This window comes from Saccostrea cucullata, unplaced genomic scaffold, assembly GCF_032062105.1.
Source record: "Saccostrea cucullata isolate Sc308-1 unplaced genomic scaffold, CSIRO_AGI_Scuc_v1 ctg105, whole genome shotgun sequence".
NCBI lineage: Eukaryota > Metazoa > Mollusca > Bivalvia > Ostreida > Ostreidae > Saccostrea > Saccostrea cuccullata.
This window is the reverse complement of record NW_026919155.1, coordinates 1,426,073-1,498,161: the sequence shown is the minus strand read 5'-3', so window position 1 is coordinate 1,498,161 and position 72,089 is coordinate 1,426,073. Positions and strand designations below refer to the sequence as shown.

Sequence of the window (72,089 nt, the reverse complement as noted above, 5' to 3'; positions counted from 1 at the left end):
GATTTTACTTTAAAAGTTGACTGATTTAATTATAAGTTTATTTTGTTGAAGTGGAGTTTTAGAAATCCATACCATTTGGTTTTTATTTGTATAAAATACGTAACAGAAGGATATTCACTAATGAATAATTTATTATCCTTCAATAAAATTTTGAAAGTTTTTCATCCCATTTTAAACAAAATTTGTAGATTTTCTTTACTCTGACTATCGGTCAATACGGTAGCTGTTACCGATCAACAGGGGATGCTTACTCCTTCAAGGTACCTGATCTCGGATCTCACGATTAGAAATTCCGGGTCAGTGCTTTATCCCCCATTCTCAGAGTTGTTTTGTGTATATACATGTATATTTTTTTTAGATCGGTCACTGGTATCTAAACCTCATTCTTATTTGTCCAAACTCTAGTTGTGTCCCTTTAAGACTTCATCCATCCTCAAAAATATTTTTTAAATGCCGGAGATTTTCAACTTTTATTCTGAAATGTAATCAGCCGGATTTATGTGTATCATGTGACACCATAAATTCGATTAGCTCACATGTCTAATGTAAAAAATATGCAATTATCTTGTTTGTTTACCGTGTCTCCTTTAACAAGGGTTACCTGAAAATATGTATTTCTATTCAACATTCTCATTGAAGAAATATATGTCTAGAATGTCTTATTGTGGAGTAAATACATATTTATGTCAATGTATTATGCGTATAGTATATTTAAATTGCTGTTTTATGGGGTCTGATCTATTTGGATAATAAGTGTATTCAGATGGTCCTTTTTATATCTCCCATTACATGCAGACAGCCCACCTAACGTGAGATCACTTAGAGTACATAATGAGACATAATGCGGTTATCTAACTAGCTTAGTCATAGATGCATTTAGTCACATGTAATAAAACATAATATATAGATTTACATTATTCATACAATGTTCAAGATTTTTTTTTTTGCTAAATGTACTTAAATGTGAAATGTTGATCTGAACGAGTTTTAACGAATCACTTGTCATATTTAGATACATTATGACATACACGTTGTTATGCATCTCCAATATTTTCAAAGAGTCCATGTATAATCAGGAATTATAATCGATTGAGCCTCACCTTAGCTTGCATTTGAATCCCTTACTCAGAAGGCATAACTCTATTAAACATACATTCATATCGATGAAATGTGTGGAGATAAGGAACAGTATTCAAACTCAAAAGTCCATCAATATAAACAATACAAACAAGAGAGGAGCAAACACGGACCTCCAAAACATCAGAAATGGGATCAGGTGCCATGGAGAAGTGAGTATCCCCTGCCGACCGGTCACACCCGCCGTGTGATCCTTTTCATGATCGGGAAATAACGAAGAAAATCCGTGGACAATTCAGTGAGTAAATTATGACTTAACAATATGTTTAAAAAGTGAGTCAGCTTTTGTCTTAATCATAAATTGTATTTGCTAACAAGGTCATTGTATCGACCATGGAACTAACGAGATGATGACTTTATACGAGACTACTGATATTCTAGCTTCATCAACTTGTTTGTCAATAACTTATCTCATTTTAGAAATTTTTCAAACGCAGAACACGCTTTTCCGTATCGAATCAACTTAGAAATATATAAACTCCGTATGCAGATGACAAAGGTACACTTGAAAAACAGCAAAGGCCTGAGAAGAGCAAAGAATTTGCAAGAGCACAAAACAGGTTTATATGCTATTTCCCCAAATATAAGTGGTCTTGTTGTTCAAATTCTTATTCAGGGAGGCAATTCAATTTCTGGAGGAGTCTAGAAAGCAAAATTTTTGCAAAAAAAAAAATCGAAAGGTTTAAGAGAGGAATGAACCAGAATCAGGAATCCACTACATTAAATTTCTTCAGGACAGCGTCCAAACCCACAAGCCATGAAGAGTAAAGGAGTTTTGGGGTTGAACAGAAAATTAATGTTTTGTCACACCAACAATATTTACCACGTCTTTCAACCACTGACTTGTCTTATTTCCTAAACTTGAAAAAACACCTTTCAGAAAGAGAAAACAAGTACAGGAAATCAAAGGATCTGCCATAATCCAGTATACGAAGGGTCATACTCAAAAATGTGTTCCAAAAGAAATGGAATAAAATTGTTACAGACATATATTTTAATTAAAAGAGAATATTTAAGTGAAATTATCAAGACTAAATATTGAAAGGCGTTTTTGGTTTCTTTCTGAGCACCGATGACATCATTTATTGAACGGCCCTCGTAAAGTCATGACGTTTATCACAAAGCTTTGTTGTTAGATTACCATTAACGTTTTTTAAAGTAACATATCTAAATATGAAACAGATGTGTCGGACTCTGTGGTTTCTTTTAATTCAAGCTCACCGGGATATATCGTGTCGACATAAGAATGGAAATAACAATAGTTAATTTACAATACGTCGTCAATATATCTAAATGTCGAGTTGAAGGCCACGGCGAGTTTTTATTCTTTTAACGTGTAAGATTTTGAACGAATTCTGATTCACATGAATACAAAAATAGGTCTGCTATTATAACTGGCGCAATTGATATCCATGGTAATTCCCATAGATTGTTGGAAAAATTGGTCTACAAAAACAACATAAATATTGTCAATCAGAAACTCAACAATTTTAAATTCAAAAAGATGTGTTGTAAAATACTGATGGTTATGGCAGCTTATGGCAAAGGTTGAAGTTTCTTAAATGCTATGTCAACCTGCAAGGTCAAAGTCAAAAGGTTAAAATTGTTGATATTTAAATGAAGGTCCTTTCACAAGGAATACATCTGTGAAATATGAATGCCTTAGTTCTAACTGTTTAAAAATTACGATCAACGGTTAAGTTGGGTATTCTTTTTTTTTATAAAATTGGGTCAAACACCAAGGTCAAAGTTAAAAGGTCAGATTTGGTGGTACCTAAGGAAAGATCTTGTTACAAGGAATAGGCCTGTGAAATATGAAAGTCATAGTCCCTGGCCCATCCACTCAAAGTTATAAAGTTATGAGCAAAGTTGAAGTTTTTGAAGACAAACGCACAGACAGACGGACAGGGAAAAATATATACCTATGAATCTTTAATTACGGGGCATAATCCCTGTCCTTTCAAGGTTGTAAAAAACAATGCACTGCGCGGACGTGTGAAATGCCAATTCTTGAAGTCCTGCGCCAATCACTCAATTTACAGTAATTTAGCAGGAATGCGTCAATTTATGTACACATACAGTAAATCACTTAAGTACTTTTTCATATTATATTGCTTTTAAAAATAGTACATACAATTACAAACATTTTTGTAGAGCTGGATAATAGAACAGCTGGACGAACTGTGTTAACAATAAGACGGATTTCTAGGGTCAGTGTCCCTTTTCTAATTGACCTGAATCTCCCACGGAGAAGGACTAAGTAAATTAAGGTCTCTGGACAACCAACAACCGAGTACACTGTACGAATTCTCGGCGCCTAAAAATGCTTGGTCACTGGAGCTCGTATACAGAGCACAAGGTTGGAAATTATTTTTTTTAATAAGTTCAGGAAAGACAGGATAATTACGCCCTCCCTTCCCTCCTCTCTCAATTTTTAAAATTGCCTGGTAGAAATATATTTAGATTGTATTGTATTCTTATATTAAAAAAAAAGAAAAGAAAAATGTACATTTTATTTATATTAACAAGCCCTCAATCAATCATACAGACGAAATATTCTGGGTTTTGTCATTTTTTCAGTAAATAAAATTATTGATTATAGTTTACAAGGATATACATTTAGTTCTGAATATGTACAATGTGGGAAAGCTTTATTGATTGTGTTTGGGATGTCACTTTTCTACTCAATATATGCCCCTACCCCAGCACACAAAACAAACAAAAAAACCTAGTAAGAGACATTGGTTTTGTCTATCTGTCTAATACACATTTGTGTCCGGGTAAAAAGGTCAAAAAGAAACAGAACATTGTGTAGGATCCCTCTGGTGATGTAAAAATCCTTATTTAAGTGGATATGAGTTTAGAAAGTTCAGGAAAGTACAACCTATATGGATGAAGTATCGGACCAAATGCTTTAAATTTGATTGAATAAAAATAATAAAACTACAACCCAACGTTAAAGATATTTTAGTGAACTACACATTCTACTTAGTATCTTAGTTTTATTTATTTATTTACAAGGATGGTATTCTTCAAAATTAATTAAATTTCAGTGTTTGTACCTATACTGGATTTCTAAACGCTACAAACAGATATACATTGCCGCCCGGGTCCAGAAAATGCCCAACCAAAGAAAATATACCCCTTTATTTGCTCCTTAAAATAGTATTAACTACTTTTAAGGAGAAGCTTTAGACGCACTACATGTGCTACACCATATTCTAAATCAGATGTGGATCTTTAAAAACTGAACAGGCCTTAAATTTTAAAATCAAAGTGAACTTCAAATCATACGACTTCTCTACAAATTATACACTGTCCCTCAATAAATTAAAAACTAGATGGCTTCAATTATTCCTTTTATATGTAGTTATTAAACTGTTACCTGCTTATGGTGTTTACGTCTCCCAACTTATATTTATTCACTAATCAGGAGCATGTTTTGAGTTCAATAAGTTTTTAAACCTGGGCATGCTACTCACACATAATTTGATGCTACAGGAATTTCTACAATATCGTTGTAAGTCAGCATTTAGAAATTTTATTACTGTTAAGAAAATATATATCCTGTTACTGGGTCGTATTTTGGCCGACTTTCTTGATTCCAATCGTAAGACATTTGTTTTTGTATTCAGATTGGCTACGGTATCTCCTGTAAATTTGATCAATATATAGGACTCAAGGCGCATATATCTGATAAACGGGGGATGCGTTCACATCTTAGGCACCTGATCCCCTCTCTGGAATTTCCAGGGTCCGTGTTTATGTTAAGTATATAAAACAATACAAAATAGAAGCAGAGGAAACACGGACCTCTAAGACATCAGAGGTGGTATCAGGTGCCATGGAGGAGTGAGCATCCCCTGCCGACCGGTCTCACCCGACATGTGCTCCTTGTCATTATCGGGAAATAACGAAACAATCCGTTAATTCAGTGTGAAAAATAATGGACTAACAAACAATATGAGAAAAGTCAGTCAGCATTTGACTCAATGATAAATTGTACTTTCTGACAAGGTCATTGTATCAACCATATAACTTCAGAAATGATCGATGAATTTAAACGAGACTGCTGATATTCTTGTTTCACCAACTTGTTTGTCAACAATTTACTTCGTTTTAGAAATTGTGCATACGTAGAGCATGCTTTTGCGTATCGAATCAACTAAGGGATATAAACTCCGTATGCAATTGATGATGGTATGTTGTTGCATAAGTAAGGGAAGCTGACGATTGAAAAGTCAGTCATCACATTTATCATTGAGCTTGGTTGTTAGATTACCATGAACGTCTTCACTATTCATAATAAATATTTTGTTTTCATTTAAGTAATAAGCTTTTGCTAAAGGATTAATTAGTCCTAGCATTAACAATAACCCACTTAACACTATGATTTTTGTAAGAACTCTACATTCAGAGTGATTTTAAAAATCTGTTTTTCTGTTTTGTTTTAGTGTTTCTTTAAGTCAATTCACGATAGACTCCTTAATATCTAACAAAAGGAGGGAAAAAAAATCAGTTGTGTTTAAATACAAAACCGGTTTCTTTTATCATTCGTCGTATTACTGTGTCAAAAAATTGAATAAATAAATAGGACCTTTAAGTGCGTGGCAAGCTATTCAGTTGTGTATTTTCATCTTTAAGAAAAGTTTGAAATAATCCCTTAGAATATCTTCTTGAAAAAATAATGATATGACCCCTGCCATCTTAATTGACCAACGAGCATGCAACGGATTAGACTCGAAACACGCCGATGTTTAAACGTGAGGCAAACCTTCATCTATCATCCAATACAGAAATATTTCATGAAATCATGTTAATTATATTCTTTGTGTCAATGCTATTCAATTGCAAGATATTTACAAAAATAAGATAAATAAAATAAATATAAGTAGGCGATAAATATGACATCGAAATATTTTGATAGGAAATTTGATATTTTTCTAGACAGAACATCGATTTATCATTTCAAAACTAGAAAACTGTTGAATCAATGTATTGTAGAACCTTTAACCAAAAGGAATGACGAATGAAAATATACACGGAAAGGAGACACTACAGAATTTAGTAGACGTAAAAAATAAGGATAAACTGCAAGCAACTAGACAGAAAAATGCAATAAACCTGACATGGAATTGAAGTTACTAAACTACCACATAGACAAATCGACGACTCTTATCTATTAACAATAGTTACTTTAATTCATTTTTCGACTCTGTTTACCCAGTGATCTCGAAATTAGACACAAAGGGTCTGTGACATCTGTTGATCTTTATTTTTGACTATAGAGGATAATGGCCTACTAACAACTAAACTATAAAGTTGACTTCTCCAGTGTCAATTTTAATTTTTTTTTGTAGTAATGTATTGTTCGCCACTACAACCTGCATCGCTTGCTTATGTCTCATAAAATATTCCACGCAAAAGACATGCTATGAACACAATCAGTTTTTAAACCAAGGTAGGCAACTTAGTTGATGTTTCAGTGATTTCAACAATCTTACTTTGGAGGAGACTGTGTGTAAAAAGTGGAATGTTTCATAACGGGGATACGGTAAAGAAGTCAAGTTCAAACAAGATGGGTTTTTGAATTACTGTCAGGTAAGACAAACTTAAGGCCAAGATCAATTGGTCCACAATGTTACAAAACGTCTAATCACCAATTGTTCAATCGTTATGACCAACGTAATTTTGGTAAAATTTTGCAAAATTCGATCTAACTCCAAGGTCAGTATCAAGAGGCCATATATATTGGTACAGTGTCTGTCAATAGAAAAAAAAACACGAAGCCAAAGCACAAAATATTTAAAAATCAAAAGTAATACGTGAGTTAAAAGTTTTCCCGAACAAACAAATTAGTAAACAAACAGACGAATAGATAGACAAAAACCGAATTTCTCACGAATCATTGATTAAGGAGGCATAAAAGTGATAAAATATAATATGATTAATTGTTTAAAAAGGAGACACAATTTCATATCGAATTAAAAATCGATTCATGTATAACTTGTTGAAAGAAGAAGTCTAAATGATTGTAAATAATTCAATCTAAGATAGGTAGATATGAGCCATAAAGGTGAAAAATGTACATAAATAGGTTGAATTACTCATTAAAGGAGGCACAGTATGTATAAATTGGGAGAATTGTGTAAAAGAGTAGACATAATACAACCATATGTACATATGATCAATAAAGAAACACTGCATACAATTAGGTATTTAAAACAAGTAATTAAGAAGGCAAGGTATTAAGTTTGATAAAGATGCTACTGCATCGAAATAAGCAGGCATAAAAAATAAAGGAAACAGTGCATAAAAGGTGACATCCAATAAAAGGGACAAACTGCATAGAAATATGTGGACTTGTTCAATAAAAAAACTGCATAATCTTGACATACTCAATAAAGGTAAAATTGAATAGAAGTAGGTAGACGTAAAATTAAAAAAAATGTATTTAAATGGTATGTAATTTCTGATCAATAAAGAAGATACTGTCACAGATGAAAATGTACCATGGACATTTTGACAATTACTTTAGATATTTTCAATTCAAAATTCTACATATCTGTTATTTAATTTAATGAGTTTGTCATAATTGCTTAAATCTGTTTGATCTACTTTGACATGTCTAATTTAATTTAATTTAATGAGTTTGTCATAATTGCTTAAATCTGTCACATTGATCTACTTTGACATGTCTAATTATCTTAATTAGCCATGAGTGATATGACCAGATGGACTGTGCTTTGTGTGACTTAATTATTGTTTATTTAAAATCATAATCTTTAACTCTACTTGTAAATCAAATTAACTTATGTCACGTTAATCAAACTTGTCAATTATCAAACTTGTCTATTAATACAATTTTTTTGTTAACATTCGGAGAGTTGGAATCGGGACGCGCTTGTCCCTGATACTGTCCGACCCGACGAGAAATAAAGGTCTGCAAATCGTAAAGCGGCTTTATCTTCATTTACCAATAGTCCACCCTAGTGGCTTTACCAACAAGCCCACGCATCTAACGCGAGGGTGTGATAATACTTTAAAAAAAAATGGATATATTCAGCTTAAAGAGATGGATATTGTTAAAACCAGTAAGGAAACAGCGTTTCGAAATATATCGACATTTTTAATAAAGGAAAAAAGTAGTTCCGAAATAGGGAAACGTTTAATAAAGAAGATACTGTGTGAAATAACTATAGTGTTCAAGTAATTAATAGAAGTTCTTCAAAAAGTTAATAGAACTTCTAAAGGAGACACCTTCTAGAAATAGGTAGAAATTTAGTAATTATGCAATGAGAGAAAAAAATGTATACTTGTTTAGTTAAGGGATACTGTATACCAACAGACAGGTTTATGAAAAATTAAAAAAAGAAGGCATCACTGTGTTGTTTGAGAAATCCGACCTCTTTTATTCCTGTGAAGCACAATTTATTTTTAAAAAAAGTTCTACTCGAGAAGAAGGTATTTGTTACATTAAAAGTTTTAGACTTTATTAGGTCAAGTATACCAACTTATTCGGTTCACAAAAGCATGTTCTGGATACGATAAATCTTAAAACCAAGGCGATACAATGACAAATGAGCTGATAGATTTTAAACAACCTCTTTTGAAGTCATCAATTTGTGAATTTTATGATCGTATAATAAATTATTTACTTTTTAGTATTTGGTCGTATTTTTACTAAATTATTACATATCAATTCTTAAGTCTGTTTTATACAAAATTTCCTTCAACCTGGTAAATTCTAAGAGCTGACAGCGGGTGTGACCGGACAGTCGATCATGGATGCTTTTTGGTCTTAGACACCTGATAATTCACACGGTACGTGTTTCATGTCCTGTTATCATATTCATATTGTTTGTAGGTTTATTTGAGGTCGAACAATGCCCATTATCGTCACCCTTGTTACTATAGATGCTGATGAAGAGTACCTTTGTTGCATTTGTATACCGATTTTGATGCGAAAATGTTTTTCCGACCTTATCCTTTAAAAAAAATTATCAGTTAAATCGACTTTTTCTTGTGTCAAAAATATAAATATTGTCAACAAAATGTGAAAAAAATAACAGGGACAATATACTATATGATTGGAACTCTGAAAACATTCTGAAATGCAAGGACATTATTTATGTGTAAGCAGAAAGTTATAGTTATCTGATGCTTGAAACTGGATAAAAGTACAATTAAATTTTTTTTATGTCATATTCTATTTTCTGAGTACGTAGGTGTGTACTTATCAGTATTTGTCATTGAGATTAAAATTGTTATTTCAAATACCTTAAATTTTTCTATCAAGGCTAATGTTTTTTAACAAAAGGTTTGGGTCAATTCGACTTTTAACTTGTCAAAATGTATAATGTACATGTATGTATGAGAAAAAAAGTTGAAAACTGGCACTGAATGATCATTCGTAGCTTAAACAGGCCACTCAATGGTAAAAGAACAACATTCAAAATTTGCATACTATCCCAAACTATACTGTCCTGCAAATGAAAAAAATGTGCTTGAATTATTTTGGCTAGCTTGTATTGTAGTTCTGTCCTTCTTGATAAACTTTAACTTTATTTTAGCAAATAAGACATACGACATGACTACATGTTGTATATTTTACGTGCTTAAATAAAGTATATAAAGAAGGACAGTTCTCACCTTGCCATCCTCGCACACATTTGAATTGGTTAATCTATTTTCATTCAGGCCAAAAGGTAACATTAACACAAAAAAGAAAAAAAATCTACTACTAAGAGTAATTTGAGATGTATTCTGGAAATACTGCCAAAAACTCCAGTTCTTGGGTGAAATGACTTTTTTAATTGACCATCTTTTGTATAAAGCTTCAAAAATAAAAAAAAAAATAGCAAGATTTTTTCTAAAACCTTAGCTTTTGTCCCGAAAAATGTTGTTTTCACACAGAATTCATCCTCAACTGCAAACTCGTATGTCACGGTTAACGGGTTTCATAGCTTTTCTCCCATATAATTTTATTTATAACAAATGGTTGATAAAATAATATTGCCTATTTCAATTAAATTTTAACTATTGTATGCAAAATCACATGCCTGTGAAGTTCTTTAAACTTTTAAAACAAGTTTTATATAAAACATTTGGTGAAAAAGATATGTATCTGCAATGAATTATCAATAATTGCTTTTTCATTCATGACCATATTTTTTGTCCATAGGAAAAATATTAACACTACATATACATACTGTTAATTAATTACATATTAAGAGATAAATCACCGACTACCCCTATCAAATAGAAGTTAATTTATGCCCAAGAAACCATTTATATGAATTGTTTACATTTTTGATCGAGAAAATGTAGTTTTTACAGTAAAATGTATGGAGATAAAAAAAATATTCAAGCCGAAAAGTCCATTTAACAGTACAAATTTGGAGCAGAGCAAAGACGTGCAATCAGATGCCCTGGAGGACAGAGCATCCCCTGTGGAATGGTCACACCCGCCGTGTGCTCCATGTCATGATCGGGAAATAACGGGAAAATCCGTCGACAATTCAGCATGTAAATAATGGCATAACAATTAGTTTAAAAACATCAGTCAGCATTTGACTTAATGGTAAATTGTATTTGCTGACAAGGTTATTGTATCGACCATAGTCCTTAGTACGAAATGATGACTTTGAAAGAGTCTGTTGATATTTTTTCATCAACTTAATTCTAATGATTTACATCGTTTTAGAAATTGTTTAAACGTAGAGCATGCTCTTGTGTATCGAATCAACTGAGAAATATAAACCCCATATGCAGGCGATGAAGATATATTGCTGCATAAGTCAGGAAAGTCCACGATTGAAAAGTTAAAGTCATCACGTTTATCATAAAGCTTAGGTATTAGATTACCATTTACGTCCTTTTCAAGTAAAATACCAGTATCCAAATATAAAACAGATATGTCAGACTCTGCAGTATCTTTTATTTCAAGTTCACCGTGATATATCGTATCGACATAAGAATGGAAATAACTATTGTTGATTGACAATACGTCGTCGATATATCTAAATGTCGAGTTGAAGGCCAGAGCAAGTGTTCTTCTTTTCACGTATAAGTTTGTTTGTTTGTTTGTTTGTTTGTTTGTTTTTTTTTTATACAAACTATGCTTCATATGAATACAAAATTAGGTCTGCTTATATCAGGGCGCAATTGGTACCATGGGAATTCCAACGGATTGTTTGGTCTCCAAAAAATAAAGATATTGTCAATTAGAAACTCAAGCATCGTTTTAACATCAACATCAAAGTAATTGTATAAATTATCGATTTTTTTTTTATTTTTTTTTTTACAAAATAATTTACAATTTAGCAAATGACCAATGACAATTACGAATTCCATTTTATTGAAAAAGCAATGATATCAAAAACCTTTGACTTAAATTTATCGTGGAGAATGGTTGTGCATAAAGTTGAAAAGTCGTCAAGTTTTTATGCTATTGATTTTGGTAAAATTTTGTGATTTCAAATTTTCAAAAAGTTCTTTGGAATTTTTAGGCATCCACATCTGTCTTACACGACTTCTCAGTTATATTGTTGCACAGTACTCCTGAAGTTTCTCCTTCATAATTGTCAAAATTTTAGCGAGGAGCAAAGAAAGAGGCCTGGTAGAACATTTACTGGAACCCGCTGTGTATCTTTGTTTGTAAAGATTTTTATTAAATTTTGGACTCCAATATAGATATTAATTAATGATGGTTGTTGGTAATATTGAAAATATTTAGTTCTACTACTGGTATCCAACTTTTACCCATAACTTTCTTTATAAGGAGGACATTCTTCAATATCATATTTCAGATTTAATCCCAGTTCCTCTGAAATCCAATTTAAATGGTGAGCCTTACTAACAAAGACAATGTTGTTACCTGCTTTGTCAGCAGGGACCAGTACATACTGGTCATGTTATCTCCTTTTTTGACTTCCGAGTTACTGAACACAGAAGGAAGCTTGGTTTACATTTTGCCCCTCAATCGCTTAATGCGAGATTTTAAAGATACATCTAATCCATTCTAACAACGTATCATTGTCTTCTTTTTCATGTTTTGCCCATCGCCTTAGTGGTCTTCCACAGAATCCCTTGTATTTATGAAATTTTGATACCAGTTAGAAGATCAGGGTTCCCAGAATTTTGGTCTTTTTAAAAAGTTAGACAAGACAATTCAAAGCAACCTTTACCCAGAGAAGTTGACATCTCAGTTAAAGCGGATTACTCACGTATTTGAGAAATTATATACCTATTCTCGATACTTGAATGTTGAATAAGATTCATTGCGAAGTAATTATTTTTCAATATCATACCCTTGAACTCCTGACTCCAACGATATCTTTTAAATTTTCACTCCATCATAGAATATTTCAAATAAATGTCCAAAAGAAGTCAATTATTGTAAAATATCAAAACCTATATTCAATGTATGGTTAAAATTGGACCATATACCTACTCCATTTACGTTGCGCCTTATTTAAAAACATCTGGCCCAAATAAAATAGTTTATACACCAATCTGACAACAAGGTTTTAATTGCACAGTAAAACAAAAACATCAGTCACGTTATAGTGTCACTATGTTCCGCAAAAGTGTCAGTCAGCACGCTTTGTGTTAAATGTAGGTACTGCGCTGGGGCCCTTTGCTTATTCAGAACCATCCATATATACACACTCTTTCCATCACTATTCAGAGAACCGCTGTGAAATACCTAGGGCCATTAAGTAGCAGCCGCGAATCTTTTTTCTGTCGCACCTGGACTTTATTTTTCTGCCTTCTCATAAACAGCGAGGACGATTAGAGATTTTCTGCTAATCATCTGGACTAAGAATGATGAACTCGGCATTCTCAGCACAGGTAAGGCGACAATTAATTAACACCTGGACGTAATAGACGTTGATTGTTAATTATCTACTATGCTATGTTCATCGTAGACGTAAATATCAAAATGCATAAAATTTCTATATATTTTCACGGTGTTGAAATTCGGTAAATGATGTCTCTACTTCAAAATTGGAGGTTCTTCTACAAGTACAGAAAACGTCTGAAATTGTTTTTCAATTGCATTAAAGTAAAAGAACTATCATACGCACCGTCACGGAGCGACGGGGGTTGATGAGGCATACCAAATTATTTAACACATACATAATTTTATTTGACTGTGGAATGGGCCCTTTTTTACCGTATACAGTTTAGCTAAGCGTCATTGCTTTGGTATACAGAATATTAATGAAATTATTTGTAATTTTTTGCGTCGTACAACAAATGTACCGACAATCTGCATGATTGAACGTTTCGATGAATTACTAATGCAGACAGTCATTAAATACCTCAGTAGCTTCTACTACGTAACCTGTAGGTGAAGTATTTGAAGTCTTTAGATTCCTGGTTTGACCTGATGACGATAGGAATTCCAATCTGATATTGGTTCTCTTCTAACAGACAGGAAATCATTTTATAAAAAAGATTTTTTTGCATGTAAGCATCTTAACTTTGACGGAACAAAGACAATACACAGTATCGGCTGAACTGTTGAGCTTTAGGATTGTGGGGATATCGGGGTCTTTATGTGTCTGTTTTTGTCCAAAAGGATTACGTTTATTGACCGTCCTCTCGGCCAAAAGGCAAAGCTTTTTTAAACTTCGCACCTTTCTGATCTCTTGAGCTTTGTGAGAATAATACACTTTCAACAGTTGCAAAGAATTTGTGAGATCTTCTTTAGGGGTTAAATTTTATAGAATTTCTTTGAACCAGCTCATCTTGTCCTTGTAAATTTTTTTTATACATGTATAATTTTACGGAATAAAACTAGTTAAATGGGGGATTAATCGTTCAAAACACTGATGTAAATGCATGTGGAGAATATACAAAACGTCATTAAACTTGTCTGGAATGTCAAAAATGTAGAAGACTTTATTCTACAATTAGCCATTTAGGTGGATATTTATAATTTTATATGAATTTATAGATGATTATGGTGATATTAATTCATAATTTCGTTGACCATTGAGGCAAAATGCCAACTTAGCATTCCTTGAACTTTTAACTTTTCAAGTTTATATGATATTATTTTTCTTTTACATTTATTTAAATATATTATCGAACGATTCAATTTTCACTTGCATGTTAATAAATTATATACTTTTGGCTATGAAAATTGCATTAATTAAATAAAAAAAACTAGCATGCCTCTATTAAGCAAGCCTTGATTTAATAGAAGTAAGTTGCATGGAATTCATGTTAATAAAGAAGTATAGAGATTTTGAACAGTAATCAAACTGTAAGTAAACTGAAACAATACATATTGGGAGCAGAGCAAACAAGGACCTCTAAAACATCAGAGGTATAGGATCAGGAGGTGGGATCTAAAACATCAGATATGTAGGATCAGGAGGTGGGATCAGGTGGGACTCAATGGGGGAGTATGTATCCACTGCTGAACGGTAATACGGAGTGCTCCTTGTCCTGATCTGACAAAGGGAAAATTCATAGGAAAATCAGTGTGTAAATAATGGCATAACAAATTGCATAAAGTTAGTCAGCATTCGTCGTAATGATAAACTGTATTTGCTGACAATTTAAGATCACTGTATCGATCATGTAGTTTGTGAAATGCTGATTATAATGAGACTGTCGATATCCTTGTTTCATGAAACTCTTTGTCAAAAGCTTGTCTTTTTCTACAAAGTGTTTGAATTAAGAGCATGTTTTTGTGAATCGAATAAATTTGGAGACGATGTTTATTGTTTCATACATCCAAAAGGAAAGTTGACGATAGAACAAATGAAGTCATCGACATAATTTATCTAACTGTTGAATAGAAGGCCACATCAAGAGACTTCTTTTCATCTAGAAGATTTTAAATAATTTCTGCTTCATATGAAAATATAAACAGGTCTGTTAATAACGAGTTGCAGTTGGTACCCATAGAAATTCTGACAAATTGTAGAAGACTCTATTTTCAATAAACTACAAGGATGCTGTAAATGACGATTTCAAGCATATATTTGATATCTTCTTTTGAGTACTTGTGTGTACGATCAGAATGTTCGGATGCTGCATGCCTATATAGTTTGATTTTGCGTTACTTTATAAAAATAGCTTATTTTGGCCGTTTGACATCCGGGCGTTGTAGACAAATATTGATGTAACGGAAGCAAACCATCCTCTCTCGATTGAAAGAGACACTCTCAACTAGAATTTTCTTCAATGAAATTTGAAGCAAAGTTAAAAAAAAAATTATGTCACGGTATAATATTAGTCTAAACTATCAATAGAAGTTTAGTGCTCTTACATAATTTGCCGTGGCATTCCTTAACACAAGGAACTGTCACAAAAATATTAACATAAGTGCTTCCTCACAGGGACAGATTCTTTCTGAGTTGTAAGGAGCTACTAGTATATACATGTAAGCATGTTCTACCATTTAAAGGTCAGACACGGGTTTAAAAATTTTCATTCAGTATGTATTATACTGCACAACATTATAAGTATTGAAATATCGAAAAATTTACAGACATCATTTTCCCTTTATTTTTGGTCATAAATTGTGTTTTTCTCACCAGAATTTCGAAGTCCAATTCTTTATGTAGATGTACGATTTTGCATAGTTACGGATATATTAACTAGTTGAGACAATTTTCTGTGATGATTTCATGTTTTAGTTCATAATATATTAACCATGCTCTTTTCATTACCGAAATAAAAAAAAAATTGAAGATGATTTTACCAGGAGTAAAGCACGTTCTTAACATCTAAAGATTGACTTGAAAAAATTCTTCACAGTTTCCCTTAAAGTTTTCTTTAATTTTATTAAAAGGGTGTCAAATGATGTATTTAATTTGATCTAGCGGTTAAATGTCTTTTCTTTTGATAAATTTCAACATGTTTAACAGCATGTGGAGAAAATACTTTGTTTGAAAGTTTGAAGTCTGAATTCTTTAAGGTATATTTTAGAATGTTCTCTCTAAAAGGTATTTTAAATTGTTTTGATATGCATGCAAAGTTCGTCCTTAAACCAAATTTCCATAAATTACAACTATATACAAAACATTTTAATTAATATTTCATACATTCTGGAATTCCATTGATGTCCCGCTACAACTGTGATTATACGAGTTAAATAAATGACAACTAATAAAAGAAGTATTTTTGCTTATCCAGCTTGTTCTTTTCGGCAACCTTTCTGCACATATATATTTAATCTTCGGTCCCATTGTGGGATAGTTTAATTTTCCTTGAAGTTTCTGTAGAACATTTATAGTTTGCAACAGATACAAATTTTTCCAACTGATAGATCTTAAGTTTTGCCAATACTGTTTGAGCAAGTTTAACTTTTTCCTTCTTTTGGCATTTGTACAATATGTACAACAAAGGGTAGAACTTAATTCTTTGGTAGTTTAATAAAAACTAATTTTATTTTTGATTTATTAAAACATTGGTAAAGCATTGACGGACGGTGGCAGTCGTTAACTTGGTAAATACGATGTCTTGCGGACACTAGCCGTGCTATTGTTAAAGTTCAATGTATTTTCAAAGAAAATATTGTTCCAGTGTAGGTTAAGCCGGTGTAATATACCTTTCCTTTTCAGTGTGAGCCATTAACTTGGAATAGATTTAATTTTCAGTCAGTGGACCATCTATTTTCTACAAATAAACAACCATGACACTACATTCATAGAAATTACCTGCCATCATCCGTACGCCGATGGCGCAATCGTATCTTGGCTTTCACTCACGCGTACTTTCATTTCACTGGTCGTTCGCATTTGCCCACCCATTCAATTACTATCTTTACAATCATATGTCATACAATTATCATAAATAACTTTGAATTCATCTTCCCAGCAGATTTAAAATGTTGGAATTTAAATATTTCCAACTACCTCACATTACATTCGACTTCCAGCCGACCTATTCGTACAATCGTGCTTATTTTACAGGTTTTTATTTCCATGTTAGGAAGGCTTCACAGCAGGAGATAAAATCAGGATCTGTAATCAACGAAATAACAGTAATAACAGTCATTCAGTTTTAAGTTGGAATTGCTGTGATTTTGACTATTATTGACACCATTTACATGGTTTAGAAGTCCCATCTTTTGCATATATACAGTGTAGTCATTATTTTTCTTTTACGGTTAGAATTAAATACTGAGTATTATATGGAGACAGTTATCGGTCAGATCTTGTTAAAAGTTTCTTTTCTATCAATTTCCCATGATATCTAATCAAATTTCCTGAAAAAGGTACTTCTGTTGTATTTATTTATTAATTTTCCAAATTTACTATACATCACTTTTGTTTCTTTTAGGGTTGTAATTTTTCCCAAGTATAAGCTGAATACTGATGTTAGTATTCGATACTCTTACTCGAGTAACCGGTTACACGTTTATAACCCTAGTTTCTTTATTTCTAAACTTTCCGCATGCTCTTCTGACTAGAGTCCTCAGCGTAAAACCTTGGTCAGACAAATTGATCATAAGAAACTCATTGCACCTGTACTTAACGTCAGATGCTGACCACAGGGCGTGCCATTTAACGGTTCGCACATCTATAATGTGGAAAATACCAGTTATATATGACAAGATTTTCTTCTTTCAGTGGCTAGAGATTACTTTTTGTGGATTTAACAAAGTATTTTTGCTAGCAACAAGTATGAATGAGTAAAAGGTGCAGCCCGCAGTCATGCTTTTTAGTGCTACCAACCTCCATGTTTTCCCTTTCAATCACGTTTACAGGTGTACATACTGTTGTCAAGTTTCATTCATAATCTAGAAACTGTAATTTAGTATGCAAATTAAGAGTTAATTTTAATATATTTAAACAATTATAATTACGTATATCGTAATCTTAAACAAATGTGCAATCACGTTTGGAAGTGCAAAAAATATTCTTCAACAAACCGAAGAAATGATAGAAGTCAGCAAAAATATCAATTTACAAATTTCCTACATCAATCAAATAATATGAAACATATATAATTTCAACCTTAAAAAACACACCTTGCATGATTCTAATTCTAGTGTTTTATGTCGACCTGTTCGTCCCTTTTTGCGACGTTATTAGTGTAATGGTGGCATCGTTGCATTTTTTCTGTCACTTTGACAGATTAATTCTGTAACACTCGGTAAATCATTCTATACAGGTAAATTCTTGCACTTTTAACAACACCACCCACTGCAGTGTTAATACACTAGTAATAAATTTAGCAATGTGTCATATTTGTACACTGTTACATTCTTGAATAGAGTTGATATGCATTTCAATGCGATATATAGCCAAGATGATTGGGCCTGTTGTATTTACTTGACGAGCTAAAATAAATGTATATTTCACTTTCCAACTTACTAGAGCAAGCATCTATATAACTACAGTGTATACCTTTATCGTGGTAAAGAAAATAGTTTTAATCCCTTTCTACTGTAACAAATGAATGATAGTGCCACATTCTGATCCACTGATATTATCAATGATGTCATGAATAGATAGCCCTGTTTTGGTAACATCACCTCATGACCTTTTGCTACCAGTAGCAATGTGCTTTTGGCTTATGTGACACAATTTCATCTTCTATAATTCTCGCTCTGGAGTTCGATGTCTTCCTATCTACTGTTGAATCAGCAGCTTTATTCAATATCTCACCTTTTCATCTATGTCGCATACTTACGATTTCAAGTACGGTGAAATATTCGTCGTGCAAATGTCTGTCTTTTGCGTCAATTGACTTTGAGGCTTGTTTCAATGTCATTTTGCGATGGAAGTAAGTAAGGAACAAGGTTTAGTGTGCCACTATGCTTTACAATATTCTAATGAAACTTTATTATTCAGTTTCAAAATAAAAGAACACTGAGTTAACCAAATTCTTTACATGTAAATAAAAAGAGTTTCTTGTTATAAAGGGTGTGCTATGTATTTGGAACCAAGTAATGGCGTACAAACAGTAAACTTACAAATGCAGGTGGTATTTAATCGTAATCTTCATCAAATCAGCTAATGTTTCAAAAGAGATAATTTTGATTTTCAACAAATTAAGTCCTTGTAAGAAAATAGTGTCATGTCACAATGAGGCGATATAGGACGGTGACTCCAGATTGCGTTCTTTTGGCAAGGGGTTCAAATGCCTCAGCGTTCGATACCTTGCGAAATTGATGGAGACTCGACAGTTTAACAAGTAAATTCCCTCAAACTCAAGTGTAAGATGGAGACAGATCCTCCAGTCAGTAGCTATAGACGGACCCCGTAATCAGGACATTACACCCGAGATCAAAAAGGGACCCCGTAAGATTTGATTAAGTGCAAAGGTAGTAAAAAAGGGAAAGAAGGGTTTAAATATCGAAAAGTATAAACAACCTAGAGATTATAATTGAATGTTGATATTAAAAGTTATGTTACGCGAATGTGTAAATGTACTCCACGTATCAATATTGAAAAATAAAAATGAAAGCATGTCATATTGAGTGCCAGTGTGCTTTAATCCACAAGAGCCCTGAGCCAAGACGAGGTTTTACATCGGGGATATTGTCTGGGTATATTAAAACGCAGCACCATGCATTACATGTCAATGTCAAGTTTGCGAGACAATTTTGTAAATATTTTGCTAACAAAAATGATATAATAAAATGACATTTTATTACATAATTGTCGTTTATTCGTGTAAAGATATTATCAATGATATGCTTTACTGTAGGAAAGTTCCAAGTTCAAAGGTAAATCGTACACATTGATAGAGTTGGCAAACCATTTTTCACACAATTATTCTTAATAAAAAGGAAATCATTATTAAAAGTTGCATAACAAGAATATACCGTTTAGTTTCCTTATTCAGAATGCTTCATTGGAAATGACAAACGAAAGGCCTTTCTGATCCCGCCATAATTCTTTTGAAGACTACTTTTTAAAAATCTCCACGTCTGTCTTTTTAAAACTGCTGTGAGCGCAGCATGTCTACTCGCTTTAAAGACATAGTCAACTGTTCCTCAAATACACGTTATCTAATGATACAAGAATAATTTTAAACAAATATTGACTTAAATGGCATATCAAGATCTGTTTGAATAGGCTGATTTAAATAACTAGGTAATAATGAAGGCGTTTTGGTCGCCTTATACTCTAGTTTCCTTGTTCAGTTTTATATTGTATGGGACTCGATCTTAACACGAAAACACCGACATAGGATACCATGTTTTCGGTGAGTTGATGTTTTTTAAAACTTGATTTTAAAATAGACAAATTCTAATTAGTAGGAAAGTGAAAGTGCTGACCCCCTTATTTTCATCAACATTAAGATTCTCTTAGTTGGATTATATAGTTTTGCATTGTTGGTAACACTTTCAGTGGCAGTTTGTTTATGGATGCATTTTGGTGAACAAATTTTTAAACAGGCGAAAGAGAGACGGTGGATTCATTCATGTTATTCAATATGCATTCTAATAAAAGATCAGAGTAATGAGCAGGCTAATGAACAGATGAATCTTTTCTTGCGAATTGAATACAAAGTTTGACAGAAAACCTTAAATAGATTCTTTACAATCTTTTTTTTTCCAAAAAATTCACACAGTGTTGTTTAAAAGGGGCAATTGTCGCAAGATATACACTTTTGTTATTTATTTTATAAAAGAATTACACGAGTTATCTTATGTTTCTAACAGAAAAGACGTTTTCTTACGAAAAATAATTTTAAGTTTGTTATTCAAGCAAATAAAACTGTAAGTTGTTAAAAATTTAATGATATATGATCAAAAGATACCCGGGGGCGTCATTCGTGCGTGTTTAAGTGTCTAACCTGTTGCAGTCCTAGTAATATTTTTGTTCAAACCGTCACATCTATGACATGAAAGTCATGTCTAATCCACGTTTACCGTCTGTATTAGTGTTCATTGCATTAAATTAAACAACGTATTTAAAATTCGATTTTATGAAAAGAAAAGCCAGTAACAAATCTCCAAAAACCACAGTCTGAGTGATAATGATGGTTTTGCATGGGATCTTTTTATTTCAGAAGATTGTTTATTCCATGCAAGAAGAAATTGGAAAAATTTCAGATATATATCAAAATTTCACGTGGTGCGGAAACATTTCACATATATGTACAAAAATTGTATGAGTTTAACATTCAAAATTTGGCAGTTTTTTGGAAGGTCGGAAATTCCTATTCATTAGCATGTATAATGCTGTATATTGTATGGATGTTTTTCATGCTAACAGTGATATTGGTATGTTGACTTTTCCTGCTTTATAAATTACAAAGCAATGGTTTCTCAACTGTTTGATAAAGAAACACTTACTACATTTAAAAGAAATTTGTTTTTACAATTAATTTGTCGTTGACAATATATAAATGTAGGCAAATGCAAGGTTTGTTTACCAATTGTTTTTAATCTCAATTCAAACTTGAATAAAAACCAGTCTGAATGAATTCTTTGATAAGCATATTCTATGCTTTGCAAGGCTTGGGAAATATATTCCTATCGGATTTGTAAATTTCCCATCAATTCAGAGCCACACGCTTTCACACGATTGTGATGGGCGTTTTTACTCGTTGTTCGCTCCGCGGTAAATCTAATTAAGAACTGGCCAAATTGGTAGGTATTTGATAATTTGTCGCCATTAGACTAAAAATTGGGTTTCCAAAAGGAACATGGTCAACAGAATGCCACAAAGAAACGTTTATAGCATATGACGTGCTTTTGTATAAGATCTTTAGATATATGCCCATAAACGATAATGAAAAGATACATTTTCTTATTATCCACATGACATCTTAAAAGGGTCCCCTGAACAGTAGCCAGACACGAGTCAGGCACACTATACTCATAAAACGGGCTTTTGGGTCGTTTAATTTGAAATTCAACACATTTGATAAATAATCAATTACTTTTCTGTCGACCTTGAAAATAAATAGTTGTCCGTTGACCCAGTGGTCACCATGCTCTTTAAAATAGTCTGTCCCCCGCTGAGTTATTTGACCTCTGTGTAAGGACCGTGTTAATGGGCGTGTTGCTCGGTCTATTGACTACTGTGTAACACATACTCCTTAATACTGTTTAATGGAGTAATAGGAGTCTGGGCCGTGAATTAAACACTTCATCATATACATAAAGGATTGAGGTGCGAGTCTTTATTTCCAACATTCAAATCTTAAATGGCCTCGCGATCGGTTTTGTGGTTGTCTGGAGTGTACAATTACCATCAAAATTATTATTTTTTCTCACTTTTCCTTGAATACGACTGCAAAATTGGGTCTAAAAGCAAACCAAACGCATATATAAAATAAAAATCATAACTTTTGATCTTTAATTAAACCCATCATGTTTAGTTAAAGTAATAAATTCTGTACTTTGCATAGTTGGTTTCCTGCTAGGTTAATCCTCTAAAATATGAAATAAACATAATTTATTGTAATTATTTTCAACATAGTTGATACAATCTATTGATACGGACAATTTACAATTGTATAACTTACATGAGATTAAAAGAGAATACTAGTCTCATACATGTGCATAGGTGCATTAAAAATGGAGACTAAAATAATGTATGTAAGTGTGCACTACCTACCAGAGATGATCCTCTATATCTCGAGTGGATCAGAAAAGTACCCGTGTTCTTTGTTAAGTAGTAAATTACAGAGACATGGGGTCAAGCATATTTAAACAAAAACAAAAAACAAACTCTCTGATAACAACAAGGACAGTGATCACGTTCAATCATAACCTTATCTTTTTTGAAATCATCAAATGAATACAAATATATACACTGTACAGGTATCTGAAACAGATGTCAAGAATATTTTACATACTGATAATAAGCAACAGATAAATTGTGAATTTGTGTGTGCTTCTTCCAAAATTGTTGAATGTTTGAATATTTTTTTCTCTTATTCACCTTTTACATTAAAAAAAAATTGAAGTCCCGTGGTTATCATAACTAAAAGAAGCCGAAGCTCTGTACTTGCAATTTGAACCGTCCAGTGCTTCGATAAATATTTTGGCCGCTCTTTATTAAACCTCTTGATCTATCTTTGACCAAAGTCAGGAAGATCTGTCAAACAGTGAAATTTGATTCTCCCTTGTGACAGTCCCCGGTAACCTAAGTACTATCATGTTACTGTCCTCTGTAGGTCTATAGTTATTGATAATTGACCTTTCACTTTCAGAATTCAATTAATTCCTAACGTTTGCATCGATCAAACTCCCAAATCTCGCTTGTATTTCGTCTTCCTCACTTTTTGACGTAACTTTATATTAATTATTCTAAGCATGTCGTTCCGTGATAGTATTGTATGAACTGTTGTCCAGTACATCTTGCCAGCTGCGACAATACATACACACTATTTCGACCCTTCAGTATATATTGTCGCTGACGACAATATACTGTAAACGTATTACATTTGGTGGTGTATTCTTTTTAACGCTTTTGGCCGAAAGATACTTCCGCTAATTCAAGTACATCGCTAAATATCTTAAACAACAATATCAAGAAATGCGCTAAATCAAATTTACGCTAACTTGTTTAAAATCACTTTCCGCTAAATATCGTATACACTAAATATAATACATTTACAGTATTTGACTACCCTGATAAACATATTGTTATCCCAGAGACAATTGTCGGAGAATTGTCCAGTAGGCATTTTCCATGAAGCAAAAGAACAGTGCAAAAGCAAGAGTATTGTTATAAGAGTGCATGTCTCTGTATACATAGTGTGATGTTTGAGTTCACAAGATATGGTATACAATCCTAAATTACATCTTAGTTTCTTCATAGAAATTTTAACACACAGTTGTCATTTTAATTCACAAGATAACGGAATACAATCCTAAAATACATCTTAGTTTCTTCAAAGATAAAAAATATTTTAACACACAGTTGTCATTTTAAGTCTAATGAAACATGAAAAATTGTTATATTGTAGAATGATTATTTATAAACATTTTTTTTTATTATAACTAATAGAATAAAAATACTTTTTAAAAAAACTTGAGATTTAAAGTGTATAATGTTTTTAAGTGTTTAAACAATGATACTTTGTGAATCTTATAAGATAGTAATTTGGTTATCAAGATTTTGAAACCTTATCACATTACCGTTGAAGTTGACACAACTCAAAGATATGTCAGTACTGAGGGAAAAGGGCAAAGCGCAGTACGTGTATAACCACAGACACACACAGTAGAAAACGGTCCAATTCTACATGTATTTAAAGGGACGTCCACCATCTGTGTAACACTGATACTCTTTGCATTGGTTGAAGGGACTTTAATTAAATAGTGTCCAAAACCCAGCCTTGTTATTTGTGTAAACACTCAGTTAATTGGATTTAATTTTTCGCAACTGAATTTAAAAATATTGGAATTAGGTTTTTTTTTTCTTTACAATTTTACGATTTTCTGCTTATTTCGAAAGGATATTCTGTCTAAGGATTTTTTATTTGAAAGGAAAATCCAGCTGCAATGGTAAGCTATTGTATTGTTGTTACTTATTATTATTTTGCAATATAAAGCATAAAATGTGACTGACTTTTCAAAAGCTTTTTGTGGCCAGTCTTTGTGTGTTTTTGGGATACCATTTTTCTCTCCATCGAACAAGCCTGGTCTCTTGTATGCCCGATTGAAACCAAATTTAAGAAAAAATAAACACTACACGGGCACTTCAACATCTTAGTGAATATTCTGTTTAATTTTTCAATCTTTTTAAGACTACAAGAAAAGCACTTTGTTGCAGCTAAGTAAATGGTAGGATTTCATACATTCTGTTGGGGGGACTCTTGAGCATGTATAAATATTCCTGACTTAGAGTTCAAAATTTGAAGAACTCATTAAATAGGAATCAGCTTAGAAAAAACACTTGTGTTGCATTTCTTGCATTCTTGCACCAAATCGCATGCCATTTACAAATATACGTGCAATTTTTAAATTATGCAAATCATAAGTTTGACAATCCAAAAGTAATTTAATATGTTCTATCTTATTTTCCAGATTTCTTGGATACTTGGTAAGACTTGGCCTCTCTTTAAAGCCAATAAAAATATCATTCAAATATTTTAAATGCAAATTAGGAGAAGATGTATGTAAATTTATTATTTTCCATTATTTTGTAGTTGTGCTCCTTCTGTCCCCTGTTCTAGTTATCAGTCAAGACCAACCTTTCCTACCAAGATCAAGGGATGGTACGTATATTACCGCACATTATAGAAAAATATCTCAGCAAAAGCTATTCAAATAATTAACATACATTTAACAAAATTTATTTCAGGGTCATATTACTTTTCAATAGATAAAGAAACATGTCATTAAGTTAGCAAAAAGAGCGTTTGTGCCTTTCACTTAACCAGTTTGGTTATTTGGTGCAATTTGTACCTAATTTGTGCACGATTTGCGCTTTTATTGAAATTTTTAGTTTGATACGGATGGGTCATGCCACAAGCACTTGTTTACATATATTTTGGTGCAATTTGTACCTAATTTGTGCACCTGTTGTTACTCTTTTTTTAACACCAAAGAAATTTTTCAGGGATGCCTTGTTTCATATACAGGGCACCTTTACTCTTTTTAACACCAAAGTAGGGATGCCTTGTATACGAAACAAGTGCCTGTGAGGTTAGCCCCCAAATAACCTCCTGAAAATTTTATCAATGAAATTCTTTTACTTGATTTGTTTGGTTCAATTGTTTTGATGTTTGGAAACGGTGAAACTCTCTTCCGCAATAAACATTAGCTTTACACGTCAGAAGAAGACGTAACCAAGATAAAAAAGTATGTATTATAACGGTAAACTAGTAAAACAATACAGAGTTTACACAGGAGAAACTAGCTAACAAAAAGATCAAATAGGACTAGACATTCGTACCCGGCTACTGCAAAGAGCCAAAAAGATAACCCCAAAACAGGGAGACGGGCATCTGGGGTCACGACCAACAAAGAAATCTATACTGCAATAAATAGATAAAAAATGAAAGATTTATTTAAGTATAGGTGATGATTTAAATTAAAAGGTGAACATAATTTGGAATTTTTAATAATTTGTTTTTAAAAAAGTAAAATCAGCATATTCAATGATTTTTTTGACACCTTAATGCTTTCTTCTGCATGGAAAAAGTTTAAAGAATTGGAAAAAGTCGAATTTAATCCTATTGACAATAATGACATTTGTTGAATGTATATATAAACATAGAACAATATCGGTAGCTTATCAGTACAACTTAGATACCCACTTGACTCTAGAATTAAGGACATAAATATTGTCAAAAAGTAATGGAACTAAAGTGCACTTACGAGAAAAAAAGTTGAAGTGACTTAGCCACGTGTTCTAGACAATAAAATGAGTACCAGTAACTATTCAAACAAAGATTTAGTATGGCAAGTGAGGTAAAAGAAATGGCCTAAATATTAGTTTTGTCTGGCAACTTCACTTAGTTAGAGGGAGGTCTTATTTTCTGAGAAAATGTTTATAGTTCTAATTAGATTTATTCCATATGTAAAGGTTAAATTGTACCCGTGAGGAAAATACAATTATGATTAGGGCAAATTGAACAAACGTTTCTATCGAAGCATGCTAACATTCGCATTTTATTGTTGCAGAGTATTTTTGTCGAATTCATTTAAAAAATGCATTTTTAAACTTAATTGTTCGTTACGAAAACAACTTACTTCTTTTGAGAATTTCAATATGCTCATTTCATTGGTAAACCAGCTAAAAATATATTCATGATTTTCTATGCAAAAGACAACAAAACAGTTTTTTTTTCTTTTATTGATTCTGAAATTTTTTTTTTCAATCTGCTTAAAGATCATAAAAAAAAATATTGTTAAAAGATAGTGAGTCGTGTGAGTATCACGTGATTTGATTCCAGAGTGCGAAGTGGTGGATCTCATATTTATCCTGGACAGATCCTGGAGTCTCAGGTCCCCGGAAAACTTCCAGAAGGAGCTGAGTTTTGTAGCCGATGTCGTCTCCGTCCTCGACTTTAGCAAGTCACGTGTTTCCGTCATCACATTCAGCGACGATGCTGACCTCAACATCCAGTTTAATGAATACAGAACACTCAGCAGTTTCCAGAACGCCATCCGAACACTCCCCTGGGTTGGCGGCAATACTTATACCCATAAGGCCATAGAGATGATGTTAAGTGAATATAACAGTCATATACAGACCCGGGCCGGTATTACTACAATAGGAGTTATCATCACAGATGGCGGCTCCACGGATCCCTACAAACTGGAGGACGTGGTAAAAGTAGTCCACAACGACAGAATAGAGATGTACGCTATTGGTATGTATGGATCTGCTTTAGGCATTCGGTGCAAACGTTGATTGTTGGTTTTGTGCCTCTCCATCTTCTTTGACCAAGAAACATAAAAGAAACTTGTACAAAAATTTTATATTCCTTCCAAACAAATAATTACATTTTTCAAATATTTGAGGTAAAACAATTGACAAAATATGGCACATATGTTTATTTTAAATTTCGTATTCGAAACATATATATTTACAAAAACACATAAAGTACTTGACATATGACTATTCAGTTAATTACTACACAATAAATAAAGAAAAAAATACTTATTACATTGATTTCAACAAAAGAGTAAATTTACTTAAACCAAAAAAATTACACAGACGTCGCCAAAGTACCCTGGCTAATGAATGATTGATTGTATGCTGTTTAGCGTCGCGTCATTAGTATTTAAGCCCTATTTTGGAATTAATGAATTAGGATAGTGTTCATACTCTATTTGGTAGTTGTGTATTCTAATCTGTCTCTCGGTAATATTGATGACTCAGCAGATCCTAACGTTTATTCATCCTTCATTTTCTGATGAGAGCTGCAGGGTATCATCACCATAATTGGGTTTTAGCTAATGTTTATGTTAAACAGATAAGTACCCCACTCTTCTTGATAAGGACTCTCGTGAAATAATGTTTGATCTTGACAATTTTATCAGCATGTGGCGCTTATGGTACACCCCAGTAAGTGTGTATAATGACATGTCATTCATGTTCTCTGACTCCAGGCGATGGCCTACATACATAAATACATAACTGACCCAATAATTCTTATATACATAAATTTAAGCTAGAATTTAATAAATTCAAGAAATCTAAATGAATTGGGACCAGTAGTGACCTTTATCTTCTTGTCATATCTGTTTATACCTTGGTTTGTCGTAAACTGTTTACATAGCAATATTTATCTTAATTAGGCACCTGAAGAGAACATTAATTGTACTACCTGAATTTATCATCTTATTTAAACAAACATTTTGAATTCAAAGACTGTATTTGAAAAGTAGAAATTTGTATATTAATTGAAGCTGGCAATGTATTAATGTCATAGTATCATCCTTAATGTGTAACAAATATAAATTATTGGTATCTGAAAAAATGTGAAGTGTTAATGAACTTATTTATATTGTGAATTAGAATTCACAAAAATTATGTAACTTCAAAGGGATCTGAGACATTTACCAAGAATATTTGTTCACATCCAAGTTTCAATGTAATAAGTGTCATTAAAAGATTTAAACATAAAGCTAGTGTATAAGACGAGGGTACTTTTACCTTTGTAGAGGATGCTTCTTATTAGTGAATAAGAACACGAAGACATTCCCTTTGTATTTAAAACATTAACAAGACCTAGATTCTGACTTCAGGTGTTGGAGATGAGGTCAACCGACAGGAACTCGAGATGCTGGCTACCGGTTATGACCACGTGTTCCTCCTGAACGACCTGAATTCTCTGTCTACAATTCAGGATAAATTGGTTGGACGTTTTTGCCGAGGTAAGGCATACCTGTGGTCCCCAGGTCATAACCCAGACGCCTCTCACCTGACATGACAGTTCTTAAAAAAAGTCCCACACAGCTGAACAAACTGTGCAATCGTCTCTGTATCATGCACTACCTATGGGCTCCCATTATGAAGATAATTCATTGTCTAAAGTTTCACATCATCTTGACCTTTTTAAGTCCACGTTAGATGCCATCTTCTAGATGTAGGCAATTTGTTAGACAGATTAGACAAAGGTTCTGAATTCTAAATTGTCATATTTTTTGTATCTGCAAATGCCACATTCAGCAGGAATATGCTCTTATGCTTTGATATAAGGAATTCTTAAGCTATTTCATTTGTAGAAGATTGTTTTCTTAACCAAGGTTCTTGAAATCAACTTCCATTTTAATTATATAGGTGCATGTATAACCCTGTCCCTTTCCTTTCAATACAAATATCAATTCAAACTTAAAATAGACTAGTACTCTTTTCAAAAGTGTTTTCTCAAAAGTGTTATTTACTTGTAGTTGGGAAATTATTATTTTTTTTTATAAAATGACATACATGTAACTATTTCAGAAATGTGCTGCAAAATCATTTTCATGTCTTTCATTCACAGAAACATTACACTCTTAGGTGTGCCCTCAAGATTTTTAGACATACAAATGCAAATTATACCATTTATGAAAATATTTTCTTATGGAAATTTAAAAAAAAGATATGTCTAATATAAAGTTTCTGCATAAGTGTCAAATTAAGAGTAAAAAAGAATGCCAAAGAACGTTTATTGGACCTATCTATATATATCAAAAATTTTGTTATCCCAATGTTCCTATTGTCCCCACTTTTGCGAATGCACAGGGACTATAAATCCCATTCATCGTTCCGTTTGTCTGTCTGTGAAAATAAACCAACCTTTAAACCTTGTTGAAAACTTCTGAATGAAAAATGACAGGACTTTCATACCAGTATGTTCATTATGTTCATATTCTAAAATTGCATTACCTGTTCAAAGACATTTCCAAAGTGTACTATGTTCTTTTAGTTCATTACTTTGAAGTTTAATCTACTCTTCAGTTATCGTAATTATGTTATGAACCAAATAGACAAAGATTCCATATCCTATGAAAAGACCCCTCAAATATACTGTTTTTGACCTCATAACTTAAATCTCAACATTTTAAAAAAGTTTAAGAATGAAATATGTAGATATCGAACAGTAACCAATCGCAAAACTCTATTAAAACAATAAATTTTGGAAGCAATACAAACACGGACCTCCAAACATTAAAAGTGGAATCAGGCTTCATGCAGGAGCAATCATCCCGCTGTCGACTGTTCTCACCTGGTGTTTGCTCCTCTGCACGATCTGACAAAAGAAAACATCAGAGACCATTCAGTGTGTAAATAATGGCTTAACAAATTGCATAAATACATTAATCAGCAGTCAACTTCTTGATAGATGGTATTTGATGACAAGGCCGTTTTATGGTTTATAGAATCTGAGAATTGTTGATTTTAAACTGTAGATATGCTTGTTTATCAACTTGTTTGTAATTAGCATGCCTCGTTAGTTAAAACAATTTTAGGTCGTTGGTCTGACAAAAACAGGACACACAAGATACCTCAATATGCCAAAGATAATTACACCTAAAGCAATAAGCTCCGAAAAGCGGGGACTACAATCATCCGATTTTACTCGGTTTTTAGTTAATAGTTAAATGTTAATATTAATGAACATTTTCAAATACAGATTAGACCATATAAAGAAAACTGTCGGGAAAAATGCAAAAATAAAATTTATGATTAGTACGAAAACCTCTCGTTTGTGTTTATTGTCGCTTCTGTTTCCATTTTTTTAAAGATTGAAGCAAATTAAATTTATATAAAGATCATATGACTTATATTTTTAATTTTTTAGGAACTCCAGCCCCTACTCAAGGTAAGTAATTTAATAGAATTTGATAAATATTTATATAAAGTATGAAGAAAGGCAAATGTCTCGTGAAATTTCGTTACAAGATTTTGGTACTGAAGGCACGGTGACACAGATACCTATAGGCAATGTGAGATACCCGTGTCTGGTAACAGACCAGTAACACGACCCTCCTCTGTATTGACATCTCCTACTATCAGATTTGGCGCGTTTCCCCTGGTTCAGTGTTCTCTTTATTTACTTAGATTAGTCCAAGAATGCCTCTGCTGGGGCGTAAGAGCGAATCCTTTTTTTCTCTTTCATTCGAATATGTATTTAATTAAAGACATATTAAATGGATGTCAGAAATCATTTGTCGAGAAATTATTATTTAAAAGATGCTTTATAGAAACCTGTCGTGTAATCTTTTTATATGAAACAGGATTGAAAATGATATTTGTAAAGTTTTGAAGCTAATTAAAATGAACTGGTAGCATATTTTGTGTTATTCTTGTGTATGTGAAAGGCTGAAAGCCTATTTACCAAAACCTAGTTTTATACTGCATTTAGTTTGCCAAAATGTAAACTCTCTGCCATTTTTAACCTTTGCAAGGAAACAAATTCAGGTATTTTCTCCATTCCCCTTAAGTATCACAAATAAGTTAACAAGATGGTCTATATATTTGAAAAGAATAAACACTGTCTTAGTCAAGTTACTTCTAACATGGTAAACTGCATGATATTACCAATACATGTATTTATATTTATTGTATATAAATTTAATGCAATATTAGTATCTGTAAAAAAAAAACCCAAAGTTTGTTGTATATGTACATAGTGACAATAATAAAAGTGATAACTTACCAATTTGTAATGGTATTTTTGTGTTACAGATCAATACATCGCTTGTAAGTTACAATGACGTAAAGCAAATCAAATTTCTTTGCATCTTCAACTTCTGAGTTATTTTTCAGACTTGTAAATTTCATATTCTGTTAACCAACCACACATTCTATTATTAATGACTTTGAAAAATTGTCTGTATGGGTATGCTAGTGGGGTATTTGGTTGCTGTTGATGTAGTAAAGCCAGTCGAGGTTTGTACGGCTACGCCAACATTTAATTAGTTGCTACAATAAATTTTGAGTTAACCTAGTTTTAGGACGTAGTTGTTTTCTCCTGTGACGTTTTCAGAGTTGTTACTCAGAAGGATGCTAACACAAGATGACTTTGGTTTTAACCCTTCCTTGCTGTCATTTAGAATGTAAACAAAGTAAGAACTATATAACGCTATTGCTAGCTATCGTGCACTGTATAGCTAATATACTGATACACTTGAAATATTTCTTCAATTCACTATGTTGTCAGAAACTTTTATTTCGAATTTTGAACACATCTTGAATAAATTAAAAATAATAAAAAAGAAGCAATGTAAACACATCAGTTATGAGTAAATATTGATAAAACCTCTTAGAAACGAATTGAAAAGATTCATGCTTTCATAATTACATTAAAGCCTGTGTCAGCAAGTCTGCCAATGTGCTTGTCTTCGTCGATGACTATTTACCTCAACAACAGCAATACCAACAGAATCTGGACATTGCTACTGATTTTATTAATCGTCTTACTAGAAGCATAGGACGTAAGCACAAATTTAAATTGGTGCGAAATAATAGTGTTCTTACCTTTCCGAATATTCAAAACTTTATGGGAGCTCTTCGTAGTACTTCTTCAAGTTCTGGATTATCAAATGACAGAAATGTTTTTGATATTGACTTGAAATCGGGCTCTGTGAATATTGCTATGATTATTGGATTGCCTTCCAAGGAGCTTTTTCAGCAACGGTCGGATAGACTTGCAACTCCAACTTATATTATAGGTAAGTGAACATTATTTTCGTTTGGTCTCTGAGCACTGGAAAAACATGATTATTCAAAGCAACAGATCTGTCCCCTTTTTTCTCTAGGAATAAAAGAACTGAGAAAAGATGTGTTGGAGCAAATAGTCCCGTCAACCAAGAGTTTTCTTGTTCAAAACATAAATATGTCAACACAGATTGTCAAAGCATTGGCCTTAGAGATGTGTTCAGGTATAGAGTACATTAAATGCTCAAAATTGTGATTTAATTGTTAAACTCTACACTATTCAATCAATGCTCGGTTGGAAGTAATGATCATTACGTGAATTTCTTTGTTAGGTTGTGAAGATGTTGATTTATATTTTCTATTGGACACGTCTAATAGCATAGGACCAGAAAAGTTTCAGAGAGAATGCAAGCTGGCGTCAGATTTGATCAAATCAATGGGTATGAAGAATGGTCACTCCTCCATTACTACGGTTGATTATAGTGATACACCGGAATTACACGCCTATACAGATATAACACAGTTTCCATACTTAGTTTTGTCCAAAACTTGGAGGGGAGGAAACACTATGACCCATCATGCATTGGAAATGGTACTTAAAGCTTCGGCGGGAAAAACCAAGAACAGACGACAAGTGGGAATCCTTATGTCAGATGGCGCTTCAACTTCTCCAGATCGAACAGAAAGAAGCGCACTCAAGGTTCACAAAACTCAACTCGAAATGTTCACTATTGGTATGTTAAGCACTTCGTCAAAGACATGCTGAAAAACATTTTTTTTTTACTTTCATGACTTTTTTTATTACTTGATATATTTCTAACTATACAATTTTGCCATAAGAATTTGCTAAATACAATGAAATCAAAAAATTGGTTATTTTTTGAAAGGTTTACTTAGATCAACTCTCGCTTTTTAAACACTTCTCCTGGAATTGTTTCGATGGATCTTATAATACAAGAAATCTGTACGTAACAAGATTTCTATACCTAGCGATTATTGAATGGATATATATCATATATAATTCAGAAAATTCATTACTTCTATTCTTAAAGGGATGGGAGAAGATGTCAATGTTGACGAGTTGAAGATGATAGCATCTAAACCTTCCAACATGTTCATGGAAAAATCGGTCACTGTTGACAATATTGCACAAGCAGTATGTAATGGTAAGCGTATGTAGTTTTGATTTTTATTTAGAACATTCGATTTATAATTTGCCTGAGGTTTTAAATGATTTTCACTTCTGGTTTATATGGCTAATATATGATCCTTGTTGTTGCCTTTGTTTTTCAGGCGCGATTATTGATAAGGATAACGAAGTACCCTCTAACAATCAGGGTAAGTCGAGTGATTGCTTTTGACTTGGAATTTCTTTTACGGTTCTATGATATATGATATGATATGAATATATGATGTGAAAATTAAATTCAACAGCGAAATCTTGCATTACTTTTAACATATACCCCATAAGCCTTTTTTAAGATTTTATGCAGCATTATAGTTTTCCTATAGAAAGTTTGTCTGAAGAACATAACAAAGAATAGTACTACTGCCACTTATTACTGAATATTTGATATTTCAGATTGCAGAGGGGCGTTCGATATTGTTTTTGTTCTGGACAGTTCCTGGAGTCTTAACAGCGAGAAAAATTTCCAAAAAGAACTTCGCTTTGTGACAGAATTTGCAAGTGACCTTCGCTTCGATTTTAATCAAGCGTCTGCGTCAGTGATAACATATGCTGACGAGGCCGAGGAATACACTTTTCACAATGGAAAAGATTTCGAGCAAACAGTTCTAAACTTGCCGTGGATTGGAGGAAATACGCATACGGAAAAAGCTATTAATATACTTTTGCAACGTGTTGAGCGGAAGGCAAATTCTGTCCAGCAAGATTTCGAAAGACCACTTGTTGTTATACTTATCAGTGATGGCGGATCGACCAATCCTTTTAGGTTAGAAGAGGTTGTCTCCAGACTTAAGAAATATAAATTTGTCAAACTGTTTGCAATAGGTAGGTTTTTCTCCCTTGTGACCTTAGTTCAGAGTATCCCTCAATGGAAATTTAATACTAAATCTCATTTTTGACACTAGTGAAAATAGACATGATAAATCCTTGTATTTCATTATAAAAGTTCTGAACTATTGAAAATCAAAATTTTTATTCAAAAATTAAAATCGATAGAATTAAAAAAAATGAATTCATGAAAAGCACTGCCCACGAACAACTTAATAATGATTTGAAAAGTGAATATGGTTTTTAAAGCAAAGTTTTCTTTAAAGGCGTGGGAGTAAGCATCAATACAAAGGAATTGTTAATGATAGCATCAGATCCATCAGACAATTATATGTTTATGGTAGACGATTTAGGAGTCAACAATAAGATTCTCAAATCACTGCTGACATCACAGATATGTCGAGGTATATGCTTCTGAAATCAATTATGATGCTTTAGGAAAAAAGCATATCAAGAAAACAGTTAATGTTCAATAAATTTTACTTTATATTTAGATGCAAAGTACTTGTCTTTGGTGTCTCCGACTGCCGCCTTTAGTGAGTAATCAGAAAGTAAATTAATTTTCATCGTTAACACACAGTATTATCGATTCATCTCACACGCTTTCTATTTAATATACTGATTGACTTTAAGCTCCGCTTAATTTAGTTCATTTGGTTCTAATAACTCAATTTCATCCTACTCGTCTTTCCTCCCTAACTTTGGATCTTATAGGTTGCCCTTCCCATGCCGATGTTGTTTTTGTGTTGGATAGCTCCTCCAGTTTAGGAATTGTTGGTAATCCCGATGTAAACTTTCGGAAGGAGGTTACATTTGTTATTGACGTCATCAAACAAGGCAGGACGGACTTCAGAAAATCACGTGTGTCTGTTATTACGTTCAGTGACGTCATGACATTAAATCAGTATTTCAATGAGGATGATTTGATAAATAATATCACTCGCCTTCCTTTCCTTGGAGGAAATACATATACTGATATCGCTTTGGAACTTATGCTAGACGAATTGAAATACCTCAGTACTATATCCCAGGCCAGAAAGCCAGCGATTGGAATAGTTCTTACAGATGGACATTCCACAAGACCAGAGCTTACTTCACGCATGACGAGAAGAATTCAAGAGAGCGGTTTTAGAATATTGGCAATTGGTACTCTTTTATGTGTCTTTCAAAGTATAACATATGAATTCGTGATTTTCTCTGAATTAAGTCTCTTCTTTAATGGATCAAAACATATATGAAAAGCCATAATAATAATAATATTTATTTTTTTATTATCTTTTCCAGGTGTTAGTTCACACGTTGACATGCGTGAACTGACAGATATTGCCTCCTCGCCAAAGAGCAACAATGTGTACCTATTGGATTCTATAGACTTGCAGAATTCGTTTCTGCCGAGTCTTTACAACAACTGTTAAAACAGACCCATGTTATTCATCAAACCTAGTCACATATTAATTCGTGTATCTAATTGTCTTTATCACTTCTGGGTTGTGGTTTATGATAGTACTTTAAAGGCCAAGTTATCCGTAGTGCTTTCAAAACATCGTTGTTAATTTGTTTCCCACCAATTCTCAGGGTACTTTTGATGTGATATTTATTTGTTCATTAATGACATTATAAATTTGATTGCTATTTGTTGCACCCGATTGTTTATTTTTGTAATAGCTCAAGAATCATGTATGATGAATATATGCTAAGTAAATACCACTGATTTATTTTGTCTTCACCTTTATTGGATATTTTTTTAAATACCAAGTAACTTTTTCAAATTCAATTTGAAAATAAAAATTGTCGTTTTTTAAATGATTATTTCTTTGAGAAACACTTTTGATTTTGAAGAGACAATCGTGATAACTATTAAAAAGAATATGAGTACCTCTTGAATATAATGCTGAATAAATATATACCTTGTATGAGAAACGTTTTCAGCAATGTTATCTAGTTGTATCTGTGTCACTGCCTTCAGTTCAGATTTTAACATGTTTAAAAAGTGTTATTTGATTTATGCTAATATTTTCTGTTCACAACATTTTAGCCCCACCGTCAGACTGTAAGTTGGAAATCGTATCGTCTTTTGCATGTCGTAGAATATAATAACTAACATTTTATTGCACCGTATGTACTGGTCCCAACCCTGTATTTACGTCCCATCCCTGACACCACACATTTACTTACAATTCATTTAATAATCCGTGTGTTTATACGTTAAGTATGAATTTTTTTTTAAAACAATATTTCATATTTATGTATAGGCATGTTAGTACAACATTTTTTACGCTGCATGTGAAATTGGACTCCATTAGTTTTGCATTGAAATAAAATCATATAGTAATAAATCCTCCCGAATCTCGGATGACCATTTTATATTTATATATTTATATACGTATATTATTAATATGTAAATTTTAATGTAATTATAATTAGTGCGAGGGAATATTTCGTTAAAATTCAAGAAGGAAATCTTAAAATTCATTCAAACATAAACTTAATCAACCATTTTTTTTCAAGAAGGATATGGAGATTAACGAACAGTATTCAGTCTCAAAGTCCATAAAACAATGCAAAATAAGAGCAGAGCAAACAAGCTGCAAGTGAAATAGGATAATTTTAGCTTTGAAATAAAGTTACATAATACCAAATCCTTCTGAGTCTTAGATGACCAATAAGTATATATTTTAAATATTATTAATATGTTAATTTTAATTGTAATTAGCAGGAAGGGATCGTATTTAGCTAAACTTTAGGAAAGAAACCCCAAAATTAATTTATACATAACTTTTAACCACCCATGATTTTTCTCTAAAAATCCATGCGAATATTATAGTACTGCAGTCTTTCTTAGAAGAATGATATGATCCCAGTATTTAGCATGGTATCCCAATCACATAGAAATCTGATTGTTAGTCTACTTTCAGTCCAATCTTAACTTTAGATGTGTTTTAACTTTTTTTCAATCTTCTTTTAGTTTCAGGGATTAAAATTTTGACATCTCTTAGCATCTGATACGTTGACATCTTCTAAGATGCTTGAGTACCGAATTTTTTTTAAAGAAAAAAAATTCTATTAAGATATATAAAAGGGAAAGTGTTTGTATATATGTAAAGTATTGAAGATTTGTATAGGCTGAAATTAATGTTACATATAGCAGAAATTAATTTACATATACCAGAAATGGCCTCAAAGTACAATTTTAATTCTTCACATCTCTTTAGATGATGCATTCAACTTGATCATATCTCGATTGTGAAAACAAAATTATTATTTCAGCAATATAAATTTCTCCTCATGCTCTCAAAATTCATAATAAAACACAAACCAATATGTAAATTCAATAAAATATCTTTTTTCAAACTCGAATAAAGAAATTATAGTTTTGGTGTAGATGAATGCAATTATACTTCTCTTCAATATGAATATCATGTATTTGAAACACACAGCTAGCAGGTATCTTGGCATACAGTTACAGATTGTTCGAAGCCAGTAGATCTTGTTTTTGTTCTGGACAGCTCTTGGAGTTTAATGGCCGCCACGAACTTTCTGAAGGAGCTGAAGTTCGTCACGGAAGTAGTGAACGCTCTCTCGGACAATATGGGTCAATCCAGAATTTCTGTGATAACTTTCAGTGACGATGCCGAAATGTCGATACCTTTGACAATGTTTACATCAAAGAGGGATTTTGTGAATAAAGTACTGAATCTGCCGTGGGTGGGTGGGAATACTTACACTGATAAAGCATTAGAAATGATGTATAAACAGTTTGACAGTATCCGTGTCCCGGGGAGGCGGAGCGTGGGGGTGGTCATCACAGACGGAGGGTCCACCAACCCCTTCAGGACGCAGTCAGTCATCAAAAAGGTCAAGCAGAGAGGAATCACAATGTTTGCAATCGGTAGGATATGTATTAGCTAAAAATGATGTCATGGATGACATTATACTCCTTGATTATTGAAATATTGAGATATTAATTAACACTGATGCAAAAACTTTTACAGATGTATTTTAAGAAACACTGACCCTGTGTTTGTGTAAAGGGTAAATTTACTATGGATTTTTATCATTACCAATTAAATACATAAGTAGCTTATTCAATTAAAATATAAATAAGTTTCAACATTATTATAGGTGTTGGAATGAGTATAAATCAAGAAGAGTTAGAGATGATGGCCTCCGCGCCAATGAGTCAACACAAGTTTTTGGTGGATGACCTTGACGCCTTACAGATGTTAAGAAGTACCATTGTGTCCAGGCTCTGTCCAGGTGGTCTTTCTCGCTGCCCAGTCTTTATTTCGTTTCTAATTGTCAAAACAGGGTTTTCTTTTAAGATCAACTTCAGTGTTGTAGTGCTTATTTTATGTTACTTGAAGGAATCCAAAAAGGGGTTTGGAGTCTTTTTTTTATATGAAAAAATGAAACCAAAAAAGGGTAGACTTTATTTTTTTGTAGTCATGCACTTGAAATGATTATACCTACCTGACTGTCTGTTTTAATGTGTTTCCTCTATATAAGGGGTTTGATTCTATAGACGCACAACCGTGTATATTTTTGTACCTAACACATATCTATGTATTGCATGTTAGGAATATATACTCATTATATAAACTTTTCAGGTCGGCCCACTCGACCATCAGCTAGTAAGTATAGTACTTTCTAATGATGCATGAAGGTATAATTATTGTACGGATTCTTATAGCTCAGTGTGGCATGATAGATGTTTACTAATGATTTAACATTTTCAGTCCGCCCATATGACCGCTCTGATTTACAGAAAACCGTCATCATCTGTTATTAGCTGAACAATTTACTCTGCATTGAATAGATTTTATTTCCTTATATTGAGTTTACATTTTGTCTTTGAAAACCTTAACAATATCTTTATGTATATTACTTGAAGTAATAATTGCTTAAATTTGATATTGAAAATTCAATATTTTTATGAAGTTTTGAGCACTTTTATGATCAGAAAATGTCTATTTTGCTTCTCTATATCACTCACTAAACAAAATTGGTAATCTTCCAATAATTTCATGATACATTGTAACTATATATAACATTTCAGAGTTGCAGCTTCTTGCTTACAAACATACATTTTTTAAAAGTTACTTTGCTTCAAAATATTCGTTTCTTAAAGAAAAAGAGATTCTGAAAATAAATCATTTTTACTTTTTTTCATACTTGTCATATATGGCTAAAACGCTTGTATCATGCCTTTTTAATTCATACAAGCACGCAGATATTACAGCATTCACGACAAAATATCCAAATCATCTCAATATCTCTAGATCTTGTGTGATATTGACAAATCATATAAAAAAAGACTGGCACCATGCGTTTAAGAGCTTCAAATGCCATCATGCTTTTGTCTTTTAGTTACTTAAAAGTTAAAACAGTAGCTACTAAAAGCTTTTAAAATATAGAGCATCTTTTGATTCAAAGCTTAAATCATATGACTATTTGAAGGAGTAGTTTTCTCTTTGTGGTAGCCTCAATAAAAAAGACAAAGATAATCATAATACCTTTGTTAACATATTTATATAACAATGTTTCGAATCTTAAAACTTAAAATTATTCATTCCTGTAATCTATGTAATATCATAAACTGGGAAAAGTTTATCTTTAATAACAGAAAATTTATCTGCATACATTCTATAATGCTGAAAAAGAAAATTATACACCTGTACCAAATTTGAAAAAAATGTCAGATTCCCTTGTCAAAATTTTATTTAAAAATAATTATTTGCATTTCTAATGAACAGTATGCGAGAGTGATCCTGCCGATATCTTCTTCATTGTCGACAAGTCCTCCAGTCTCCAAAGCCAAGAGAACTTCAACAAGGAACTTACTTTCATCGCTCGTATCATCGACAGCATCATCGTAGGGACAGGACGCGATGACTCTCGAGTAGGACTTATCTCTTTCAGCACTAATGCTTCCTTGTCATTCGGTCTGTCGGCCTACACAACCAATGATGCCGTTAAGAGTGCTGTTCTGAGAGAGAAATTCACCACTGGAGACACTTACACACACAAAGCTTTCAACATCATGCTTGAACAATTTAGAAACACTGCAAGACGTGACCCCCGTGTCAAAAAAATCGGTAATTGTGAAAATCAATATTTTTTTTTATTACAAAAAAGTTCTAATTGTTAATCAAAGTTTTGCAATTGTGCATTTTTTATTGTTAATAGCTTATAAAAGAAATGTTGCTACTGCAGTTTTTACATTTTATTTATCATAATTTCCTTAAATATTCTAAACTCGTTCCAACTTCTATTGAAATCAAACTAAGTTAAAAGAAAAAGTCGCAGTTTGTAAAAATTTCACAATGTTAAATCTTGGACAGGTGTAATTTATCTTATGTTATGCTTTATCAGACTAAAACTATAAAAAAGAGTTGTGGTGACAAATTTTCAAAATAAAATTTATGTTTATTATCTTTGACAAAACAGTACGTGGACATAAAAAAGGAAAATTATGTAGCAATAATTGTTATTCCATGATAAATAATTATCATAGCATCTACATGTATATATAGTAGACAAATTTTTGCAATCTGAGCTAGGTTGGTGTTACATAAGGTCACAATAGAGATTATCTAGGTCATTGAAAATCTTTTCAAGCCTTTTGATATGACTTTTAATATGACTTTTGAGAAGAAAAAAACACAAGAAAGACAAAAAAATATCCGACTATTTCTCCTAACCCTTTTCCTGTATATGCTGATTCTTTTTTCAGGTTTCATTGTGACAGATGGACAGTCTACAGATCCTAATACATTAAAGCAATATATTGAACAGGTCAAGTCCACAGATATCGAAATGTATGCTGTTGGTAAGTACCTATATTTTCATTCATTGTTTGATTGATTTAATGTATGGAGTTCTTTCTTTTTGCCAGTGTTTTACTCCTGTGGATACACCATAAATTTGATTAATTTCTTCAGTTATAACTTGTATCAAAACAGGAAATTTCTTCCTTTTTAAATACACACAGTATATAGGACTTATGTCCCTCAGTTTATTTGATAGGCAGAACATGCTCTACATACGAACATTTTCGGAAAACGATGCACATTATTGCTGAAACAATAACATCAGCAATCTCGTTTAAAGTCTTCATTTGGCAAGTTCTATGGTCAGTACATTGACCCTGTCGGCAGATATAATCTGCTATTAGGTGCTTTTACTTCTGCAATCGATTTTTGTTTTTGGTAAAGATACATACATTAGCCAAGAACAGTAGTGTTACAAATAAATTTGAGATATCTGGTATTCTCTAGCATTTGCGCGAAAAGTACATGAATAAATCTACAGCTCTCCATGTGTAGATTGCAGCAAATAGTGGCGCGTCAGTGGATCTAACGAGTGAAAAATACTCGAAGGAATGTTAAAGAAACAAACCCAACGTCAATAATGCATAATATTTTTATGATTTACCCACTGGATTATAGGGGGTAAAAAATAATGTATTTCTTCTGTTGTAATCCGTACAGATGTTACAATAATATTTTTTTCTCTGAAGTACATAAGTATAGATTACAGATTCATAAAAATGTGTTGTCATTCCTACTTCTATGTATTATTAGTACATAAATAGTAAATTGAAGATATTATTTTACTATGATATAGGATGCTGCGAAAAATCAGGTATTCATGAAATGAAAGTAATGACTGTATAAGTGAGTTGATCAGTGAGTTAACCATCAGTGCTTGTCTTATTGTAACAGTTGACACTGTTGTTGCAACACAGCTTTAGCATCTTCTTTCAAAAGAGATCGATTGCTTTACGAAATCATTAATTGTCGTGCTTTTAAATGACATGGTGATGCAAGTTATAAACTGCATTAAATTTGCTTTTCGGGTATGTTATCAAGACGACTTGCAGATGAGTCATTCTTAAATATGTAAGCTTGATATTAAGGGCCTATGGTATGGCTATTATAAGTGTTGCTTCTGCTTCAATTGAGTTAATTTGCGCTGCTTGTATAGAATACATTTTTCACAATCTTAAATTGAATTTTCTTAAATTGAATTTTTTCCGTTTGGATGGTTTTGAGCTACCTTTAATTTCTTTAGTTCGGTCAAATGATTCTAACATTTTTATAATATAATAGCCAAGTTTTTGTTAGATACATGTGTTATAGTAACTCCAATCAACGTGATAAAATCATAAAATGAACAAAACCGTTGCACAATTATTTATTTAAAAATCTTCATTTCAGTGTAACTCGTGTTGCTTGTCGCGGAAAGTGTAGGTCCTAAAACATTATGACGAATATTGTTTGAAATGGGCGTGTCGTTAATAATTGGAAAAAAGAACGTTTCTACAAAAATTGTAAGAAGTTTTTGTTAGCTTATTGCTTACAATTTTCACTCACAATTATTTATTTCGGAAGTGGTCACTTATATGTTTGATAAAGGAAAAAAAGGAATTCATATTACATATATTGCTTTTAATTTTGCCCAGATTTTAACAGATGTTCTTGAAAATGAATGTTTTCACCCAGAATGCATTTTCAAACTGATATATTAGCTGAAAAGAGCAGACTTGGCAATTTGCTACTTTAGGCTAAAAAAACATTGATTTTTTTTCTGAAAGATACCAATGTTCGCAAATTAACAACAAAGAGACTATAAACCATACATGATAAGTCAATCTGCTACTGACTAATTCTACATTTTTCTTTTTAAAGTCTTTTAAAGATCCAATCTATTTCTAAAAATTTTAATAATTTATTTATAGTTCTAGTCATATAAAAATCTGTGTCATAATAAGTATGAACAGTTCTATTCCTATTTTTGCTGTGACGCTTATTGAATATTCCGTTGGTAAATACTATTACTTTCGCATGTAGGTGCCGGAGATTTTGATTCGGAGGAGTTGAATATGATGGCATCTAAACCCTCAAATGTGTTCCATGTTGATGATCTGGATGACCTGCGTACAATCAGCGTAGAACTGAATCTGAAGAGATGTAGAGACCAAAAATAGGAACAATCTACAGGTAACAATCAGTGTAGAACTAAAATGAAGAGATGTAGAAACCAAAAATAGAAACAATCTAAAGGTAACAATGTGTGTAGAACTGTAGAAACCAAAAATAGGAACAATCTAAAGGTAATGATGAGTGTAGAACTGTAGAAACCAAAAATAGAAACAGTCTACAGGTAACAGTTAGTGTAGAACTGAATCTGAAGAGATATAGAAACCAAAAATAGGAACAATCTACAGGTAACAATGAGTGTAGAACTGAATCTGAAGAGATGTAGAAACCAAAAATAGGAACAGTCTACAGGTAACAATGAGTGTAGAACTGTAGAAACCTGAAATAGGAAAAAATGAGTGTAGAACTGTATAAATCAGAAATAGGAAAAATCGTAAGGTAACAATGAGTGTAGAACTGTAGAAACCAAAAATAGGAACAATCTAAAGGTAACGATGAGTGTAGAACTGTAGAAACCAAAAATAAGAACAATCTACTGGTAACAATGATTGTAGAACTCAATCTGAAGAGATGTAGAAACCAAAAATAGAAACAATCTACTAGTAACAATGAGTGAAGAACAGTAGAAACCAAAAATAGATATACAGGTAATAATAAGAGTAGAACTGAATCTGAATAGATGTCGATACCAAAGATAGGAGCAATGAACATGTGATAATGAACGCGGAACTGAACCTGAGGGGTATCTGGAAACCAAAAATAGAAGAATCAATAGGGAACAATGAGTGTAGAGCGAAATATGAGGGTAGTATGTGGAAACCAGAGAAGGGAACAATCTATAGGAAACAATGAGGGATGAACTGTAGAGGCCAGAAACATATTGAATCTACTTGTAACAATAAGCGTAGGGCAGAGGTAGATTTAATCCTGTGGTATTGTTCAGTGTATAACTGATTTTGAGAAAAGGTAACCAGAAAAAGAAACAATATATGGGTAACAATCAACATAAAATTGACCTTGAATTGAAACCAGAAATAGCAATAATCTACAGGTGTGGAACTGAATCTATAGATATGTAGAAAAAAAAACTATATCGTGTCATCATCATTGTTGGTGGATCACTCTTCCCTACGAAGTAACGTCCAAATGAACAATGCTATCAACCTAAGGTTAAATAAGAATTTATCTTAAAGGCGAAATAATCTGAAAGTACATATTGTTTTGGGCAAATGATGAAAATATAGCCCCCAAAAAGATGAGAACATGCTTTTCGTCCTTTTTTTTATATAAAACACAGTTGTTTTAGGGAAAAAAAACTAATTTAAAAGATAAAATCTTCTTTCTGTTTCAGATTATAGATGAGTGTTGTACAGCTCTATCAAATCAAGTTACAAGTATTACTGATATACCAACAACGCGACTGGTGGAGAAAGTCACGTGATATATATGCATACTCCGATTAGTCAAATGCTCCTTCATATGTAGTTTGAATAGAATTGGAAACAGTGACACGATATCGAGTAAAGATATTTTATCTTTAAGTGTGCTTCAAGAATGTTATACTCATTGATAATAAATTTGTTATATTTTCATCCGTATATAACACCGAAAGAATTAATGCATTTAAAGTGTGTCACATATAGTTTGTTTAATTGATTCTAAGAAAGAACGGCTTTTCAATCTATCGAAATACTATATCGGATTCTTTTCAATAAATACATATTTATATATTTGTTGTTGATAGTATTATAACAGTTTTGACAGATGTAGCCGACATTATTCTAATAATATTCACATCTTATAACCAGTTTTACAACAAAACTGCTTTTTTGTACACGAGACGACTTAAAACTAATTTTAGTTCAAGATTTTAGTAAATTTGATAGTATTCCAAAGTTACATGTTGCTTACTGAACATTCCATTGATATTTTGTTTTATATGTTGACGAGAATTCAAATGAGATTTTAAAAAAATATTTTGTGTGCATAATTTTATATTGTGGTTGAATGCGCAAGTTGTATGTAACCCAAGCAGTGTTGTAATTTACGTGTATGTTTGTAAGATATTTACCAATAAATGATTATTTACAAAAAAAAGTTTTATTTGTTTTACATTTGCGTCCCGTTATTAGCAGACCAATTTTTGAATTCATATGAAGCAGAATTTTTCCAAAATCTTATACGTGAAAAGAAGAAAACACTTGCTGTGGCCCTCAACTAGACATTAAGATATATCAACGACATATTTTAAATTAACAATGGTTATTTCCAGTTTAAAGTCAATACGATATATTCCGGTGATCTTGAATTAAAAGATACCATAGAGCCTGACACATCTGTTTCATATTTGGGTAATTTACCTGAAAAAGAAGACGTAAATGTTAATCTAACAACCAAGCTTTATGATTTTCAATCGTCAACTTCCATTATTTGTGCAGCAATTAATATACCTTCATCAACTGCATACGGGGTTTATATCTCTCAGTTGATTCGATACGCAAAAGCATGCTATACATGTATACAATTTCTTTAACAGGGTAAATTATTGACAAACAATTTGAAAAAATAAAAATATCAGTCTCGTTTAAAGTCATCATTTTGTAAATTCTATGGTCGATACCTTGTCAGCGAATTCAATTTATCACTGAGTCAAATGCTGACTGACGTTTTTTCATACCGAGTGTTATTCCATTATTTACACAATGAATTGTCCAGGGACATTTTTCCAATCATGACAATAAGCACACTGCGGGTGTGACCTGTCAGCAGAGGATGCACACCCCTGATTCTGATCCCACCTCTTATGTTTTGGAGGTCCGTGTTTGCTCTGTTCCAATTTTGTATACTGTAAACCAACTTTTATTCTGCGATTTACCAATAAACTAGTTTGCGACGATTAATTTTAGCGATCAAGCCTTTTTGCATCTGTTTTTAATAGACAAATTTACTATAAGAACCGTTTCGCGGCGAGAAATATTCGCGACGACGAGGCTCTCGTGAAATTCGCGAAAATTTCTCGCACGCGAATAAAAGTTGGTTTACAGTAATTTCATGGGCTCTTGAACTTAAATACTGTTTTTATCTCCATATATTTCATCAGAAACATTGATTGCACTAGAAGTACCTCGAGTTGATAGTTAATGTTTCTGATGAAATATATGGAAATATTGAAGAAAAATATTATAGCAAACACAGTCAGCTATTACATAAATCACTTTTAAGTTTTTTAATTTTAAGCTCTCCTGGTCAGAGACTAGAAGAGCTTATTCGATAGTAACGTGTCCGTCTGTCTGTACACAATTTTTCAAAATGCTACTCCTCTTACAGTTTTGGTCTGATTTCAATATAACTTGGCACACAAGTAGACTACACTAAGATACATAATTTAGAGCATCGGCTTTTGATTTCAATGAAGGGTATTGCCATGGTTACTATAAATAGAAATTTCTGTGAAATCCCTTTTAAACGCTACTCTTCCTACAGTTTTTATCTGATTTCAATATAATTTTGCAAATAAGTAGACTACATAAAGATACATAATATCGATGAAGGGTGTTGCCATGGTTACTAAAAGTAGAAATTTCTTTGAAATTTCTTTAAAAAGCTACTCCTTTTCACTTTTGATTTAATTTCAATACAACTTTGCACACAAGTAGACTACACTAAGATACATAATTTTTTATATCGATGAAGGGTGTTGCCATGGTTACTAAAAATGAAAATTTCTGTGAAATTCCTTTAAAAAGCTACTCCTTTACAGTTTTGATTTAATTTCAATATAACTTGGCACACAAGTAGACTACACTAAGATACATAATTTAGTGCATCCATTTTGATTTCGATGAAGGGTGTTGCCATGGTTACTAAAAATGAAAATTTCTTTGAAATTCCTTTAAAACACTACTCCTCCTACAGTTTTGGTCTGATTTCATAATAATTTGGCACACAAGTAGACTGCACTAAGATACATAATTTAGTGCATTCATTTTTGATTTCGATGAACGAAATTACCATGGTAACTAAAAATAGAAATTTCTGTGAAAAATCCTTCAAAAAGCTACTCCCCCTACAGTTTTTATCTGATTTCAATACAATTTTGCACACAAGTAGACTAAATAAAGATACATAATATAGTGCATCGGTTTTCGATGAAGGGTGTTGCCATGGTTACTAAAAGTAGAAGTTTCTGTGAAATTCTTTAAAAAAGCTGCTCCTCCTACAATTTTGGTATGATGGCACAGAAGAAGACTCCACGTAGATGCATAATTTTTGCTGCCTGTTGCAAAGTTTCAAATCCAAGTGCTACTTTTCCTTTGTTATAGACCGGTAGAGCTACAATCTCGTCAGAGACTTCTGTTTAGTTTATTCACGATGACATGAACTATGATGCTACACACAAGTGTCATGTAGTAAACCCCTCATAGTAAAGTTTCCCAGCCTGTTAAACTTTTCACTATTTATGTATTTTGAAATGGTTTTATTGTACAATTTAGAACCTGCTTCAAATTCTTATTTTATTTTTAAGAAAATGAAAATATTGGTGACCATTATTTTTTTCTGCTTCATTTTAAGAAAATTTTATTTTATTATAAGCTAATTAAGCTAATCATTTTAACTACATCTCATTAACGATGAACATAAAATGATGTGGATTTATCCGTGTAAATAATGAACACAATTTGTTCAAGCACTGATAGCAATTAATTAATGGAGATATAACTGTACTACTTACAGGTTTATAGCGAAATACAACAAAATGTCCCATTATGTCTGTAGTGACGCAAAGATGGTTACACGTTTTGATTATAAATTTTTGGTATGTTTATGAATTACTATTAAATCAGGGATGAGTTCGATCAATTCCCAGCTGTGGTTACACGTTTTGACAAAGATCCTCTTGTTTTGTCAAACACATATATTAAGTTTTTCTATAGAATTTAGTTTGAACATGATTTTTGGGCAATCGAAAGGTCCATAAATCTCTTTTTCTACGTCAAACATGAAGTATTTAAAAAGAAGCACCAAAAATTTCTCAATTATGCATATGCGTAACAAATTCATGCTAGATATTTAGGATTTTTTAACAGGGCATTTACAAAATACATGTGGTTGACATGACTCAGAAAATGTTGTTTTTGAATTCCTGTTGGACATATACAGCTCCGTATTTAATGAGTTTAAATACGTTGTCTCCTGATAATGATCATGCTGTTCCGACATAACAACATAATTCTCACGACCTTTCAAAAACTATCAAAACTATTAAATTGATATAAAACAGGATTCCAGTATATATAAATAATAACCAGGACTTACTCCTGGTTTACAAGAATGAATCAATTCAAGGCTTTTTGTGTGTTTATCCTGGTGTTTGTAAGTATTCATCTATCGAATTTTAACTTGAATCTTTTAAAGGGGCTTGGGGTTGTGGCCATTTTCAGACTATTATAACCTCCTTTAGAAGAAGAGCTCCATATAAAAATATACAAAGATGATCAAATTTTAAAATCAAATTGTATGAAATTTCTTTTTGCGAATTGAAAGTTGACAGCTTAAGATATCAAATCTAAAAAAAAATCAGTTAAATCCGGTGGTTAATTGTTGACCCCCAGACTCCTTGAAGCCTTTATTATTTCAAGATTTTCTGTTTTGGTATACATGTATTATACCTTTTCTAGATGATTATGGCTTTTTGATTGTTAATTGAAATCATAAATAGAAACATTACATAAAAATTTTATTTGGAGGGGGATATGAGGGTGTATAATTTTGAATTTATTTATTTATGTTATCTTTCTCTTTTCGTTTCATTTCGTTTGTTTGAAGTTTGTTAATGGTTGACTTACGAATAACGGCTTACTCTACATAACTGAAATATAGCAATTTGTCATCTCCAGTCAGTACTTGTGCTTGCTAAAAGGAGAGGATCTCATATTAGAAGGAGAGATGTTAGTCCCCCAGGCCCTGTAGAAATTCCAATAATGCCCGGGCCCCCTTGTCCCCCAGGTAAGTACAATCCGTGTTGATCCACACAAATATTTGTAAAAGAAATAAGCGGCCAAGTCGACATATTTCAAATAGAATCATGTTTTAAACAAAAATTTCGCCCAAAAATGTGTCGACTTTAATTTTACCGCTTTAGGTAATTCATGTTTTTGTAAATTTTAAAGTAAAAGGAAAACTTATCTAAACCTGTTGATACATATATTTAAATCAATACAGATTCTACTTCTTTAGGTTCTTCTAAACTCATCAGAAATTCATTTTATTCGCAATAACTTATTGTAAAAAGAAAAAAAAACGTATGGCATTTAATTAACAGGGCATGTAGAAACCCCAGGGTTTGGTCACACAAACAGAATCTGTTTCAGTCCAGCGCAACCAAGTGGTAGAGGTACGTAAATTTAGAATTGGCTTCATAAAATTGATTTGATTTTTTCTCAATAAAAATAACACGCATAAAAGAGGTGAAGACAGCGAGCAATAATAAATCTAATAAATCTGGTTAAATTTTGTTAATTCCGAATGGTGAACAAATTTTCACGTATGTTTAGATGATGTACCACAACCACCCTCCTTTCTGCCAGAAAATTTTTACGTCCCACAACCTCCAGGTGACAGAGGATTTCCTCCAGGGGAATTTGAACCACCACACGCCCCCGGAGAAAAACCCTATCCGCACATTCACAATCGTAAGTAAATGAATTTTTTTGCTTTATTTCGTTTTCTATGATTATGTTAAAGCATTTATAAAGAATTTTTATATCTTCATGCCTCTTGTAATTTTACTCTTGGGATGAATTGTATTTTGTTGAAAATTATGTTTCGGAGTTATAATTCATATTCAGGTAAATAGTTATGAACTTAGAATTGTTTCTAACCTATCTTTGACTATGATAAAATCATTATAAATGATATATAAAAATAAATAATTTATTATTCTAGCTCCTACAGAACCACGAGATAAATACCATCCTCGTAAGTCTCTCTCTCTCTCTTTTAAAAATACCTGATATGTTGCTGCGCACTCACCTTTTTTATCGACAATGTTTATTTAATTTGAAACATTTATTTTTATTTTTTTTCAATTAATGATCGAAGCCTTAAAACACAATTTGATCTGTAACATAATTGGCTAAATTTTGCTATATGAAATTTATCTTATTCGATTCAAATTTTGCTGAATAAGCAACTTCCATGTAAATTTCATAATGCAAATGGATGTTACATAGGAGTGTGGTTGCCAACAAATATTTTTGTAATTTTGCTTTGAAATATTAGATAATTGTATGTAATGCAATACATAATAAATGATTCTAAGGTATATGTAATTGTAATTTTTTTTTATTTTACAGCTTTTGATCCTACGGGACCTCCGATTATTTGGAGATATTGAAATTTAAGGCGTGTTCCTAGTATTGGAAAGAAAATTAAGAAACTTTTTATCTAATGACTTTGATATTGAATAAAGTCCAGTTGGTGAGTGACAAATAGGAAGAGGACAGAAGAAGTAGCTGTAATTTGTAAAAAGTTAACCATGCTGAATTAATAAAAAATAAAACATTTCAATATGTGTAGGAAGGTTGCCTGTTTATCCTGAACAATAATATTTCCTGAGGAATTTACAAATTCTGATTGTGATATTTTGTATTATTGGATTTGTTACCAAGGTATCTTAAGCTGAATGATAAATCTTTTCATAAATTTTTACTTTTTTACAAAATACCACAGAGTCTGACACATCTGTTTCATATTTAGATATAGAACAAGAAAATGGTAATCTAACAACAAAACTTGACGATTTACGTGATAACTTTAAACTTTCTGTTGTCAACTTTCCTCATTTATGCAGCAACACATACTAATAATATAACTTGCATGAAATTTATGTCTCCCAGTTGATACGATACGCCGGAGTATACTCTACATACAAACAATTTTTTTTAAAACAAGGCACACTATTGGGACATTTTAATAGTAAAAGACGCCATTGGTAAACTAATGTTCAGCAAAACTGTTTAATAAACTGGTTTACTTCAACTTTTCTATTGTGACAGTCAGCTTTCCTTATTTATTTAAGAAATGAATTTAATTTTTGAAGATTCATGAGGTTATGAACAACGACGCTTCACGCCGGCATATTTCATGAAGCGTGTTAGCGCTTCATGATAAATATGCCGGCGTGAAGCGTTGTAGTTTATATACCTCATGAATCTTCAAAATTGAATTCATTTCTTATATTTAAATTATTTTTCTAATGACTTACTATAAATTTACGCCATTCAACTGTCATTTTTAAAGCAAAACCGTGTGCATTATATTTATTGACGTCAAGTGACGTAACAATGGAGATATTCATGCTTATTCGTGGTACATATGTAATGTAGTTCATGAGAAATTGAACTGCATTTTATTTTGTAAAAGAATCATATGGAAATTTATTGGAAATGTAAATATATAACAATATACACCTATTACCTGCATTGTAGTTTACATGACAGGCGTTTGACAATCAAGTTGATGTAACGAGAATATCAACTATTATATTTGCAGTCAACATTAATATTTTGCAAATTCTTTTTCGATACGATGTCAGGAAATACAATCTCTCTAAATTGAATGCTTACTGACTTTTTCATATAATTTGTTAGGCCATTATTCAAACACTGATCTGTCTCTAGATCTCCTATATTCCTGATGCCGTTTGTGACAAGTAAACATGGGATCCTCAAAGGCTTCTGGTGACTTTAGTGTACTTGTATCAGCTCTGCTCCCGATTTAAATTGTTTCAGTCGACTTTTAAGCTTGGGTACCGTTATCTCCAGATTTCATGAATCAAAGACAGGAAATTGCACCAGAAAACAGAATTCTTTCAAGCAATTTTTTGCTTGATTTTATTCAGACATATACATGTATTTAATTTATTTATGCATTTGTTAGGGAAATACAGTATTTAAAAAAATTAATGATATGCTATAGGTCCAGTCCTTGAGCTTGTATTTTTTTATATTCAAGGAAATTAACTGGGATGATGAGACAGAGCAATGAGGGAGTGGGATAAATATTCTCAAGAAGAAGCAATGTAATAAGTGGTGTCTTCTGGTAAAACACTCATCATTTATATAAGTGTCCCCTTATTTAAAAAATTTAAAATTAACAAGCATCACTGTGCTTTCAACCTGTATTCGAAGAGAGGAACTAATATGAAACAAGGAATGTATTTTCTATGACCTTCCAATTTTAAAATTTTGATAGACTTGTGTCCTCACCATTGGAGGAGTGCACATTTCTGAGAATAAACAAAAAACAAAAGATAATTTCTGAATGTGTTTATAGTAATGGCTGCCTACTACTGAAACATAGGTATCCTCTGTGACACTCATCTTCTTTCCTAATAAAATAAAATATAAAAAAGAATAAAGATAATTAAATCATTTATAGTTTTGTTTGTATATCTTTGATCTAATATTGAGTTTTTAAGTGAAATTTGAAGGAGTATAAGAAAGAAAATTGGCTTTTAATCAATGAATACGTTCCTAATGAAATAATAAAAATTCCCTAGTGTTTTTATTAAAACATGCTGCAAGATATTATAGATAGTCAGCTATGATTGACGTTATTTACCCTTATTTTTTATGCTGCATTCACGACAGGGACCCAATCCTTTGTTCACAAACTCTGGTCGAGAGCTCGCTGGAAATGCTTCTCAGGGCCTGTAGATTGTTGACATAGTAAACATAGTCTGGGCTGGTAGCGTACGTCTCCAGTTCCCTTCGATTAGCCCCCATCACACCTTCAAGTCGACATCAAAATTTCATTTCGGAATCAGTATTAAAAGCATTCTTCCAGTTGTCTCTTAAATTTTCTAATTTATCATAAATAGGTATGTTTTATATACTTTAAGGTGTATTTTTTGGCAAAAATATCTGCATGAATTATGACATTTTAAGTTATTTATTAAAATAGTGATACAAATACTAAACCATGTATTAACTTGAAAAAGTCATCAAACACTTCAAGATTGAAGATACTCTAGTAAAATGCATATATACATGGTTGTCTCCAATTAAAACTTGATGATAATTCATATTTTTCCTTCCTCCCCTTTGTCGTAAAATTTTTGCCCAAAGAGGATAAAATTCGACTTATAAACAGGCAATTTAAAACAAAAACAAGTTAAAAGATAATACTAAGTATTTACCTATTGCGAAAATAAGAACACCACTATTCCTTAATTTTGCGGCTTCTTCCCTTGCTTCGTATGGATTAGTCGCTTCTCCATCGGTCACCATCACTGCGATTTGGGGAACAAGGAGGGGCCGACCTCCTTTTTCGGGAAGGAATCCCTCTTGCATCTTTTGGAAAGCCAGGTGCATATTAGTGTTCCCTCGTTCCCAGTTTCTACCATGGATTCTATTAAGGACAAGAGATTTATCAACTCCATCTCGTAGTTCCAGAAAACGTGAAGCGTCAGTGCTGAAGGCGATAGCTCCAACTCTTGTTTCATCTTTAGCTATGTCGAATTTCTCCACTAGGTCATTTACAAAATCTAGTTCAATGCTGAAGTTCTTCTGAGAACCGATGCTCGTTGATTGGTCGATGGCAAATATGACATCAGCAACATGTTTGAGGCATTCTTACGAAAAGAAATCAATCAGATTTACACAAATATAGATTTCATTTTGAAAATGCTCACTTTTATCTGATTAATTACCGTATCAATTTTGATTTGTTTTTAAGCTTTTAATTTGAGCGTTGTCTTGTGTTTCATCAATTCCTATATTACTCTCAAAATAAAAAGGGATTAATGCTTAGAAGACGTATCACACCTACATGTATATCAAAAATGAACTTACATGTACTTAAATATACTCATATAATAAATTCGATTTCGCATTCAACACTTATACAGTAGTTTTGGGAATGAACAGAGACAGAATTTGAAGAAGTAAGTAATAAATTAAGTATCAGCTGAAGAGTTTCATGTACACTTTGTGCATTCTCATATATGTACGTTAGATTTTATCTTTTGATGAAAACAATTTATTTGAAATATGTTTGGTAATCTAAAAACTATAACATGTTAAGTTTCTGTAAATCCTATATGAGTGTATTTTGTATATAAGCATAAAAAATGCAGGCTTTAAATTAAAAGGAGCATAAAAGAAGCACTCACAAATAAAACAGTATTATGATTCACAAAACGCTTTTAAAAGGAATAATAATTTTGTCAATGTTAATAAAAATAAATAAAATAAGGATAATATAATTCTAGCAATCCAAATCAATGATAACAATTTTTATTAAGCGTCTAGGCCTACAGTCATCATTTAAAAAGAATGGTAATCTATAAAAAGAAAATGAAAGTTCTCTAATACAAACATTGTTAGAGGGCAATTTTACCAATAATTTAAAAATTCAAGAATTTATTTGTCATGAAAAATAGAACATTTTTCTTACGTTCCTCTGGTTCATTTGGTTTCACGGTTGTTGGCTCTCCAACTAAAATGAGACATTTTTGTATAATTAGGAACATTTTCCAAGATCTTTCTCTTAGAATATTAACCAAGATAATCTAAATAATAAGTATCAATAATTCTATTAATGTTATATATCATTTGTTAACATCATCAAATAAACAGTAACTTAAAGTAGTAATCTTTCCTTTTTTCAAAATTGGAGGGGTAGCAGAGAAATAGCCAGACAATTACAGACAAGCCAAAAAAAGTTTCTGAATTTTTGTTTTATTGGTAGTAAAGGAAAGAAAAACAAAACTATTATGGACCCGCCCCATTCAATGAAAATTTCCATATCAAGTAAAAGCAATTAAACCATTCTCGGAAAAATAAAATTGGTGGCCCGCCCCTTCAATACAGAATGACAGTTAAGCATGTCGATAATATGAAATGCTTGAACATCTCACAAAAATTGCATAGCAAGTGTTTTCTTTAAAGGATTTTTCATTCATTTAACAAAATATCCAAGTCACAGATTGGATAATGGTTTATTTGATCGAAATTTATTTTTAAAAAGAGATTTATGACAAATATGTCAAACCGTCACAGGTTTTCTTTGCTAACATTTCCTTCAGCTTATCTGTTTTAAATTCTCCGTATGTCGGAACCTTAATGACAGAATCAGGTTCACTGGCCATTCCAAATAGTTCCTAAAACACCAAATATATTGTTTTCAATTATAAGCTAAGCTCAAAAATATTCTACAATGTCAAAACACTTACACAACACAACATTTAAAATTGACATTTATCTGGAGTTTAAAAACATATCAAGGATCATTCAATTAAAATAAAATTACCTCATCAACAACTTTCCCCCCGACACCAATAGCAAAAACGTAAATGCCATTGTCTCTTGCTCGCTTAGCCTCTTTGAGTGTCAACTGTTTCGCTTCTTCTTGTGTGAACGGATCAACAGATCCCGGATTAGTCTCGCCATCCGTCATCACTATAGCAATCTTCATAACATCACTCCTAGCACCGTTCTTAGAAGAAAAGATTTCATTGTTCATGTATTCTAAAGCCTTGTAAGTTCTAGTTGCACCACCCTTTGTGTGTTCAATTTTCTGAGTTGCACCCAGAACGCCGTCTTTGTTGTTATGGGTATTGAATTGAAATTCTGGTTTGATGACGTCACTGTAAGACACGGCTGCAATCTGGGTTTTGGTTGGAGAAATGTCGAAAAGGCTAAGTACATCGTACAGAAAGTGGACCTGTGTATCAAAGTTTGGAGGCCAAATACTATTGGAGGAATCAATGACAAAAGCTATGTCTGCTTCCTTGCTACAAAAATCTGTAAATAGAAAACTTAAATAACTGTCAAAATCAAGATAAAATGTGAGAATTATGAATAATTTTAGAGAAAACTTAACTTACGATCACATAATGCCCCAACCACGAATCCCTGAAAAAGATAAATGGAAGTAAATGAATAGCAATTAAGACTAAAATGAACATTGGTGAACATTGCTTGAAAGGCAAAACTTTATACCAATGCCAACAAAGTTTTCGTCCACATAGTGAATAGCCAACAGCTGAACACTGGAAGGTTTGTAGTGGGTTCAGCTTTAGGAAAACAGCGCTTTTATGGTGTTTGCGAGTCAATTTCCTTTTGTGTTATTTTGAAATGAGATCATAATTAATAAATGTTTAACACTAATTTTATTTTCATTATATACACCAATTTTTTGCTACCAATTTTATTTTTTAGCCTAAAAGAATTTGTAAAGATTGACTTTGCCTTTGATTGTGATAAATACTAGTTAAGATTACATTTAATCATTTTCAAATTTACTCCCTCTTATAGTTGCTAAAATAGTGCTGTGATAAATAAAAGTCGTACATTACATGAGTCATACTAATCACCAATAATCACCAATGGTGCCATTTTCTTTCCTTTATATCGATGAAATACTAATTATAAAAACATTTAACATATATACATGTTCTGAGTAGGATAATCACATCAATATTAGAAGTTGGAAAACCGCTTTTCATACATGCATCCAAAAGTGCATGGTGATTGAACATTGCATAGCTGTTGCACATTCAATAAAATTTCATGCAATCTGTCCAGAAATGCATCTCAAATAATTTAACAGCACATCTTTCCGTGAAGATTATGAAATGATAGTCATTTGAGGTAATGATATTTTTCAATTTTTTTTTTACTGTAGACGTACTTTTTTCCACGGGGTCATAATTCCGCGCAATCCCAATTTATGCTTAATCCGCGGGTAGAAAATATTACGTGGATTTCTTAGGCTGTCACTAAATGCCTTACATTTATATTAAGTTCGCTTGGACAAATTTCCACAGAAAATTTGTGACCGCGTATATTGCGTAAATTAATACCACGCGGAAAAAAGTACTTTTACAGTATTTGCACAGAATGTCTTCTATAAAATACATATTTTCAAATAAAAAATAGTGCGATTTTTTTCCATATGACGTTCACTTTTCGTTAATAACATAAATATTTAACTGCATTTTTAATTTACTATCAATTTCCATATAACTTTATTGTGAAATGAAATTATACATATTATAAAAGAGTCGAGGGCCTTTGTATTGATGGAGAGAAATCAATACACATACAAGTATTTTTAAATGAAGGCTTAACAATTCGAACAGTTTATTATTATTGACTGATATTGGTTATGTATTATAAAAGGACGATTAAATGGCTAATATCAATTCCTACATCTATTTATTTCATTCTTAACGTTGATTGTTGTTTTCATGCGAATTAGAATAAGAACCATATATATAAAGCACTAAAAAACCAACAACACTCTATATCGTAAATGTCGGATCTACCAAGTAGATACAAGGTCACGGATGGAAATTTATATAAAGCACTAAAAATGACCAACGACACGAACAAAAAAAATTGTCAAATTTTCGGGACGCCCTGTCCCTTCCTCAGGACAAAGAAAAAAGTTAAAAAGTCATAAGAACAAAGGAAAATGAGAAACAAAAACAACTAGCACTACTACTAAACACTAGATATTTACATACTAAGTTACATGTTGAATTGGAAAATATTAAGAACACTAATAAAGAAAGAAATCCGGACCGCTATGAAATGCGTCCGGTCTATCGGGTACACTCGGGTGAAGTGCGATTTACATAATTGAACGAATTAATTATGCTTATTAATTACGACAATCAGTAAATCGTTCATTGTTTTATTCTCTCAAAATGGCGTAACTATATAGCCTACGAAGAAAAAAAAAATAAATATATCATGACTTTATTAAGTAAAAATACATCTATGAAATGTATGAAAATAAGGACTTAAAGAATAGATAAGAAATCGATTTTTGTTCAATTTAGTAAAGTTTAAAAATTACTGCATAAACCGTATATTTACAAGTATTTTGACAGTCTTATATTAAAGAGCAGTACCTATCAATGTGACTGTATTGTACACGGTAAGAATCTCATTTACTTTGAGCTTCTTACTAGTACTCCTAATAATGTATTGTACTTCTGTACGAGAATACGCGCGATCATGTTGTCATATACTCAGGGATTCTACTGCTATATCATATTGCAGCAATATGTTTCTTTCAGATCAAAGAATACGAAACTTAAAACATGCTGACATTTTAAGGCCGGTATACGCGATGAGATTTGTAATATAATGCAAGTTTTATAAAACTTTTGTATTATAGTGCTTTCCTGTACTCACACTAATACATATCTTATAAGATTGTAAATAAACTACGTATTCCAACGTGTTATTTCCCGTCATATTTCTCTCTCTGTCAAAGTAATAACAATGGAGGATGAGGCTCTGATGGCAGTGTCTATCATGGTACTATGCACTGCTTGATATATTCCACAAGTCCTTTTGTTAATTGACAGTACGTCGTCGATATATCTAAATGTCGAGTTGAAGGTCACAGCAAGTGTTTTCTTCTTGTCGCATAGATTTTGCACAAATCCTGCTTCATATGAATGCAAAAAATAGGTCTGCTAATAACGGAACGCAATACCGGTAGGTACCCATGGTGATTTCAATAGATTGTTGGAAGACCTGGTCTCCAAATACTACATATATATTGTCAATCAGAAACTCAAGCATCTTTTTAATGTCAAGTTCAGAGTACTTGTGTGTGCAATCAGAATGTGCTTTAACAAAATAATTTTGCAAATGAATCAATGACCAGTTAAATATATATCGTTTCACAGTATTCTTGAATTTCACTACTGTTAATATCTTTGTGAAGAGTAAAGAAAGAGTCTTTGAACATTTACTGGATTCCACAATGTATCTTTGTTTGTAAGGATTCTTATGCAGTTTCCGAATCAAATAAATATATATATACAGATCAAAATCATTTTGGTTCTTTGGGATATTAAAAATATTCAAAACTGAAATACGATTTTGAAGAATTTCTTCCTTTGAAAAGGAACTATGAGTATAAGTTGGATTACCACTTGTAAAATTAAATTCAAGTTCTTCTAAAATACAATTTATATAATGAGCCTTACAAACAAAGACACCTGCTTTGTCAGCAGGGACCAGTACGTACTGATCATGTAATCTATCTAGAATCAATAAAATAACTAGTGTCTTCTGGTAAAAAAAAAAATCTTCATTCCTATAAGTCTCCCATTATCTAAAGATTTCAAATTAACAAGCATCACTGTGCTTTTAACCTGTGTTCGAAGAGAGAAGCTACTATAAAAGAAGCTAATATAAAACAAGGAAAGTATTCTCCATCACAGTTGGAGGGGTGTAAATGTCTGAGAACAAACAAAAACAAAGGATGATTTCTGAAAGTGTTTATTGTAATGGCTGCCTAATACTGAAACACAGATATCCTCTGTGACTCTCATCTTCTTTCCTAATAAAAGAAAATGTAAAAAAGAATAAAAGATTTGTAGTTTTCCTTGCATATCTTTAAACTTTTATTAAATTTTTAAGGGAAATTTAGAGGAGTATAAGAAAGAAAATGGGCTTTTAATCAATAAATTAGCTTCTAATGAAATAATCAAAATTCCTGTGTGTTTTTATTAAAGAAATGGTGCAAAATATTATAGAGAGTCAGCTATGATTGGTGTTATTTACCTAATATTTTATGCTGCATTCACGACTAGGAACAATCCTTTGTTCACAAACTCTTGTTGAGAGCTTGCTGGAAATGCTTCTCAGGGCCTGGAGATTGTTAACATAATAAACATAGTCTGGGCTGGTAGCGTAAGTCTCCAGTTCCGTTCGATTAGCCCCCGTCACACCTTCAAGTCGACAAAAGGCTTTATTTTGGAATCATTTTTAAAATAATTCTTCCAGTTGTCTCTTAATTTTTCTAATGTATCATAAATTGGTATCTTTGATACACTTCAAGGTTTATTTTTTGGCAGAGATATCTGCATGAATTATGACATTTTAATTTGTTTTTAATAATAGTGATACAAATACTAAACCATGTATTAACTTGAAAAATTCCAGATTCTCCTATCAAACTTGATGATAATTCATAATTCATATTTTTACTTCTTCCCGTTTGCCTTTAACACAGAATTTTTGCCCAAAGAGGATAAAATCCTAGGTATAAACGGGCAATTTAAAGCATAAAAACAAATTGAAGATTATTTTTACCTATTGCGAAAATAAGAACACCATCATTCCTTAATTTTGCAGCTTCCTTCCTTGCAGCCCCTGGATCAGTCGCTTCTCCATCAGTCACCATCACTGCGATTTGGGGAACAAGGCCGGGCCTACCTCCTTTTTCGGGAAGGAACCCCTCTTGCATCTTTTGGAAAGCCAGGTGCATATTAGTGTTTCCTCGTTCCCAGTTTCTACCATGGATTCTATCAAGGACAAGAGATTTATCTACTCCATCTCTTAGTTCCAGAAAACGTGAAGCGCCATTGCTGAAAACAATAGCACCCACTCTTGTTTCATCTTTGGCTACGTCGAATTTCTCCACCATGTCATTCACGAAATCTAGTTCAATGTTGAAGTTCTTCTCGTTATCGATGCTTGTTGATTGGTCAATGGCAAATATGACATCCGCAACATGTTTTAAACATTCTGACAGAAAGAAATCAGTGACAATTCTTTTACAGACTTTTTATATTTTTAATATTTGAAAATGCTCACTTCTATCTGCAAAATAATATCAATATTGATTTGTTTTTAAGCTTATAATTTGAGCGAAAAAAATTCAGTAAGTCCTTTACTACTCTCATAATAAAAAAAGAAGTTTAATGCATGGAAAACGTATTGAATGATTGTTGATTGTATGTTATTTTACGTCCAATTTGTGAATTTTCACTCATTACGCAAAACGTAACAACGCAAAACGTAATAAACCTGGATTATTACTTTTTGCATCATTACATTTTGCGTCGAAATCAACGCAAAATGTAATAACGCAAAATGTAATAATCCTCAAAAGCATGTTGTTACGTACATTTTGCATCGTTACATTCTGCGTTGATTTCGACGCAAAATGTAATGATGCAAAAAGTAATAATCCAGGTTTATTACATTTCGCGTTCTTATTATATTTCGCGTTGTAACACAGACTGAGCTACTGCAAAGGGTATGAGAAATTAATATACGCGAATTTTAATATACCTTAAAATTTAATTTAAAACATTGAAAATATTTAATTTGATTTTTTAACACATATATTTTTTGGAAAGAACAGAGGCAGAATTTGAAGAAGTAATAATATAAGACCAAGAGACTCATATTCAATATTTGTATTTTTATACATTGTATATGTATGTAAAGGTTTATCTTTTGATGAAAACAATTTATTTGAAACATTTGGTAATTTAAAACTCTAACATGTTAAGTTTCTTGACATCCTCTATGAATATTTTTTGCCTGTATGCATAAAAAAGATGCAGGCTTTAAGAAGTATAATGAGCACACAAAGAAAAGTATTATAATTCAATACGCGTTTTTAAAAAGAAATAATTTGCTTATTTAAAATAAAGATTAGGATAATATAATTTTAGCAATCCAAAATTTGATGAAGAAGAATATATGCCTATAGTCATCATTTAAGAAGAATTGTAATTTATATAAAAAAAAAGAAAATAAATAAAAACTCTTGTATACAAACATTAATATTGTAACAAGGCAATCTTACTGATAATCAAAATAGTCAAGTAAGAATTTATATGTAATGAAAAAAAATCGTCTTACCCTCTTCTTGTTTATTTGGTTTCACGGTTGTTACGCCAACTAAAACAAGACATTTTTGTTAATTAGGAATATTGTCGAAGATGTAACTAGTAATCTACATACGAGTAGTAATTAAGCATTAATATTTCAAAGTATAATGGATATCATTTGTGAGCGTAATCAAATTAAACAGTAACGTAGCAACTTTTCTCTTCTTTTTCAAAATGGAAGGATAGGGGTAATCAGAAAATTACTGACAGCCAAAAAAAGTTCCTAAAGGTTTTCAGTATTATTCAAGAAAATAAAAACAAAAAATTCTGAGAACGCATCATTTGCGATCCATACCAAAATAAAATTGGGGGCGGCCCTTCAATACTGAATTTATGTTAAACATGTCGATCATATGAAATGCTTGAGCATCACAAAAGACTGTTTAACATGCTTCATTTATATATACAGTACAGTGAAACCTGTCTAATCCGACATGCACTGGGAGACAAATTTTGTGACGGAAAAGACAGTGTGTTGGATTACACAGTGTAAAATACAAGGAAAATACTAAAATGGGAAAGAAATTTAACGTCGGAATTCACAGTATTACGGAATAATCATGTCACGGAATAGACAGTTTTCACTGTATATATATTCGACTCACAGTTTGGATAATGTTTTATTTCATCGAAATTTATCTTTGAAATGAGATTAATGACAAATATGTCAATACCGTCACAGGTTTTCTTTGCCAACATTTCTTTCAGCTTATCTGTTTTAAATTCTCCGTATGTCGGAACCTTAATGACAGAATCAGGTTCACTGGCCATTCCATATAGTTCCTAAAACAAATATTTTTGTTTTCAATAATTAGCTTAGCCTAAAAACATTCTATGATGTCAATATTTCTGCTTAAAAGCACTTACTAGTTCGCAAAATTTAGAATTGTATCTGGAGTTTAAAAACATATCAAATATCATTCATATCAAATAAAATTACCTCATCAAGAACTTCCCACCCAACACCAATAGCAAAAACGTAAACGCCATTGTTTCTTGCTCGCTTAGCCTCTTTGAGTGTCAACTGTTTCGCTTCTTCTAGTGTTAATCGATCATACGACCCCGGATTAGTCTCGCCATCCGTCATCACTATAGCAATCTTCATAACGCCACTCCTAGCACCGTTCTTAGAAGAAAATATTTCATTATTCATGTATTCTAAAGCTTTGTAAGTTCTAGTTGCATCACCCTTTGTTTGATAAATTTTCTTAGTTGCCCATAGGGCGCCGTCTTTGTCTTTATGGGTATTGAATTGAAATTCTGGTTTGATGACGTCACTGTAGGACACGGCTGCAATCTGGGTTTTAGTTGGAGAAATGTCGAAAAGGTTAAGTACATCGTACAGAAAATTGACCTGTGTTTTAAAGTTTGGAGGCCAAATACTGCTGGACGAATCAATGATAAAGGCTATGTCTGCTTCCTTGCTACAAAAATCTGTAAATAGAAAACTTAAATACCTGTCAAAATCAAGGTCAAATGTAAAAAAAAAATTAGAAAACTTAACTTACGATCACATAATGCCCCAACCACGAAACTCTGAAAAAGATAAATGGGAGAAAATGAATGGCAATTAAGACTAAAATGAACATTGTTGACCGTTGCTTGAAAGACAAAACTTTATACCAATGCCAACAAAGTCTTCGTCCACATAGTGAAAAGCCAACAGCCGAACACTGAAAGGTTTGTAGTGGATTCACTTTAGAAAAACAGCGCTTTTATGGTGTTTGTCAGTCAATTTCCTTTTGTATTATTTTGAAATGAGATCATTACTAATAAATGTTTACACTTATTTTATTTTCATTATAACACCAATTTTTTTAATGCCATTTTCATTTTTAACCTGAAAAAATTTGTGAAGATTGACTTTGCCTTTGATTGCGATACATGTAAATACTAGTTAAGATTACATTTAATCACTTTCAAATATACTCCCTCTTATATTTGCTAAAACAGTGCAGTGATAAATGAAAACTCATACATTACATGAGTCATACTAATCACCAATAACACGGTGCCATTCTCTTTCTTTTATATCAATATAATACTAATTAGAAGAACATTTAACATATATACGTGTAGTGAGTTTGATAATCACATCAATATTAGAAGTTGGGAAAACCGCCTTTCATACATGCATCCCAAAGTGCATGGTGATTGAACACTGCATAGCTGTTGCCACATTCAATAAAATTTCATGCAATCTGTCCAAAAATGCATCTCATATAATTTAACAGCACATCTTTCCGTGAAGTTTATGAAATGTTAGTCATTTGAGGTAATGGTATCTTTAAGATTTTTTATTGTCACAGAATGTTTCCTATAAGATACACATTTACAAATAAAACAGTGCGATTTTTTTTTCTTGTCTCATTAAAAACGACAAAAACGGTGACGTTTTAGAACTTCACGGAGCAGCAGATAACGATGAAATTTTGTGTTTTACTCAGGAAAATTCCTGAATAAACTTTTAAAATGTTGGAGGAATACAAAAATATGTCATAGGCGAGCCGTGCATGTGTGGACAAATAGTACAGGCAGTATTTCTGTGATGGAGACTCTGTATCGGATGAGGACAATCTGTGAAGAAACGGTTAAAATATAGAAATCTGAACAAAAGCTAAAAAGTTGGAACGTCAAGGAAAGACATAAGAGCTTCAGTGTTGCTTATTCCGTGAAAGCAGAATTGTTAAAAAATAAATTAAAACCTAAACAAAGGAAATGATACATCGAGAACAAATGTTAAATAAATGTCAAGTATAAGAAAAAGGTTTTTAATGAGTGGGTATTGGATAACACTGTGTGAAATGTATAGGGATAGTATTTTTTTAAAATTTGTGACGCTATGTTTTGACGTTACATTGCCGTTAAGTACATGTATGCTCCGCGGGTACAACACATGTTGATTTTAAAATGAAATAATTTTATTTCTGTTAAGAAGAATGGAATGAAACTTCACACATCAACAAAACAAATATTTTACACATTATATTGTGCCTTAAATTTTAAATATTTAGTGAGTAATGTAAAGAAGATTGATATCGTCCACAAATTTTTCGAACAACCCTCGTAGAATATACCTGTAGAAATTAAATAAGCAATTTTAAAATGTCATTTTTAAAAATTGGAGCAGAGGAAACGTTGACCTTAAAAACCATCAGAGTTGGGATAAGTTGCCATGGAGGAGTAAGCATTCCATGTCGATGTACTCCATGTAATAATTTGGCAAATGAAAAAAACATCTGTAGACAAATTAGCATAAGATAAAGGCCTAACAATTTGTGTAAATAAGTCAAAGTCGACTTAAGGATAGAATTCGCAACATATTTTATTTCATTTTAACCAAAAGTAGAATATTAAATAAAATTGCCGATGCAGCCTCATTTTCGCTGTTTCCCTTGGATACTGCTGCACACTCGACTTGACAGTCTATTGACGATTGACGAGAGTGCTTCCAGGCTGTCCACACTAAACACGTGCTGGGAATCGGGGTCACTGGACAATTCGTTCAACTGCGACAATCTGGCACTCTTCACACCTTTAAAATATACACCAAAATTTTGATGTTGCAGGATGATGTTTAGATTATCATTTTTGTCATATGTTAATACATTCTGTATTATAAGAACATGAACTTAACAAAGAGATTAAAGATACATCTATGCTGATTATACCAATGGTGAAGATCTCCACTCCCTGGCTTTTTAGTTTATTGGCCTCCGCTAGAGCTCTATAAGGATCGGTCGCCACTCCATCTGTAACAAGCACAGCTATCTGAGGAACTTGTTTGGGGCGGCCGCCATATTCTTTCGAGAACCCTTCCCTCATCTTTACAAAAGCTTTGTCCATGAAAGTATTTCCCCGTCCCCATCTTATGTCATGGATTCGCTGGATAACGTCGACCTTGGACATTTCATCTTTAAGTTCGAGAACACGATCCGCCTCGTCACTGAACACGACTGCTCCAACTCTTGTCTCGTCTGGACCCACATCAAAGTTCTTCACCACTCTCACCACGAAATCCAATTCCAAACTGAAATTTTTCTCCGATTCGATGCTGGTCGATTGATCAATGGCAAATATAACATCAGCAACTAGTTTGGTGCATTCTGCAAAATGAGGATATTTACACTAAAATTCATGAGCCTCAGAAAAACTGAGATTTTAACACGTTAACTGATGTTTCTTTCGTTTATAGTGTGTTTGTACATGTATCATTATTTGACAAAATCTCTTACGTTCTTCCTGCGGCTCTGGTGGTTTTGTTGTAGTCATCTTTTCAACTGTGAATATCAAAACATATCATTATATATCAATTTTTGTACTTGTATCCAAAATGATTATTTAAGGAAAAAGACTAAATAATGTAAAATCACATATTTTAGGTAGGTTAAATTTTCAAAGCAAGAGGTTTTTTGTTAAAGAAATTTAGAGTACTTGTTTATTTCGCCGTTAAATACATTTCATGCAGACTTTCGAAATGTAACCTCAAAGTCCAAGAAAGTCAGTTATTTCACAGTTACTACATTTTGGCGTACAATGTAGTTGATTTCTGATCCACTGGCTATCTTTTTCTTTCATAAATTTTAAAAATCAAACCTGAACATGCCCTGTATGCAACCAGTTCCTTCAATTTATCGGTTTTAAATTCTTCATACGTTTTCACCTTTATTGCGAATTCTGCCTTTGGTTCGCTAGCGATGCCCATAATTTCCTAAAAAAAAAAAATCAATGAATTAGATATTCTTAATAAAGTATTGTTTATCAACTTGCTCGTATAATACATATAAATATATTCAACTAGACGGTAATTATGTTTTTTAAAGATGCACCAACTTTTTCATTAATTCTGCTGCCAATTCCAATAGCAAAAACGTTTACTCCGTTATCTTTGGCCACTTTAGCCTCGTCTTGAGTCCATTTGATAGCGTCCTCTAGTGGCAGGTCGTTGTCATGTCCTCCCGGATTGGTCTCTCCGTCTGTCATCACTATAGCAATTTTGACTGCGTCATTTCTAGCGCCATTTTCTGAATTAAAAATCTCCTCATTCATGTATTCAAGAGCTTTGTAGGTCCTTGTAGCGCTACCCTTTGTGTATTTAATATCTTTGATTGCTTCAAGAACATCCGCTTTGCTACTGAATGAATTGAACAGAAATTCTGGATTGGTGACATTACTAAACGATACTGCAGCTGCTTGCGTTTTGGCAGGTGAAATTTCGAACATCTTTAAAATATCATAGAGAAATTTGACTTGTGTTTCAAAATTTGGTTTCCAAATGCTTCTTGATGAGTCAATAACAAAAGCAATATCGGCCTTTTTGCTGCACATTTCTAAAAAGGAAAAAAGCGATAATGATACTAGTAGTTGATAAAAAATAATAGTTGAGATTCTTGACATTAAGGAGGGATTCTTGTCTGTTTTCTGACTTGCTGAAATATTCAAAGCATATTAATTTTGCTTATATATGTGTTATATATTACGATATAAAACGGTCAAATTGAATCTGATATCATCACTAAGTGATATTGTCCTTTTGATTCTTTGAATTTTCATCAATTTTTTAATGCAATAAATATGAAATGAACCCCTCCTTAATGGTATATGTAACTATCCAAAAACTATCGAAAAACCACTCAAATGAATTTTTAGAATGGCAATCATTTAAACAAAAGAGAACATGTACTCTGCCTAAATACAGTCATTAGCAATATTATTCTATTTGAGAATAATTTATATAATATGTAATGTAAATTACACCCATAATTCAGGCAAAATTACTACTAGTACTTCGATCTTGATGCATATTATTTATGCATTAAAATTCTGACAAAGGTTAGAAAAAGTCTGTAATCGATCTCTTTTTAAAGCTTTCCTGACACCAGATATGGGATCAGGTGCATAGGATGAGTAAACATCCCCTGACGCCAGACACTCCCACTGTGAGCCCTATGAATTAAACAGGTAGTCGTACTCCGATGTCAAATCTAATATTGAAGCAATAAACCTAACAAAGTGTACAAAACATGTCAGAAAAAGTACGAGCCAATGACAGATTGTATTTGCAAACAAGGTCATTTCAACGTCCAAGCTAACTTTAAACGGGATTATTGAAATCCTTGTAACCTCAACCAGTTTGTCAGTAACTTTCATACAGTGTCAGTTGGGAAACATAAATACCATATGCAGGTGATGTTAAAACATTCCTTCATATATAAGAGAAGCTGTCGATATCGATGGAAGAACTGAAGTCATTCCATTTTTTCAAACAATTTAGCAACTAGCTGTTTATGATCGTTTATCGTAAAACAAGATCAGATTTGACAGACTCTGTATAGCCCCCCCCCAATCAATGGGATATATGAGTTGACATAACCATTTTCATTTTTATCATTTGCATTTGAAAATGCTTACATTCAAATTTCTACAATTACATGTATATTCTATCGAAAATAATGGAAGACAGTGTTGAATCTTATGGTACCCGTATCAGACGAACTCAATTTCAAACTTTTGCTATAATAGTTGACGGTTTGCTGTGTTATATTTCTATAAATAGTAATACATTACCTTGTGCAGTTGATGCTGTGATGATCTAAAAAGAAATATTTTCTTTGTTATCCTATCATAAAATCGAAGAAATACAATGAATATGGCTTAGAAGATATATAAGTAGATATTGTATATAAAATAGGATAATTCTATATATCACTTTACAAACCTGGACATGTATTAGGTTTTTTTTTAAATTAGCCAACATATAAAATTAAAATTTAAACTCACACTTAGTAGAATGAGAAGATAAGACATTTTCCTTGGTCAAACATTCAGAGAGACAACATATGAGAGTAAAGTTCCAAGGACCACAATGCCTATTATACAGGATCTGTCTTGTGTAACTAATTGTTCCAGGGAGTAATTAACCCCGCCCCGATTCTTATCATTATACATGTATTCATCAGATATTCTTTGATATACATGCATTTGAAAATGATGCAAAATGCATAATTTCATTATCATGGCGACAATCAAGAGATATAAACTCTACGCTAAAGTAATCTACGCTAATTTTTTCTCAGCAATTTGAATATTATATGCACAATTGATTAACGATCAAAAACAAATTGTAGGACCTTGCTTTATCATGTATCAATGATAATTCTTAAGAAAAAATAATAAGATACATACTCTGGAATATAGTAATTGAGTAGTTAAAATCAAGATATAAATTCCTTTAAGTTAATCGAGTCCTTTTGAGTTTCCAACTAATTTTAAATATCATTATCTAATTTCAAAAAATTACTTTTAAGAGAAATTACATAAATTATAGTTTATCTCCCAATATCTCAACTATTTACAAGTTTATAAAGTTACACCTACAATATTTTACTAAAATGCTGAATTGCATATCTCAAAACGTTCAGCATAGCACGTACTACCGCAAAAACTAAGGTCTGTTACAAATGAATAATCTAACAATCAGGCAAAAAATCATCAAAAGCTACATAATAGCTATAACCAAATCCAATTTGCAATAATGAGGTTCCTTTGACCTACCAATGAAGTAATAATAATGCCATAATAACGTGGGTGGTTTTCAAAAGAGCAGGTCATTGTACATTTTCCTCCAAATCTATCCCTCTTATAATACAGCAAAACAGCGGCACCAAAAAATTTTCAGATACTTTATTTTATTAAGTCATATAGTTATTAAAATTACAAATACTTTATAAAAGCAGTTAATTTAATTAAAAAACTACGTTTCAATTTTCTGCATTTTTTAAATATAAAAGTTGTGAATGAATTCAAAATCAGGATGCGCTCAGCATCTGGGACTACTTGAAATCAAATAAAACAATTTGAATATTACGATTAAAAACTGCTCTGAACCACAGTGTCATTTAATTTATTATATACTAAATTATGCTAAATAAACTGTCTCTATAATACATAAAAATATATACCGGTAGTAGGTGAATTTCATGGGAAAATGCAAAGAGATCATACCTACAAGCCAATTATGAACAATGAAACAATTTTACACATAATGCAACAAAATCATTTTCGTTCAAACATTTACAAAGGTCTGCACAGAATTCTGAATTAATGAAATCTAACAAGAGGCCCAAGGGCCTTAATGGTCACCTGAGTATAAAACAATCCATAGAGGATCAATTGAGCGTAAAATAAATGGATAAGAGATTTTAGCTTTGTTGTCCAAACGCAAAAGAAATAGAATGATCAGGATCATCGAAATAATATTCATTAAATGTGGTTCTTGAGAAGAAATCGAAAATGTGAAAAGTTTATGCACGATGCGCACCTGCACAACGTACGATGACGTACGAAAGCAGACAGCAATAGGTCACCTGAGTAAAACAGTTAGATGTTAGAAGTTAATATGAATATGTGATTATGCACAATTATGAACAAAATACTAGTGAAAATAGTCACTCTTTTTACATTGCATAGGATAAAATCTGAGTAAATAAAATATTCATTTTACAAACGTGCATACAAATTCCAAAGGGTGTGCGGACTGCCATCTAAAAATAATAAATGGAATTAAATTTATGTTCTTGCTTTACAAACAATTCAACCTGAAACCCTTTAAAAGAAAGGATTTATAAATCATTCATTCCATTACATCATTCACAGCAAAGAGTTTCAATAATGCACAGTACAAAACAAAAAAAAACACACAAAGAAACAGATTGAAAAATGCACTTATTTAGCATTATGATGACAAACAAGATAAGGTCCAAGCCTGAAAAATCTATTTTTGTATCAATAATTATTTCCATAATTCTATCTGAACCCCTCCCACCTTATTACCATAATAAGCAATCTTATTGGTGGATAATTTAAGCCTCCATAAAGGCCTACCAAGTCATTCTATAGGATATACTCAATGTAAAACTAGGGATCAGTATTCATAATAGCTGCAGAACTGTAACATTAATATGGTTTTATATTAATCAACTGTTCAAAGTCTTAAAAACCTTATTGATAAAGTTCTGTAGCTATATTTACAATAATGAAATTTACATGTGAAATATAATTAAATAGAAAATTCTTAACAATTTTTTCCCAAATACAAGAAAGAGAGTCTCAGTTAGTCAGTTTAATTGCAACTTCAAAACAAAATTAAATTCAGAAACTTAACAATAATTCTATAACCAAACATACATTTTTACATGTTTCAGTTGCCATGGTTATCTAAATCACATAATATTTATTTTAAAATGTGCAGTGTTTTATTTAAATAAACTAACAGATGCTATTTTTTCATATTCAAATAAAATAATTTCAAGCAATTTCTATTAAAGAAGAGAGAAAGCAATGCATGTATCTATGGTCAGGGTTTATAATTTAAGTACATGTTCAAATTTCTGTAAATTCTTTACATATTACTCTTTATATACAGTAAATTTGGAAAATACAAAAATGTAGTTGTGAATACGGTATTACAAGGGAAAATAATGAACACTTCAACCATGCATGAAAAGTTGTTTATCGTTTTTATGATGTAATTCAAAAACTTCTCTGAACTACAGTGTAATTTAATTATTATATACTAAATTACACTAGATAAACTATAGCTATAATACCCCCCTCCCCCAATAAGTAGGTGAATTCCATGGGAAAATACAAGAGAGAAAGTTAACCTTCAAGTCATTTATGATTAGTGCCACACTTTCACACATAATGCTACAGAATCATTTTCATCA

General features: G+C 32.1%; 4 protein-coding genes across 8 annotated transcripts; 3 read left to right on the top strand and 1 right to left on the bottom strand.

Annotated features, from left to right (window-relative positions):
* The first annotated feature begins 12,749 nt into the window (after positions 1-12,749).
* Positions 12,750-45,737, top strand: LOC134281235 (cartilage matrix protein-like). 5 transcript variants are annotated; one of them, XM_062763713.1, is made up of 15 exons: positions 12,752-12,993; positions 25,112-25,127; positions 25,234-25,302; positions 26,986-27,405; positions 28,787-28,915; positions 30,826-30,846; positions 36,734-36,748; positions 38,159-38,587; positions 38,821-38,955; positions 39,306-39,329; positions 40,452-40,793; positions 41,432-41,527; positions 42,325-42,342; positions 43,551-43,700; positions 44,992-45,737. In XM_062763713.1, the coding sequence occupies exons 1-14, from the start codon at positions 12,967-12,969 to the stop codon at positions 43,685-43,687; spliced, it is 1,878 nt and encodes a 625-aa protein (XP_062619697.1). In that variant the 5' UTR covers positions 12,752-12,966; the 3' UTR covers positions 43,688-43,700; positions 44,992-45,737. The 5 variants fall into 5 exon arrangements, with proteins under 5 accessions (XP_062619711.1, XP_062619697.1, XP_062619722.1 ...); XM_062763719.1 differs by lacking the exon at positions 12,752-12,993 and adding an exon at positions 20,196-20,325; XM_062763733.1 differs by lacking the exon at positions 12,752-12,993 and adding an exon at positions 24,265-24,589.
* On the top strand, positions 31,931-32,864 carry LOC134281267 (uncharacterized). Its single transcript, XM_062763745.1, has 2 exons — positions 31,931-32,092; positions 32,336-32,864. Exons 1-2 carry the CDS (start codon positions 32,044-32,046, stop codon positions 32,704-32,706), a joined length of 420 nt encoding a protein of 139 aa, XP_062619729.1. The 5' UTR covers positions 31,931-32,043; the 3' UTR covers positions 32,707-32,864.
* Positions 45,738-48,846: 3,109 nt separating the features above from the next.
* LOC134281224 (uncharacterized) lies at positions 48,847-51,209 on the top strand. Its single transcript, XM_062763703.1, has 6 exons — positions 48,847-49,013; positions 49,538-49,646; positions 49,963-50,034; positions 50,195-50,332; positions 50,586-50,618; positions 50,996-51,209. Exons 1-6 carry the CDS (start codon positions 48,972-48,974, stop codon positions 51,034-51,036), a joined length of 435 nt encoding a protein of 144 aa, XP_062619687.1. The 5' UTR covers positions 48,847-48,971; the 3' UTR covers positions 51,037-51,209.
* A 1,745-nt stretch (positions 51,210-52,954) lies between these two features.
* Positions 52,955-69,183, bottom strand: LOC134280293 (collagen alpha-6(VI) chain-like). The gene is made up of 22 exons (XM_062762699.1): positions 69,142-69,183; positions 68,929-68,953; positions 67,195-67,691; positions 66,958-67,072; positions 66,597-66,641; positions 66,033-66,467; positions 65,740-65,896; positions 63,985-64,057; positions 63,870-63,897; positions 63,302-63,795; positions 63,036-63,144; positions 62,333-62,371; positions 60,770-61,204; positions 60,242-60,405; positions 56,648-56,740; positions 56,533-56,560; positions 55,956-56,449; positions 55,698-55,806; positions 55,101-55,142; positions 53,842-54,276; positions 53,265-53,433; positions 52,955-53,031 (listed from the first exon to the last, which is right to left on the bottom strand). Exons 1-21 carry the CDS (start codon positions 69,166-69,168, stop codon positions 53,285-53,287), a joined length of 3,993 nt encoding a protein of 1,330 aa, XP_062618683.1. The 5' UTR covers positions 69,169-69,183; the 3' UTR covers positions 52,955-53,031; positions 53,265-53,284.
* Positions 69,184-72,089: the final 2,906 nt, after the last annotated feature.

What these genes read in the sequence shown, in the direction of transcription:
- LOC134281235 (XM_062763713.1), top strand. Translation starts at nt 12,967, where the DNA reads ATGATGAACTCGGCATTCTCAGCACAG. An exon ending in CCTACCAAGATCAAGGGATG is followed by an intron (nt 25,303 to 26,985) that starts GTACGTATATTA and finishes ATTTGATTCCAG; the next exon opens with AGTGCGAAGTGGTGGATCTC. An exon ending in TGTGTCCAGGCTCTGTCCAG is followed by an intron (nt 38,956 to 39,305) that starts GTGGTCTTTCTC and finishes TAAACTTTTCAG; the next exon opens with GTCGGCCCACTCGACCATCA.
- LOC134281267 (XM_062763745.1), top strand. Translation starts at nt 32,044, where the DNA reads ATGACTTTGGTTTTAACCCTTCCTTGCTGTCATTTAGAATGTAAACAA. An exon ending in TCATTTAGAATGTAAACAAA is followed by an intron (nt 32,093 to 32,335) that starts GTAAGAACTATA and finishes ATTACATTAAAG; the next exon opens with CCTGTGTCAGCAAGTCTGCC.
- LOC134281224 (XM_062763703.1), top strand. Translation starts at nt 48,972, where the DNA reads ATGAATCAATTCAAGGCTTTTTGTGTGTTTATCCTGGTGTTT. An exon ending in AGCGCAACCAAGTGGTAGAG is followed by an intron (nt 50,035 to 50,194) that starts GTACGTAAATTT and finishes ACGTATGTTTAG; the next exon opens with ATGATGTACCACAACCACCC. An exon ending in ACGAGATAAATACCATCCTC is followed by an intron (nt 50,619 to 50,995) that starts GTAAGTCTCTCT and finishes TTTATTTTACAG; the next exon opens with CTTTTGATCCTACGGGACCT.
- LOC134280293 (XM_062762699.1), bottom strand. Translation starts at nt 69,168, where the DNA reads ATGTCTTATCTTCTCATTCTACTAAGT. An exon ending in GGTGGGAAGTTCTTGATGAG is followed by an intron (nt 63,145 to 63,301) that starts GTAATTTTATTT and finishes TATTTGTTTTAG; the next exon opens with GAACTATATGGAATGGCCAG. An exon ending in GGCAAAGAAAACCTGTGACG is followed by an intron (nt 62,372 to 63,035) that starts GTATTGACATAT and finishes GTCTTGTTTTAG; the next exon opens with TTGGCGTAACAACCGTGAAA.